The sequence below is a fragment of the Nannobrachium achirus genome, assembly GCF_963921795.1.
Source record: "Nannobrachium achirus genome assembly, chromosome: 9".
Classification (NCBI taxonomy): domain Eukaryota; kingdom Metazoa; phylum Chordata; class Actinopteri; order Myctophiformes; family Myctophidae; genus Nannobrachium; species Nannobrachium achirus.
Genome location: NC_137818.1, coordinates 21,225,414 through 21,278,505, shown reverse-complemented (window position 1 = coordinate 21,278,505; position 53,092 = coordinate 21,225,414). Strand labels below are relative to the sequence as shown.

Below are 53,092 nucleotides of genomic sequence, written 5' to 3'. Positions count from 1 at the left end.
GGTTTCAGCCAAATCTAAATCCTTCCTAGTAAATTAGAAATTCAGAAATATTATATTTATGTTTACAGTAAACGTGTTATTTATTACTGTTATGTTCCGGTGTGTCGTCTACTGTGGATAGGAGAGGGCGTTCTTCCTATGGAAAAAGAAAGTACCTCATGCACAGAGCAGCAGCCACTAGCCAGACTAGACAGGGCTAGTGCTGAGGGCTGAGACGGATTATTTATTGTGTACACACCTCTGACCATGACCATGGACTCACATGTAAGTTAATGATGATGATGACGAGAGTAAACAATTGTAATCTGAGACGCTTCTACAATATAATAATGCTGTGAACAATTGAAATCAAAGCTCCATGTGGCTGCTATCGCCTTGTGAACAAACTTCACACAGCAGTGAATGAATTGTCTTGTTTTGGAGCTAGCTTAAAATGAGCTGCTGTTGTGCTAGCAGTCAGCTGAGAGAGAGAGAGAGAGAGAGAGAGAGAGAGAGAGAGAGAGAGAGGAACTTCCTTGTAGACAAGTGGTTCTCAAACTTTCACATTTCGAGGTCTCCCCTTAACTCTGGCAGTGTACAAATGGAACCAAATGATTTGGTTCCATTTGTACACTGCTAGAGTTACAGACTTGGTATGGGTCAATTTAGACCCCCTTTAAAGGAACCCACAGACAGAGTCCCTGGAATCATGCACTGTCATAGAGCTATAGCCATAATAGAGCTATAATATCTGTTCTACTGGTCTACTACAGAGCTTATGATATGCACATTTGTTGTATTAAAATGCATACATACATGGTTGCTGAGCATAGCATGTAAATTGTTGAGGTATTTCTGACTTTCAAAATGTCAGTACATTTAACTCTACTCCAATACATCTCAGAGTCAAATGTTATGGTACTTTTAACTCTACTACAATTGTTTGTGCTGTCTGGTGCTTTTCCTATTCTAACTGCTAGTAAAGTATTCAATAAATCAAAACTTTAGTTACTAGTTACTAGTTAGATTTTGATTATTATTACAAAACAATAAACATACATTACCCACTTCAACCCTATATACTTTTCGTCCATCTGAGAACAGACATACAAGTTCTGTAAGCTTGTAGATCAGCATTCTTTTTTTTTATACATTTTATATGGTGAAAACTTGTGATATGGGGCATTCTGCATAATGAGTAGTTTATACTTTTAGTAGGTTTAAGTATATTTTGATACCAATACTTATGTAGACTACCTTTACTCAAGTTTTGATTGAATACATTATTACCAGCTCGCATAGGAAAAGACATGCCAGTACAATTTGAATACAAGGTCTACTAATAGGATTTAAACCCAAGAAAGCACCATGGCTTGTTTACATTGGGGTCCAGTTCGTACTCAATTCATTGATACATTAAATGACAGATAAATGTACAACAATACTATGCAGCACAGTTTATTTTATTTGAAAGTAAGTAAAGAAATGTGAATACTTTTCCCACCACTGTCTCTAGCCCAGGGGTAGGCTACCTTAGGCATGGGTGCCAACATTGGCACAGGGGAGGGTGATGACTGGCACACTGGCAGAAGTGAGAGAGATTCTAAAATCAAATATTGTTTTGTACATGGTCAATTAAATTAAGTCACCTAATTTGCAGCAAATTACATCCTGCACATAATTCTACATTCATTAAAATTCTGAACTTTGACTTGGGGAGGGAAAGGGAATATGTGGGTTATTGCTCTGAGTCTAATGATCATTATAGCAAAGTTTTGCCAACCAAAATATGTCTGAATTTTTGATAGGGTGTCATTACAATGTATGTTGACAATGACATGGCACACTGAGTGACTACTTAGTAGGGCATTAACGGCTTGTGATTTTTGCAAGTCGACTCAAAAAGTTGAGTTGAAGTCGACTTTATCGTTTGATGACGTCATCACATCACACACGTCCCCCCCAATTATTTTGGGGGGTCCCCAGATGATTAACTTAATGTGAAACATTGTTTTCTCACTCAACTGTAAACAAACCAACATAACGTTTAAGTGTAAGGAGGGTATCTGCTCTCAACGCCTCGCAACATGCTCACAACAGCATGTAGATCTGCTATTTTCACAATAGAAAGTTTTCTTTTTTTTTCTTTTTTTCAACTTCGACTTTCGACTTTCTCTGGTGGGAGTCGACTTGTGTAATGAAGTCGACTGAGTCGACGTGTCGACTTTTTCGTTAATGCCCTACAATCTAGAAAATAAAAACATGGCCCTTCATTTCAAAAAGGTTACTGACCTCTGCTCTAGCCCATGCAGTTTGGTAGGACATGAACAGATCACTGTTGGTGGTGAAGAGGCTTGTGGTGTCACTGGGTCGCAGCAGTGTGAGTGACTGTGCTGCACGTTGCCAGGTCGTCATGAGCAGCCCGGAGGACATCTCCAAGCTGTACCGGGAGCTCAGCCTCTACCCTTCTCTGAGCAGGGCAGACGTGGGACCCGTCATCACCTCTCAGTATGGGGGCAAATACAGCAACATCTACACAGGTAGCACTGGTTCTCAACCTGGGGGTCGGGAACCCCAGGGGGGTCCCCACATTATTTTGGGGGGCCCCAGATGAGTAACATTGTTTTCTCACTCAACAGTAAACAAACCAACATAAAGTGTAAGTGTATAGAGGGTATCTGCACATTTCTAAAGTAAAAAGTTAAGGACTTTACCTCTAAAATGACAAATTAAACATTTGCTAAATTGTCAAATATTAGAGGCAGAAAAAATCAAATAAATTCCATAAATTAGAGCACACATGTTTAAGAAAGAGTGAAAATAGCTGATCTACAAGCTCACAACACAGCACTAAGTGATGCGTTGTGAGCTTGTAGATCTTCTGTTTTCACTAGTTTGGGTCCCGAGCTATAAGGTTTGGAAACCACTGACATAGGTCAACAATGGCCTGGCATCAGCCTACATAACATGCTATCTAAATTACATTTTATCGTCTTCGAGGCTAGGGCGAGTGCTACGGGCTAGGGTGGAGTAGTAGTAGTATAACAATGACTAGTTGTCACGCTGTTACAAAACGGATGCCTTCTAGCTCTTGCTAAGATAAAGAATTGTCTATGGAAGTTTAATTGCGTTTATATGATTTTATCCTCCAGAATGGAGCCAACGTGACCTGGAGAGGAACGAGAATGTCAAGTTCTGCCGGCAGTACATTGTGTTCCACGATGACAAGTCGGTGGTCTACTCTGGACCTTCAGGGAACTGCACTGAGATCAAGGGAGAGTATGTTGACATTTTACCATCTGAACCGCTAGAGAAGGGGTTCCCAAACCTTTTTTGTCTCAGGGCACCCCATAAATATTTTTTTAATCCGAGGCACCCCTACATTATAATTTCCACTCCCAGCACCTTATATTTATACTTAATAGCATATCGTCGTCGCATTCGTTTTGTATTATCTATAAAATGTACTAAACTAGTGAAATGTACTAAACTAGTGATCGTCTGTTTTCACTAGTTTTGTGCGACAGTCTTGTATGATGAAGCAGGCCTTTGCTTTACCAAAAGACGTACACGTTTGAAACTTGGAGATACGAGGTTTCTGCCCGACAGTGACGATATTTTAGTGATTATGTTGCGAGGAAAACATTGAGATAATAGCCATTTTGGTTAGAACTGACTGAAAATAACGTTCTACTTAAAGTTTAAAATGATACTCAATATTTTTTTAAGTATTCCAAATACTATCAAATGATCTCGCGGCACCCCTGGACTGCCGTCGCAGCACCCCAGGGTGACCCGTCACCCACTTTGAAAACCCTGCACTAGAGATACCCATACCACTTTTTCTTCCCAATATCGATTCCAATGCCCACAACTTGCATATTCAGGTTTGGTCGTTTCACCAGGGAACAAATGGAGCCAACATAATTCTCTGCGGTAAACAAACACTCTAGCACAAATCAAGATAAACCAGTTCCAGTGGTTGTCCTAAGATATCTGCACCATCAATTCCTGGCACTGCTTTGTTGCACCTACTGCACATTACAATGTTAGTGAAATAGTGAAAAGAGCAGCTCTACAAGCTCACAATGTGTCACGATGCGAAGCATAGTGAGCTTGTAGACCTGCTCTTTTCACTATATTTGTGCTATATTTTACACAACACTGAAAAGAATCGATAGTTGCGGCGATAAACTGCAGTACTGAGTGAGATTGTTTGTGCTCGTCCTCTCAGGTTGTTGAGTAAAGATTCTCCTTCCGGGGAAATGAAGGCTGTGGTCCGAGAAATCGCTGTCAAAGGAGAAGACAAGCAGTTTCTGGAGGTGAGAGGCTCAATTACGTTTGTGGGATTGACACTCACATTTAGGGGCAACAGTTAATTGATTATAAACAATATGATTCCATATTTGTATAAAACTAGTCCTTTCCCGTCCTTACCCGTTTGAACATATGTGCTCCGAAGGAGGTTTGCGCCCGCCTCACCTGCTTTATAGTAAGATATTATGATGTCACGTGAAACTTGACCAATCATGGAGACCTAGAGATTGCCTATTTAGAGTCTGGTTGGCCGTAATGTGAAGCTCACTAATCCACCAATCTTCAAGCTATGTCGGACATATGCCCTTCCGATTGGCTACCCGTCACCCATGTAGAGGATTATTTCCAGACCAACATTAGGTTGATTAATAGTTAGAGATAGGTATAGGCATGTCATATAGCTGCAGTTTTAGTAGGAAATATGTTCATCAGTTATGTGATTGTGAACGCCTATGCTATCTCTGACCTGCAGATCTGGAGTAAGAACCTTAAGGTGAAGAGCATCAACCTGACTGCCTTGAAGAAGCACGGCAAGGTCTACGAGGATGGTGAGAGACAGATCGTCTTCTTATCGTTATTGTCGGGCAGAAACCTCTTATCTCCGTATTTACTGTTTTTTCGTAAACGAATGCCCTACTTGATCATAACTACAGCATCACTCAAAAGTAGCAAAAGTAGCAGATCCACAACCTCAAAGCTCGACTCGATGCGTTTTGAGATTGTTGATCTATTTTAGAATTTGATTCCTGAAAAGTTATAGTTTTGGACATATGAGGTTTCCACCCGATAGAGATGATATGTACACACTGGCTGAACATAGAAAGACCCTGATTGATTCCCTGTACTAATACACATGAACCCTGTAAAATACAGCAGTATTTTATTTGGTAAAGGTAGCCGTTTCTGTTAAAACACACCCTTTATTTGTATGTGTTGGTAACAGTATAAAGGTCTGCCTAGAGCCAGACCAATATATTGTTTAGGCCGATATATACCACATTGGCCATTAATTGACCTTTATGACAATACCGGTATCTGTAATTGCAATTATGCCTCCAATTCGTAGTTTTCTAAAATTCTAATGTTCTGACCCGGTCATGCTGAACGACGGAGGATGTCTATGATGACGAATGACTTTGCCATGTTTATGCTACACTACAGTATGGAAAATAATGCTGATGGTGTTATGATCTTGGCCTAGGGGTGCCAGAGACCACAACAAAAAGGGGGAGACGCAGACAAACAAAGTTTAAATAATATTTATTAAAGACTTAAATCAAATAATTGAACCAAACCTAAAGAGATGAGATGTGTAATCAGTCAAGTCAGTAGTGGAATGCTGTATGGATGCATGAGTCGTGCAGTGTCTTATGTGTTAGCCAAAGTGTTGAAAAGAGTGCAAAAGGAACAGGGGGAGAGGAGAACAGACAAGCAGTGAGTGGAGCAGAACTGGAAGAGGACTGGGGAGGCAGGCTTTTATAGGGTGTGCACCGGGACCAGGTGCACGCCAATCTGCCTGATGGCCAATCAATCAGTCTCTGCTCCCCAGTCCTTTAGAAAACAGGAGAACAGAAATTACCACAAAGCAAATAGACAAATCATAACCAACGAGTGCAACCTATCCTAACATACATAACCTACAGTCCTCATAGTGAGGGGACCGTCACACCCCCCCCCCATAAAGACGGGGTCCCAAAGGGATCACCGGAACAAGCTTTAAATATTAAATACTAAATATGAATACTAAATTTACAACCTACCGTATACTACCTATACCCACTCTACCAATGGCCAACCTCCCGCCCTGTCATAGGCCTTCATCCCAGCAACTGGATACAAAAGCAAGAAGCATTTAAGAGCTTAAAGACCACAGCAGGACCCCAGAGAGAACGTCCACTGCACAAGGCCACGAACCTCATGTTTGAGCACTGTATAGGGAGAACACAAAACAGGTCACTGATCAGTAGAAACAACAGATAACAGGCCACAAAAACTGTCCCTCCAATGTCTAACCCCCCTATCACCAGCCACCACCCCAGCAACTGATGCATCTAAGGGCTGCATGACTGGCCAAGAGGGCCACTGGAGCCTATCTCCATTACTTTACATTATTTATTTTAAAGAGTACCACCCAAATCTGGCCTGGCCCCTGTAGAAATTCAGGCATCGCATCATGCCCAACAAAGAAATTAAGGCATCGCATCATGCCCAACAAAGAGTACCAACCACGTCTGGCATGGACCCTGTAGAAATTCAGGCATCGCATCATGCCCAACAAAGAGTACCAAGTCCAACCACGTCTGGCTTGGTCCCTGTAGAAATTCAGAAATCAAAGTAGGGTTAAGCCCACCCGAAATCCATACATCAAAGTGGGGTTATAAGTAAGTATAACGAAGCCCACCCCGAACATGTCAAAGCATTTCCCCACCTCGAAAACTGACGTGCCTGGTGGAGAACTCTGGATACCTCTGTCCCCACCTCCCAGCCGTTCAGCCCGGTGGATGGGCTGTATACCCATTTCACAAATTAATGCCTTAACACACAAAGATCGGTATAACACCCAATCTGTGCTGCTGTACCTGCAATTTAGTTTCAGTGTCCACTTCAGTTTTTAAGTGTCAGTTTTTCAATTGCCTATTGAGTATCTAGCCTCACTTTTTCCTGATCAGCTTGTAACTTAGCTTGCAACATAACTTATTTTTTCCTCAATGTTAACCCTGCAGGGGCCAACACCCTAGGTGCAGGAGGCACCCATGCAGCACCTAACACAGGAGGGGAATGAGAAATCCTCCAGAATAGTTTTTAGTAAAACAACGCCCTCTCGAACGTCGGGAATGGTCAAATTATTAGCAAATAGCATACTAACAAATCGCACCTGTATACCAAAATACCACCCAATCTCTACTTTAACCTTAACTCCACCTCACCACACCATCCTGCCCACAATCTCAGCAACCTCGCATGCAGGAGCAATTTAAGAGACCAAAAACAGCTTGGCCTACAATGGAGAAAAAGAAAACAGGAGACATCTTAGGTACAGAAGCAACCCAGGTCATGCAACCATTTACGGGACTACACACTATAGGATCAGCAGTGATGTAAACTATATATCCAATTACACCAACACCAACAGGACTTATCGTACTCACATACGGACCCGCCTTTCACCCAAAACAGCTGACCAATTATCATAGCTTAACCCTATGGGCAGCCATTTTCAGCCGTGCACAAAACATGTTCTCTCATGGCAAAAAAGAAGAACTATGCCACGTTGTTTTACTGTACATTAAAACAAACGCACCCATGTCACCCACCAGTTGAGTTACATCTTGCAATTTCCATATGATTAAACCCCCATATTTTAACCATATCAATCCCACTTCTTGGGGAAAAAAACACTGTTTGCTCCCCGACTACATATTTTGGTGAGCACTTTTGTCAGCCAACCTAATCTTTTCAGCAAAAACGCTGCTGGCACCAAATCACATTTTCTGCCCGAAACAGTAACTTTAACAACCCGCAATTCATGCTCTGGTCAATACATAAGCTGGTACACTTAACTTACTCTACACAAGCACGCTCCACAATTCTTCTTTGGCCATCTCTATAATAGCCATACGCATACTTGTGTTAAAATAAGACTTCATCTCACCTTGTTTGAACGGTGAATGGTGTTGAATGGGGGCATCAATATGGTGTCCTGGTACAGGGTTTGTATGAGTCTCTGTGCAGCCATTTTAGCAGGGCCTGCTGGGGGGAAGTGCACCGAGCCTGCAACCGATGCGCCTCAGCGCCGCCTCTCTGAGACGGGCCAGAACTACGGCCACCCATAACCCCTCCCAGCTTCAGTCTGGTGGACCACTCATCTGGTGGACCACTCGTCTGGTGGACCACCCGTCTGGTGGACCGCACCGTCTGGAGGGTCGCACCGTCTGGAGGGTCGCACCGTCTGGTGGACCGCATCCGTCTGGTGGACCACATCCGTCTGGAGGAACCAACCGTCTGAGGAACCAACCGTCTGAGGAACCAACCGTCTGAGGAACCAACCGTCTGAGGAACCAACCTCTGTCTGACCCTGCTTTGTGTAACCATCATGCTACAAACCACCGACCAAATCAACTCAGTTTTTCCTGCCACCTGTTGGAGATGTATTCATTTAGGAACACCCTCAGTCTTAACATTGACCGGAGTACTGTTTAGCCACTTGCATTACTTAGCAAGAACGCCAAGTCCTTTTTGTTACCATCGACTGACGTGACTAGCCAATATTGACACAGAGCAGAACCATAATACAGAAAATGGGCAAAAATGTATTTAACAATAAAAACAATGCCGACTGACAAAAACACCAAGCGAACCTATTTAACAAATTACCTATACTACCTATCAGCTCCTCTGAGAAAGAGTCTATGAACTCCTCTAGAGTAACCATCCTGGCTAATGTGAAATTTAACAGTCCCCCAGCTGGCAAACCAAACTTTGAATACAAAACCAGCCAGGAACCCTTTAACTTAACAGCCGAAAACCAGGAAAAAATCCTCCCCACTATACCAACTTAACCAAATACTATAACTTAAGCAAATACTTTATCAAACTTTAACCAACAACTCATTAAAGTTAACCCAAAATGTTAACTGCATCTCCCACTTAAAAGTCCAGACCAAAAAGCATACTGTAGCAGCGCTTTCTGTACTCACCGGACCGTTGATCAAACAGAACAAGGGAATCCCCAGGCATGATTCCCAAACGACCTCAATCCAATTCACCAAACTACAGACCAACGAGCAATTAACCGACGCCCCAAATTGGCCAATTGACTACACATTGCGGCGCAGCACTAACAAACAAATGCAAAAGGGCAAATCACTTGATTCACCAAACTTACTGCATATCAAAATCAAAGTTTAGCACGAGACGAGCCCCCACTTGTTATGATCTTGGCCTAGGGGTGCCAGAGACCACAACAAAAAGGGGGAGACGCAGACAAACAAAGTTTAAATAATATTTATTAAAGACTTAAATCAAATAATTGAACCAAACCTAAAGAGATGAGATGTGTAATCAGTCAAGTCAGTAGTGGAATGCTGTATGGATGCATGAGTCGTGCAGTGTCTTATGTGTTAGCCAAAGTGTTGAAAAGAGTGCAAAAGGAACAGGGGGAGAGGAGAACAGACAAGCAGTGAGTGGAGCAGAACTGGAAAAGGACTGGGGAGGCAGGCTTTTATAGGGTGTGCACCGGGACCAGGTGCACGCCAATCTGCCTGATGGCCAATCAATCAGTCTCTGCTCCCCAGTCCTTTAGAAAACAGGAGAACAGAAATTACCACAAAGCAAATAGACAAATCATAACCAACGAGTGCAACCTATCCTAACATACATAACCTACAGTCCTCATAGTGAGGGGACCGTCACAATGGCTTGTTTTAAATTGAATCCAAACTCCGAGATACAAGATATTTCTTCTGTTGTAAAAAAGTCTAAAATAAACATTTACAAAGGACAAAATAGCACCAAAATGGTATGGCCTTGTGCTGTGCTTCACAGAATCTTTAAAAAATGTTCAACCACTAGAGGGCAGGATTACTGTGTTTTATGCTGAAAAGAGGAGATATTTTTGGGGGGGTGATGTTCATCATTACTGTGTGTCTCCAGACCAGTTTGGCTGCCTGGTGTGGTCCCACTCTGAGACCCACCTCCTGTACGTGGCAGAGCGGAAGAGACCAAAGGCTGAGTCCTTCTTCCAGGTGACTGTCACATGCACTCACTGTCACATGCACTGTACAAGAGTACTTTTCACGCTGTGAGCTTGTAGATCGTCTGTCATAGAAAGATTTTGACACATTTTGAAAACTTGAAAAAACCTGTGAAAGACATTCTGCATAGATTACTTTTGGTAATAACACCTTTTTTCACGGCTACACTCAATCGTGATGGTTGCCCCCGGTTAGGATTTTAGTTTCGCAACCGCTTTTAAACAAACTGATCTCCTTCCTGTAATCGTTAGATTACACAAACGTGCACAGTACACACACGTGGCTTCCGGGGCTCTTCAAAATAAAACGACAGGCTATGGCGGCAGGTGTTGTGTTAAAATATTTAATACAGGCATCTACTAGTAATGTAGTATGTCTACATTGTGTTAATGCTTCATTTACTTGTAATAGATTATGTCTACAATATGTTAATGCTTAATTTACTTAATTACAAATTCAGAGTACTTAATAGACCAAGAATGAATAATTGTGTTCCATTTTCTGTTTGTAGACAGAGTCACCAGAGTCGTCCTCCACTGGAGATGAGGAGGACACTTTGAAAATGGGGAAGAAAGAAGAAGTCACCAAGGCCTGTATTTTAAACCCCAGAACACCCCTTAGCTACATTAGACCATATTATATCCCATTCCTAACAGGTGGTTTATGGTGTGTTTACCATTGTATTCCAACAGGGGGAGCAGTTTGTCTTCTACGAGGACTGGGGAGAGGCTCTGGTCAATAAAAGCTGCCCGGTGCTCTGCGTGTTGGACATTGAGGGCAGCAATGTCTCTGTGCTGGAGGGAATACCTGACAACATCTCCCCTGGACAGGTCAGAGACGGTCGTCGCTGTTCACTATGATCCACGGATCAGTGTGTAATATTGTGTACATTTACGAGAGTTGAAGTCAAAACCTTAAACAAATTATCAGACCCTTCCTGACAGTTAGTGCTACCGGATCCTATCTTCACTGCATGATCCTATCACACACTGATTACTGTTTCACACAATGGTCTTTCACGGCTGTGACGATTCTCAAGCCCATAGAATAGCTCTACAAGAGTACGCTCAGGGTGTTTGACATGAATCCTTCATCCTTCCCTCGAAAATCAGGTAAAAACACTGAAAACCCCCGGCACAAGTGTCCGAATCAATTCATTATATACCTGGCAACTATTGTGTTAAGGCCATTTTTTGAATATTTTATTTTTTATCATTTTTGGACAAGGTAGCCACTTTTACATGGAGGTGTCCAGATGTCCCTAGTGCCCACCTGACCAGTATCCGTTTCTTGAGTTTTGCCAATGTTAAGGTTTTTCAACAGGTTAAGTGTTCTATACAAGACCTTACATGGTCTGTGCCCTGCCCACCTCCCTTGTGGGAATTCATTAAGAGGAAGCCTGATAGAGGAATCAGCACTAGGTCAACCACTAGAGGAGATTGTGAAGTACAGCACCAGCAAACCACATTCAGACAATATGTCCTCTCAGTACAGGGGTGTTCAATTTGGAATAACCCTCCATTGAACATAAGAGATTGTCCTACGTTTCCATCCTTAAGTACAATTTAAAAAAATGGTTACTTGATAACCAAACTTACGACAATTTATAACCACGCACTGTATTTTACAACGTATTCTGTACTACTTCAAAGCAATACTGCACTTTATAGTCATACACAACTCACTTCAGTATACAAATATTCTCTCTCTCTCTGTGTGTCTGTCTCTCTATCTCTGTGTGCAGGCATTTTGGGCTCCTGGTGACACAGGTGTGGTCTTTGTTGGCTGGTGGCACGAGCCTTTCAGACTGGGCCTCAAGTACTGCCCCAACAGGAGGTGAGCTATGTGCTCGGAGAGGAGTCACTAGTACTTGCTGTTAGGGTTAGGGTTGTCAAGGGGTGTCTAAAGGGAAACACTCACCGGACGTGGCGGCGACGTGGTAGCGACACGGTGGCGATGCGGTGGCGGCCCACGTCCGCGGCGTGTCAAAACATACGTCCCCATTATTTTCAATGAAGTAACCCACACCGGTGGCGTCAGACGCACACAGTCTCCCGCGCACAGTCTCCCTCCTCACCTGCCGCACCGATACGCCATTGTTCTATTTCTAGGCGCTGCCGCGCGGTGAAAATGTTTTTCCCCACTGGGGGAAATGGATGCGCCGCACGGCAGCGTGCCGCATCTAGTTGGAGTTCCCGTGCTGCACTTCACGCGCGTCAATACTGCGATGCGATACTGCGCAGCCGCCCGCGTCCAGTGTGTGTTCCCCTTTAAGCGCCATTCCCACAGGGCACGATAACTACTTATGTGATATGAAGTCTATTGACGTCACATTGTGACTAATCTACTGCTAACCAAGAGGAATTGAAACATTCTATGCTGAGAATCGTTGAGCTTGAATTCCCCCTTCCCCTTTTTTGTGTGAATAGATCATCTTTGTTCTACGTGGATCTTAGAGAAGGGAAATGTGGTAAGTATACGGTACTCTCTTCTGTTTTCTTGCCATTGTGAGTCTATAAGTCCTTCCCAATACTGACGTTATCTCTGTGTGTGTGTACACATGTTATGTTTTTGTATGTGTCGTCCTTCAGAACAGCTGTCGTCAGGCACCAGTGCGGTGTGCTCCCCACGACTCAGCCCAGACCAGTGTAGAATCGTCTACCTGGAGTGTGGCGTCTACGGTCCACACATGCAGTGTAGCAAGCTCTGTATGGTAAGACCAGACCAATGCCTGTGTTACTCTGCAAAATAACACGTTATTCCAACCAGTTCCTTTGCCCTCCATCGGGCGCCCCGGCTGGCCAGGGGGAGGCATTTTAGAGACCAGGATTACTGCATGTTTTTATGAGGGTACCTACCTTAGGAGGTGACACGGGGAGAACATGCAATCTCCACAGAGAAAGGCCCTTTCGCCAACCCCACCTAGGGTGTGGAGGCTGATGAAGCGAAGGAGAGGACACACCCCCTGCATCCCCCAGCGGGAATCGAACCCAGGGCTCCTGGCGCACAGATTCGATTTAGCATTTTTTTTTTTTATAATCAAATCGATTAGTCACTCTGATTAACCACTTACTCCAGGCCCTGTATTATATAGTACTTCGTTGTACAATGGTGGCATACAGAAATAGCGTACATTTACCAGCTCACTGTTGATGCGCTATATTTTCATTTTATTTCCATTTGACTTATAATCACTGATTTTAACTCCTGTCGCCCAGCCCTAGCCCTTGTATAAGCCTGTCGGTCGATAAGACATAGCTGGCCACATCTGGCGTAAAAGACAGATAATAGATAGATAATAGATTAAAAATGTGGAAATTGATCATCATTAATTTCCACCCCAGTTCTGCTGCAGGACCTTAACCCGGCTGGGCATAGTAAAGATGGCTGTAGGTTTTATTAGCTGGTTTTATTAAGACATTAAAATAATGGTCAGGTTTTTATTAACACATAAAACTATAGCTTTGAAATAAATTTTACTGCACTGATGTAATAGCTAAAGAATAGATAGAAAGGTTAAAATATTTGTGAATGCATTTTTAAGAGGATTGTTTGTTATTTTGTTTTCCTAGTATGACTGGTACACTAAGAAGACCTCAGTGGTTGTAGATGTGGTGAAAAGACCTGGGCCAGGTAAGTGTGTTTTTTTGTATTGACTTTTTTATTGACAAAAATGCATTACATTAACTTGTTATTTGTACATATCTTTCCAACGGATAACACACAAAAAAGCTCAAGAGCTTATTTTCGTTGTGGTCCCTTGAGTGCAAAAAAAGAATATGCAAAATGTACTGTTAAATAACTGATCTTTCTTCATTTTGACATGTTTGTTAGTTTGTGTTTGTCTGTGTACTTGTACTACAGCTATTTTCGGTGCATGGCAGATTAAGATTAAACATTTTGAAAATGGCATTCATAAAATTGCCGCCTTCATCTTGGCTTTGTCAAGCGTCTCTATATGGTGGAGGGAAGCCGGGCGCGGAGGGTGATATTTGTCACTGCACGACGTACTCCTACGGACTGGGGGGGGGGGGGGGGGGGGGCACCTGTCAGCAGGGAGTGTTGGACGGAGGGAGTGGGACGAAGGCTCTATGTTCCAGGGTGGAGTCAGTAGGATAGAACAGCAGTAGGATGCAACAGCAGTGGCAACATACTAATGTGTGGGGGAGGAATAACCACTAAATACATAATTGTGATATTTGCTGATGAGTAATACAAAGGCATCAAAATAAAACGCCGTCTTCAAATATTCATGTCCCGGCGACTGGTTTCAGTCATTTGGAATCCACAGAAGTCACCCATGTCTTCTATGGAAGCACGTTTTGCAGCGAGACATCGAGAGCTTGTAGATCGCCTATTTTTGGTTATTAATTTAAGATTAATTAGAGTGTCTGAAGTGGTCAACCTAGCAGAAATGTTCAGAAGCATCTCCCATAAAATCTCAATAATCTTGGATATTTCACATTGAAGCAAAGGTGAAGCCTCAATCTGTGGTTTCTTCATTCACCTGGTTGGCAGTATGCAGAACAGCAGGAACAATAATAGGCTATTAAAACATAAATATGTTACATATTATTGTGTTAATTGTTTAGGAAACCGCGCCAGTGTGTGACTCCGGGCTTGACATTAACTTTTTGAGGCACTTGTTCTTTGGACAAGTACATTTCCCATTCACTTGTCCAGGCACAAATGTAACTTGTCTGGATAAAAAATTTGCATTTTCTCATTTTTGACAAGTAAATAAACCCCCCTTGGCCCCCACCACTCCATAGTATGGGCAGTCCATTGTCTGCATACAGCACAAAGCTGCTAGGAGTGTCTCAGAACAAGTGAAATCAATAGCCACTTATTAGTTGTCCTGGACAACAGGACAAGCCTTAATGTCATGCCCTGCTGTGCCATTTCACACTGTTTCACAAATCACATTGGGTCTTAGAAACATTTTCAGCCATGAGATTTAATTTTCGCTTTAATCCATCCATGAGTAATACAAGTCTGTGTGTGTGTGTGTGTGTGTGTGTGTGTGTGTGTGTGTGTGTGTGTGTGTGTGTGTGTGTGATTTTATTACTACAAGCCGACAAGGCAAAAGTTATATGTACATTGGGAGCTTTCCTAAAGAACACCTTGCCCTTGTTCAAATAATGTGTCATGCCCGCTTTTCTGCTACGTCTGTTTGAATATTATTGTAATGTTTGTTATGTTTTGTATACTATTTATGTATATAATATGTACTGTGCTCCATACCATGTGATCATGGTCGTGAGCTAAATAGATGGTGTGTGTGTGTGTGTGTGTGTGTGTGTGTGTGTGTGTGTGTGTGTGTGTGTGTGTGTGTGTGTGTGTGTGTGTGTGTGTGTGTGTGTTTGTGTGTGTGCTGTGTGCTGTGTGCGTGCTGTGTGCTGTGTGTGTGTGTGTGTGTGTGTGTGTCCAGATGGTTTTGCTGGTATCTATAGCTCTCAGCTGTCCCCTCAGTGCTGGTCTGCAGACAGCCAGCGTGTCCTCATCGCCTGTCCCCAGCGCGGCCGCAAGGTACAAAGTTCTGCTAAACGTGACAACAACAGTTGCCAGGGAAACCAGCCTGTTGCCGTGGCAAATATCATCAACCTCGGGAACCAACTTGTCTCCTTGCTGTTCTCCCTTCCTTTTTTTTTGTGATAATTGCTGCAGTCTTTAATCTGTCGTTGTTGTTTTTCTCTTCCCTTTTTTAATAGGACCTGCTGGTGATAGACACCACCACAGGGAGCGTCACCTCTCTCACTTCCAGTGAGTCAAATTTGACACTTAATCGGTGTTTTGCATCACAGTCTGGCGTTGCCTGGCCTACCTTATTTTCTTTTCTTATAGTGTTTGTTTATTTGGACGGGACACTGCGTATTATTAAAGAACGTCACATAACAATTCAACGTAGTTTCACCAGATTTCGCAAAGATGCTGGTTAACATCCGCAGTCCCCACAGAAAACAGAACAAACACATAACAGGTAGACAGTGGAGTACATTACATTACATTACACAGGAAAACATGGCATAAAACGTGAATACAAGACCAAGGGTACAAATGGGCAAAGTATATCTATCTAGTTAAGACTAAATCAAGTTCCACTTGGTCGTGTAGTATTGCACTGGGAGATTAGCAGCGTTTTAAGGGGGGGGGGGGGGGGGGATACGTTGTATGACAAATAGCAGATCTAAGTTCAACAATGAGACATGTTGTGAGCTTGATTGAAAGGGTTTTTTCATTATATATATATATATTTTGCCCTGTATCTGTAGCTCTCCTTAAATGAAATGTATGTAATTCATTCAGATATGACCAGAAGCAGGGAATAAAACACATCGTCTGTGTCGGGTGGAAGCCTCACATGTCCATAACTGTTTACTTCTCAGGATTCAGATTCAAAAGTAGCAGATCTACGCGTCGTTTCGCGCTGTGTTTCCGAGCTCGCAGATCTGCTACGCTTGGTGCTTTTGTGTGACGCTGTATAGTACGATCAATTAATCAGCATTAATCGCAACAATATCAATGAGGGGCGGGGGAATCAAAAGCATAGGCATGGTTCCCCCCCTCCCCCCCACCATCTCCATCCCTTGCAGCAAGTCGAACCCTGTTATGTTTAATGTTATTGCATTTATCTGATTCTACCTCTGAGTGTGTTGTGGCGCAGAAGGAAAGTGTATTGATGTTCTTTTTGTTTGCCAATAGAGTCTGACGTTGGTAACTGGTGCCTGCTGAACATACAGAGAGACCTGGTGGTGATCAGCTGCTCCTCTCCAAACTGCCCACCGAGCCTGGTAAGGAGCGTTTAGGGTTAAAACTCAATGTACAAGCGGTATATAAGTCAGTGCTTCTCAAACGTTTTCGTGTCAAGGACCCACAAATTGATTGCTCTAGTCTACGCTCACCCAGCGATGGATAATTGGGCGATTGCTGATGACGTGCACTGGAACACAACCAACGGATGAAATTATACATGCATAAAATAATTTGCACATATAAGATAGTATAGAATAGACACTATCAATGTGGATGGCCATTGGCCACATCTTTATCTTTATTGTTAACATTGGTGGTGTACGGTGTTTTCAAGTTTCAAGTAGTGTTTGTGTGGCCACATGTGGAGGAGGACTATGTATACGTCACGGCAGTGACTTATACATAGTAGGCAGTAGTGTATTTCCACTACTTTTTGAAAGTGTTTGTAACTATATTAAGATTTCTCAACATGGAAACGATTATGACGATTATGCCAAATAATTGCGATTACCTCAAATAATTGCGATTAGACGATTATTATGTAATAATTGTGACAACCCTAGTGTACATAACGTCTGGCTGTGCCCCAAGGAAATCTAGACAGCGGTGGAAGCTGTATGCCCAAGCCAACATGCTGTGTCGCAAATGTAGCATGTGCTCAGTACCTGTGAAGATATCTCTCTTTAGATCCTTTTATACATCACTGTATATATACTGCCCATCTTTGGTGTCGCTACAGGCAAGGCAGCATCAGATATCTCACAGTGGTCTATAATGACTGCATGAGGCTGCTGCTGAGAGCTCAGGGAAGCTCCAGTGCAAGCCAGATGTTTGTCAGTATCGGGGTACCCACCTGCTCTGCTGTGCTACGCAACCTTATGTACAGGTTTATGTGTAGGGCATCTGAGTTAGTTAAATGATATCATCACTGTTATAACGGACGCTACACGCAGTTCTGTCAGGTTCTCATCTAGACTGTGGAACCACTGGCGCACATGTCTTTGTGTCAGAAACGGAACATTTGGACATGGTACATTTTGCTTTTATTTTTGTATATATTCATATTTTTGCTGTTTTATTGTATTTTAACGGTGATATGGATCTCCCTGGATCTGAAATAAAGATTGAATTGAATAAAGTAAGCCGCTCCAAGAGCACACTCTGAGAGTCCTCTCAGCCCCTCCACTTAGCCTCTCCACTCGACTGGAGTGTGAGTGAGCAGAGATTTTGAGTATTGTGAATCTGGCCGTAGGGTTTGTGTGGATAACTTTCACACACTTTATGATCACAATAACTGTTCCTGTATCTGTTGCGATGTCATTTCCTGTTGCCCAGAGGGTGGGCTTCCTGCCACAGAGTGGTTCCCAACAGGAAGTGGACTGGGTCACTCTGGAGGAGTCTCAGAGCCAGTCGGATATCAGCTGGCAGATACTGACCTTTGACCCGCCGCCAGACCAAGACAACAGCCAATACTGTAAGACCACAGACATACACACACACACACATACTGTAGACGCCTCATTGGCCACTGGGACTGTACGTCAACGCCACCCCCATATTAGCTGGGTGAGCTTGGAATATGCTTGAGACTTTCTTTTATTTTTTATTTTTTTTAAACAATATGTTTATTTTTATTTTTTTCACACAAAACACACACTACATAACAAAAGCAAAACTCAAGACAAAATGAGCAAACAAAAAAACCCACAAAAACCAAAAACCCAAAGAATACAAAATAAACATGACACAAGAGCACGCACATCACATCAACATCCATATTCATAAGCCACAAGGCCAGCCAAATATTTGTAGAGAGATAACAAAACAAAACAAATCAAAGAAACAATTACCCCACTCCAGGTTCCTCCATCAGATGTGAAAGGTCGTTTCCCTTAACATATTGAATAAAACTTCCCCATATTTTCTCAAACAGCTCTTGTTTGTTTTTGAGAGTGTATGTAATTCTTTCTAAAGGAAGGCATAAAGATAGTTCCTTAAACCACTGAGCGATGCTAGGTTTCCCTGTCCTTTTCCATGAAAGGGCGATAACCCTTTTGGCCTGTAGGAACCCAAGATCCAGAAATTTTATCTCACAGTTTTTTATCTTATGGCCGATTGGGTAAAGGCCGAGCAAGAAGAGTTTTGGATCCTCTAGTTTAGGGACAATTTGAATACCCAAATAAGTAAATTGCTCCACCGTTTTGAAATGACGTGTATAGATTGGAGGGTTATCCCTTTCTTCCTGGTTAAGCAACATAATGGATGATTTGGAGTTATTAACTTTGTAACCAGATATCACTCCAATTTTCTTGATCAACTCCAATAGAGCTGGTAGCGAATGTTCCAGATTTTTTAGAAAAAGAATCACGTCATCAGCGTAGAGAGCAATTCTATGGTCCAGCCCACCTATATCAATACCTTTAATAACATCACTCCCCCTCACAGCTATAGCAAAGGGTTCTATTGTGATTAAAAATAAAAGAGGGGACAGCGGGCAACCCTGTCTACAACCCCTACCTATACGTATCTGTTTTGATACGATATTGTTAGTAATAACATCTGCGTAAGGTTCGTTGTACATACGTTTTTTCTTTTATTTTTTACTGTTTTATAAACATTACTGTTACTGTCTACGTAAGATACAAGTGTTTTAGTATGAAAACACACAATTTGACCCAAGTGTCCTATATCCTAACGTTACTACACGTCTGATATTTGTAACAAACCAAATGTGTGAAAATCAGTTATGAATTCAGCAAGTTAAAATGTTTTTTAAGTTGTGGAGAGACCTCCTGCATCAATAGATATACATGTGGCGTGCGTATGCATTATGAGCCACGCTCAGATTCACCACCAATGAGGTATCTACTGTATGTGTATGCACAGTATCTATACCAGGGGTCTTCAAGGTTTTCAGGCCAAGGACCCCTTAGTTGAGAGAGAGATGAAGCCGGGACCCCCACAACCTTTTCATTGATTCCATATAGTTTCATCGTTGGACAGCACAATCATCAGTGTATTTAGGATTCATGTCAATTTGTGTTTTCAGATATTTAACCACATGAGCCGTCATTTACCTAATAAACTTGACCTTTCACTCTGTACTCAGTCTGCTCTTTTTCCCCTCTACACCAAACCTCTTTGCCGAAAGAGTTCAAGTTGTTAATATAAAAAGGATTGGAGGATATGGAGGACGGAGACCCCCTGTAGTAACTCTGACCCCCTGTTGAACACCCCTGATCTATACCATAAAACTATCTGTGAATATGATATATGACCATTGGATGATAATACTCTTGTAACTTGGGACTCAAGAATGTGTGTGTCTTTTCTAGCTGGCCTGAGTTTTGAAGCCTTGCTGGTCAAACCAACAGAGGTGAAGGAGGGAGTGAAGCTGCCTCTCGTTGTCACTCCTCATGGTGGGTGTCTGTCATATTGTGCCTGAGTATACTGCATAGCAGTACCGGCCATTGTGTGGTGCAACAGATAGAAAGCTCAAAATTTTGTTTTCCGAGCCTTTGCATTATTTTTTATACATTTTCAATTTGAAGTTTCCTAAGTGAAAGCAAATGTATTGCCCATACATACATGGCACTGGCAGAAGTGGCGCTTTGTGTTAGTTACATCTTAGTTAAATAATCTGTGTACACAATCACATCATTTAGTGTTCAAGTATCATGTATCATGAAAAAGCTTTTTAACACTGATTTAACTTGGTCTCATCAGTAAGTTGAGCTTGCTGTTATTTGTTCAAATTGCTAGGAAAAGAGGCAGGTGTTTTTTGTTTGTTTTTTTAAACACTATTTGTAGCTTGGACTTCTCATATCATCCCATCCCTATTGTGGACTGAGGTAGTAACCTATACTTGAGCTTCCTAATGCAAATTGGAGGCTTCATTCAATAATAAAGTTGTGAATGCAAACTGTTGATCTACAGTTTACATGTCTATTACTGTTACTGCAGGTGGCCCTCATTCTGTGATGGTAGCAGACTGGCTCCTCTCATCCTCTGTGCTGTGTAGGATGGGCTTTGCTATATTAATGGGTGAGTAGGCCTGTCACATGTCGTCTCTGTCACATGTCCAGAACTGTTACTTTTCTGGATTCAAATAGTAAGATATGCAAGCTCGAAACACGTTTTTAATTTTAACTTTATTAGCAGTTTCTAGGGGGTGGGGAAAAGCACAGGAAAGTACAGTTCAATACAAGGTCTACTGATAAACAGCAATGCATTTTTATTTTGTGTTCCCAATGTAGGATCTGGTTCCACCGATTCCGGATCCCAACCCTAGTTAGGCTTAAGTTCAATATTCCCTGTAAGCTGCTTGCTGGGTATGGAAGCTGGCCTCTGACAGGAGACTTTCATCCATTGATAGGATCATACAGACTGTGTTTAAGTGGCTGAGCGAGGGTTACTCTCTCTGTCAGCAGTCAGTTCTGGCACTAGATGCTGCAGGAGTGAAGCTGCTGTTGCTGCTGTTTGCTTCCAGCTGAACCCATTATGTTAAATACTATCATTATTATCATCTAGGCCTATTCAATATAGGTGATCATTTAATGATATTCTCAACCTGTGGTTCCCCACATGATTTTGGAGGGTTCTCCAGATGACAGTGAATTGACAATTTAAGGACTTTTAATACCAAAAAAAGAAAGAAAGAAAAAAGACCATTACTGCATTATAAGTAAACAACTAACTATAGTATAAAAACTGTAAAACAAATTGTCAATTATATAAGAAAGAAGCAAACATTGTGAAAATAGCTGCGTTGTGAGCTTGAAGATCAGCTATTTTCACAATATTTTTCTGCGGAACCAATATTTATCTCAATATGCTGACGGGTTGGTATGCCGACGACCTAACCTTAACCTTAACCCTAACCTCAGTAAAACTAACGCTGGTGAGTAGATAACCTGCTGACGCTGGTGAGTAGCTAACCTGCAGACGGGTTTAGGTCGTCGGCATACCGACACGTCGGCATATTGAGTTCTTCCTGATCTGGGTCGGTCTTTGAAATTCAGTAGTTTGAGAATCATTGATCTATTGCAAAAGTCACAGTTTTCATTGTATGGATGACTGTGTTGTTTCAGTGAACTACCATAGTGTGAATGACTGTGTTTCAGTGAACTATCATAGTGTGAATGACTGTGTTTCAGTGAACTATCATAGTGTGAATGACTGTGTTTCAGTGAACTATCATAGTGTGAATGACTGTGTTTCAGTGAACTATCATAGTGTGAATGACTGTGTTTCAGTGAACTACCATAGTGTGAATGACTGTGTTTCAGTGAACTATCATAGTGTGAATGACTGTGTTTCAGTGAACTATCATAGTGTGAATGACTGTGTTTCAGTGAACTATCATAGTGTGAATGACTGTGTTTCAGTGAACTATCATAGTGAATGACTGTGTTTCAGTGAACCATCATAGTGGATGACTGTGTTGTTTCAGTGAACTACCGGGGCTCCATCGGTTATGGCCAGGACAGCATCCTCTCCCTGCCTGGCAACGTGGGCACCCAGGACGTCCAAGATGTTCAAGTGAGCACATGACAAATGCTTTATACTGATATGATAGCCTTTACTGTATGTATGCTCTGTCAGTGTTGTATGTTTTGCAGAAAATGTTAAATATATAACTTAGGTTTTGGCTAAATATAATTTATGATATAAATAAGAAAACAGAAAAATCATGTTTCATATGATTATACTATACTATACATTTACAGATTATACTGTAAGATGATATAATATCATTAACTTGCTGACTGATGTCATTTACTGTAGAAGCAATATTCTCTTTGTGTTTGTTTTTGTCATCCATCGCTAATATCCCTTCTTATTGCTCTCCCCCCCCCCCCCCCCCCCCCCCCCTTCTGTCCTTGTGTCACCAGTTTGCCGTAGAGAGCGTTCTGAAAGCTGGGGGGTTTGATGAGCAGAAGGTGGCAGTGGCTGGGGGTTCCCACGGTGGTTTCCTGGCTTGTCATCTGATTGGCCAGTACCCAGGGTTCTATAAGGCCTGTGTGTCGCGCAACCCCGTCACCAATATGGCCTCAATGATCGGCAGTACAGACATCCCAGACTGGTACACACACACACACACACACACACACACACACACACACACACGCACACACACACACACTCATTTTTTGCCCCTTACCCTTTTTAACATTAGGCCTGAAGTCAGAAATAGACGATCTACAAGCTCACAACGTGTCGCGCTACCACGCATTATGAGCTCCTAGTAGATCTTATAGATATGCGCGACACTGGCTTTAAGTGTAAATCAGGTGTAACTCTTCACCTTACCCCTAAAGCTAAATGCCTAATCTTAACTCTAACCCCAACCTGAATATTGTCTTAATAGTAAGTAAGCGTAACTCCCCAAAACCTTGTTTTTCTTACAAGGAGAATAGTCCTCACCAACGTCTATTTCTCTATACTTCTGGGGACGTGTGGTTCTCACAAGTATGGTAATACAAGTAAAGATACACACACGCACACACTCTCTCATACCCACTTCCCCATTATTACTTCACAACCTCATATTGGAGGTTGGAAGGGCTGGCGTTCTCTCCAGATGACTGTAGGTGGGCGGATGGCAGGTAAAGGATGACTTTCTGCTTCCCTGCAGGGGAATCAGGTCTTCAATAATGTGGACACAAGACACGAACATACGCCTTGTGAGAAAAAAAAGAAAAGAAAAAAGTCGGAGCCATTCATCACTTATCCTCTATGTGCATGGTTCGGTTAACCACCTCCAACCTGGTGTCCCTGTTCTGAGCATGTCCTTACAGTATATTGTCAATGCATTGTCAGAGATAGTAGGTCCTTAATGTAAGTCAACTTTGGGTACTTAAAAAAGCTCTGTATGAGCTATTATTATTACCGGTATATGGCTGAAATAGCTGATCTTGTAGATCGGTGTGTGTAAGTGATATTTCTTTGGTTACAGTGCGTGTTAAACAGCTCTATATTCTGATAGTACTCACTGCTATAGAGAGAGTTTGCCTCGCAAACCGAAAATAGAGGATAGAGAAGTGACACTTTAAGTGATGAAACGGAACAAATAAATGAGATGACAAAATTGGAATTGGAAGCAGGCGAATCGTTTCTCTCTCCCGATTGAATGAAATTCGTGACCCTCCTTAAAATGAGTTTCATGTTCACTAAAAGAGCCGTAGAGACGGGGAGATGCCTCTGTTACTAACAAGCTATAGCAATGACCAGAATATAGAGCTTTAACTTTTTAACAAAACCCTATTTTGTTTTAACCCAAAAATATCACTTACTGTACACTGCCATGTAATCCGCATCGCAGCTTGAGTTCTGCTACGACGAGGTACAATAACTGTAGGCTTCGTACACAGCCTTGTTTTACAAACTGTCTCTCAAGAATGTCATTCATAGAATACTATGTTACTTCCAACACACTTTCAACACATTCCCGCATACGGGCAATACCAATAACAGGTGCATGCAGGCTAAACCATTACAGTACACTGTCTGTCTATGCAGAATAAACCACAAGACTACCCTTTGAATGTGTTTTCTCCAGGTGTATGGTGGAGGCTGGGTTTGAATACACTACAGACTGTCTTCCTCAGCCTGCAGTGTGGGAACAGATGCTGCACAAATCGCCCATTAGACACGTCGCACAGGTTTGTGTGGATTTGTGTTCACCAGAGCCATCTATTGGAGATTTGTGTCATTGCGGGGGCAGAAAACGGTCGGTCACGTGGTTCATGCAACTCGAAATAGTGACAAACGCCCATAGACTCCAATTCATTCTGTGAAATTTGCGGTTCAGCGCTTTGTCACTATTCACCAATACACGTCTATGTGTAAGACCTGTTCTGATGAGGTGAACGGAGGTGGTGCAACTCTCCAATAGACTGCTCTGGTGTTCACAACATATTAGTGGAAGAAATATGTAACAAAAATAGGCTAATGTGTTCACTTCCAGACTTCCGGCAGAAAGCGTGAAAATTTGCACCTAGGGGTATTTTTGTGCGCCGAATTCAAAAATTGACGGTCCCAAGCACTTTTCCCATGGGATCTGGTGTCTCTAATTCACTTACCATACTAGGGAAAAAAGACCCCCCAAAAATCTTCTTTAAATAGCATGTGAGGGGTCTATCTAGGGGGTTTTCATGATTGGGCAAGAAATGGACCCTACACAACTGTGAAAAGTGATGACTCATCACTAAACCATAGTTTTGTGGCGTCCATTTCTTGCCCAAGGAATGTTTTTGTGCAAAACAAATGCTTGGAATGGATTCAGAATCATGAAAACCCCCCTAGATAGACCCCTCACATGCTACTTAAAGAAGATTTTTGGGGGGTCTTTTTTTTCCTAACCCTAACCCTATGGTAAGTGAATTAGAGAAAAGTGAATTTGAGAAAAGTGCTTGGGACCGTCAATTTTTGAATTCAGCGCACAAAAATACACCTAAGTGCAAATTTTCACGCTTTCTGCCGGAAGTGAACACCTTTTTCACATATTTCTCCCACTATATAGTCTTTTGAACATAAGAAACCATACTGATACTGACAGTACAGTATCTCCGTCAGTAGCAATCTCTCCGTCTCTCTCTCCGGTCCCCAGGTGAAGACTCCAGTGCTGCTCATGTTGGGGGAAGATGACAAGCGCGTGCCCAACAAGCAGGGCATTGAGTACTACAGAGCTCTCAAGGCACTGCAAGTGCCCGTGCGGTGAGTAGCAAATTGGCTGCGTCTTTGTAGGATGCTTATTGGGCTACTTTCTAATATTTTTTAAACCAGTGAGTGGTTCCCAAATCTTTTCATATCAAGGACCCCAGATTAACATATTTGTCCACAGTTGCAGACCCCCATCTGAAAATATGTGGTGCCAGGGACCACACAGATCTGTGTTGTTAAAATGTTTATTCCTCAATATTTTTTAAATAGCAAGTATACAAGCTCACAATGTGTCGCAATGTAACACATTGTGAGCTTGCGGATCTGCTATTTTCAAATGTAAATGTAAAGTAGTAAAACTGTGCCTAGTTGCTTCTATTGGGGTTATTTTTCTAGGCACTTCCTTACTTGGGAGGAAGTGAAAATATGTTTTTGAAGCAGCACACAGAGGAAAAAGTGCCCTCTGTAAAAGGCAATGGCTGCCTCCCTAGAGAGGGCCAGGAATAAGGTGAATAATGTTCTTATTTTGATCATAAGAGCCGGTTACTGAATGTCAGTCTCCAGGTTCTCTTCAAAATATGTATTACACTGGTTTACAATGACAATACGGCACTTATGAGTCCACTAGTGGTTCTCAAACTGTTTATTTGCAAGGACCCCCATAACTGTACAAATGGAACAGGGAATATAGACATTTTTTATTGAAATCTTCTCTTCTGGGTGAAATAATTGCGATTAGGCGATTATGTAATAATTGTGACAGGCCTAGTTAACAGGCCTTTCTCCTTTTGGTCTAACGTTTCCTCCTGCACTGGTGTTTGTTGTGCAGGCTGCTGTGGTACCCAGGGAACAACCACTCGCTGTCCAAGGTGGACGCCGAGTCCGATGGCTTCATGAACATCGCTCTGTGGCTGACTCAGCACCTGTGTCGGGCATGATGGCGCCATGCTTAATGCAAGCGTGCTAAAGCAGCCCGTTGACACAGTAGCCGGGTAACGCAACAAGGCACTATGTGAAGAGACCTTTTGTTTACCCAGTGTGAAGTTCAAGCCAAAGCCAGCGAAAGTTAACCCATAAAACGCACTTCCTGCTCGAACCAATACTTCTGTTATTTCCTGTGAAATACATCTTTGTAAGACACTGTTTTTCTTATTGTTTTTTCTATACTTGCCTTCATTATCGTTCTGACAGTGCAGTGATGGACATGGTCGTGGTTCAATACAATTAATTCAATAAAGGATGTTCTCTTACAGTGCTATTGTCATTTTTGGTCTTAATCCCTGCAATTTTCTTTATTCACTCTTTTTGCATGAGTGAAATCAGTGAATAGCACCAATAACGTTGCTTTTAAAAATGCAACATGAAACGCGTTCAATGAGTTAAAGGTGCTGTGGAGGTATTTATGTGATTAAAACAAAAAAAAAATTATCCTGACCTGAAAATGTATTTTCTGCTGACTAAAGAGCTAGAGAGACCCCTGTTACTGGGAGAGAGAGAGAAAAAAAACGACTGCATGGGTCTTCAACAGGGGGTCTATGGGGTCCTCAGGGCTAGGACAGGGGATTTGGTTTGATAATTGATGAAGTCATTTGACAAAATAGCTTGTGAAACTTCTACAGAACTGGCTTTCATTTTAATCACACGACCAGCATCTGGTGGAAGTATGATGTGATAGTTTCACTTCTCCATACACACATTGTGCCAAGCCTTTTCGTTATTCAGCAGACTAGAATCTGACTACAATAGTTTGGCTCAGCCTGTCCCCAACTAAACTGCGTTTCTGCTGGCTCCTCAATGCAATTCTGGAAGAATAGTCCAGTATCTCAAGAAGTAAGTACAATATGCAATTCTGTCTTTTATGTAGGAAATCAGCCCTTGGTGGTTCGGATTTGACTTTAGAAACCACAGTCCAACTTCTAAAGAAGTCAAGAAAGATTTACTGGCCAGTGGCCAGTCTGTGAAAATGTATTGTTCCATGTGGACATTTACTGATTTAAGCAGAAATACCAGGCTTGTCGTACTGACAATACAATAACAAGATGATATAAAGTACATTATAATACTATATATAAATATATCTATATCTATATACACGGTAAGTGTTGTCCAATTTCTTTTCAGGTCATTGTAATTAAGTCTAATGTCTTCTCCAATCTCTTTTCAGATCATGTGGCAAAATGTCATATTCATACTTTGTCAACTGCCATCATTTGTGGGAGCAAGAAAACCCATCTTTTTCCCTTGTGAGAGTGATGTTAACTTGACTGCAGTAGACTGCTCGCACCGTCCGCTCATTTACAACATTCCTCACATAAGGAGTGACACTGTCGTGTCATTGGACTTAAGTCGAACCAAGATCACGAAGGTTGGTCAGAATGCTTTCCCAGGTGTCCCAAACCTTAAGATTTTGAAAATAATGTGGAACTGCATGCCAGTTGGCATGCAAGCATCGGACAGTCCTTGCAAAATGGACATCCACCATTATGCCTTCAAGGGCCTAGACAAGCTGGAGACTCTCAATCTGTCAGGAAACAGCCTCACTTCTATACCCTGGCTACCGGAAAGCCTCACAACTTTGGATCTGGAGAGGAACCACATCTTCAACATAGAACACCCTTTAAACACTCCACATCTACAGCAGCTCTTTCTTACCATGAACTGCTTTTATGGAAACCCCTGTTATCAGTCCTTTCACATCCACGAGGATGTTTTTAGGGAGCTTACTGAACTCCAAATTCTTACTCTTGGATACAACAATTTGACATCGGTCCCTACAGGGCTGCCACCATCACTGGTGAGACTGGATTTAAGAGAGAATACCATCACTGAGATCTTGGATGATGCTTTTGCCAACCTCACTCGCCTTGAAAGTCTCATTTTAGAATGGAATTGCCAGCGTTGTGACCATGCTGCTAGGACATGCATTCCCTGCCCGAACAATGCCTCCCTCCAACTCAACACAAACTCTCTCAGAATTATGAACAGCTCTATTGAATACCTTAGTTTGAGAGGAAACTCGCTGAGAACATTTCCAGAGGGCCTCTTCAAACGTTTGAAAAAGTTAAAAAGATTAGATCTATCTGACAACTTCCTAATTGATGCCATCGGAGAAGGAAATGGCGCCTTCTTCTCTGAGCTCAAGGGCCTAACTTGGATTAGCCTTATTTACAACTATAAACCACTTAAAACAATACCAAAACTAAGATTATCACGACATCTTGGAAACCTCACTGAGCTTAGCTCTCTCCTCCTCAGTGGGAACTTTTTCCTCACGCTTTCAAATCAAAGCCTAGAAGTTCTGTCCATGCTTCGAAACCTAAAATCACTGGAGCTGCGAATGAACTTCATTAACTCAATTAACATGAGTGCGTTGAGACAGCTGCCTGCCCTTACCAAAGTTGATCTCTCCCAGAACATGCTGACCTTCCTCCCACATCGTTCCTATCCGTCCTCTACATGTCCATCACAGCAGAGCTCTCAAAATCAGAACCTGCATACATTTAGTGATTTCCCTGACCCTCCCCTAATTCTTATAGATCGAAAGGATGTCAAAAGTGACGTGTTGGAACCAACTGAAACGAACGTACTGTGTAACATTGACAGCGTGTTGCCCAAAACAATGTGGGAATTCAAAAAATGTTTCTGTCAAAATAATGTGACATATTATGACCTCTCTCAAAATGACATTCTTTCTCTTAACAAAGCTGTATTCGTGGGTATGGAAAATGCTGTTTGTTTAGACCTGTCCTACAATTACATGAGCCAAGCGTTGCGGAATGTAACATTTAGTAACATGAAAAACTTGGTTTATCTTAATATGGCCTATAATAGAATCGACCTTTACTACCCTAACGCTTTCGGTGAGCTTCAAACTACTCTGAACGTACTGGACCTCAGTAACAATGAATTCCACTTCCAGTTGAAGGGCATGGGTCATGAATTTGGGTTCCTCCAAAATCTCTCGCACTTGGAAGTCCTAAGCCTGGCAAACAATGGCATTGGAATAAGAATAAGTAAAAAAGTCAGCAGTGACTCTCTTAAGTACCTCTTTTTCTCTGGCAATCACCTCGACCTCATGTGGGGCCCTGGCAACAAGGAGTACATTCATTTCTTCCAAAACCTTATTAGCTTAATCTACCTGGACATATCTGAGAATGAGCTTAGCGATGTCTCACAAGAGGTAGTCTGTAACCTACCAAAAAGCATTCAGACACTCATTATCAGCAACAACAAATTGAACGATTTCCACTGGCAAAACATCACAGTACTCAGCAAACTGCGCCACCTCAACCTCAGTGGAAACCATCTTTCTTATTTGCCAAGCACAATCATTGACTTTGGTCCAAATTTTATTCTCCTGGACATCAGTCACAATTATATTAAGACTCTCCCTGATGACTTCTTCAGCAAGGCCCAAACTCTGCATTCTCTTTATATCAGCCACAACTTTATCAAACAGCTGGACCCGAAGGTGCTTCCCACCTTGTTGAGAAATGGCAGTTCCCTTCAGAAACTGGCCCTGCATGACAACCCATTTGAATGCAGCTGCGATGCTTCCAGGTTAGCAGACTTCCTGTGGTCCAGTCCTGTAGACATTCCCCATCTCACGACCAAAGTCCTCTGTGAGTTCCCAGAATCCCTGCAGAGAAGTAGTGTCCTGTCCATCGACCACCGCTCCTGCCAAGAGATATACGGCAGCATTGCATTCCTCTTCACTTCCTTCTTGGCTGTGGCGTGTACAGTTCTCCCCCTGTTGAAGCACCTCTATGGCTGGGACGTATGGTATGGCTTACAGGTGCTGTGGGCAGCATATAAAGGCTACTCCCAGCTGCCTGGAAGTGACCTCCAGAAACAATATGATGCCTTCATTGTGTTTGACACAGAGAACCCAGCTGTGAGGGACTGGGTTTATAACGAATTACTTGTCCAAATGGAGACTGCGGGTCATAGGAGATTCTGCCTCTGTCTGGAAGAAAGGGACTGGATACCTGGGGTTTCCTGTATCGAGAACCTCCACAACGCTGTGTATAGCAGTGTGAAGACGGTGTTTGTCCTTTCCAGTGGAGGGAGTAATGCACATGGCGGTGAAGCAGTGAATGGTGTGATACGCCAGACTTTCTTCATGGTTCAGCAGAGGCTTCTGGATGAGAAGGTTTGTAATAAAGTCGCTATTCTTTATTCCAGTGGTTCTCAAAGTGTGGGGTCCGCAGGTCTGGTGAACCCCAGGGGCCATTGAGGGGTTTCCAGGGGGTCCCCAGCAACATGAGCTAAAGGGGTATTTCCCTTCTTAAACACTTCCCGAGTTATTTTAACTCAAATCTACTCTCTGGCTTTTGTGGGCACCCCAGACCAGGGGCGCCATTTGGGGCATCACGGGATGGCAATAGCTACCCGCTAGTGTTGCACTGCACATTTAACCTAAAATTCATTTATTATCAATTATTTTATGCATATTGTCCAAAACTGATCATATAGGAAAACATTTTCTAACATTTTCTCTTCGCATCCCAACAAATGGCCTAGTAAAAATTGTTGATCTACAAGCTCTCAACGCGTCACTTGCCTGTAGATCAACAAAAGCATGAGTAGACATTAAAGTGATCCCAGAACAGTTTTAATGTGAAATACACATTTTAATATAGCATCAAAATCAGTTTAACCATGTTATACTTGAGCTATTTCAAAATATACATTGTGAGCTTGTAGATCAGATATTTTCAAATAATTTTTAAAAAGTGAGACATTTCAATTTCGAAACATTTGAACACATCCTTTTCTATCATTATATTTGAGTAAATTCACCTATGCTCACTAAGTTAACAGCATATCCATCCCCAACCCCCTCTTTTTTCTTTGTTTTAAAACCAGATGGACGTGGCAGTACTGGTTCTGCTGGACGAGACGTTTCCCAAGATGAAGTACCTTCAACTGAGGAAGAGGCTGTGCAGAAAGTCAGTGCTGTCTTGGCCCAGAAACCCCAGGGCTCAACCTCTGTTCTGGACCAGAATGAGAATGGCCCTGTCGTCAGATAACTTGCGATTTTATGACAGCAAGATGAGTGAAAGTTTCATATAACTTCATACATCCCTAACATGCAAAAGTGGACCTTTTCTATTTATAATGTCAAGAGTCGTGGATTTCTTTTTAAATATTTAATTAAAGGATCGCTTCACCACTTTTCAACCTATGTTCATATAATTGGTCCCCACTAATGTTCAAGATGAAATGGCATTTTTATTATCACAAGAACAATGGCTTGCATTATAACATTGCAACTTTTCAGGAACGGAAACCTGCAGTTTCTTTTAGCTTGGATTCCCCATCGATGATGTCACTGGCAGACGGGTGTCTGAACTGCCCACAGCCACATGAGACACAGTCCGAGTAGATTTTTTTGTGTGGCTATTTTATCTTAGTTTAGTTTAGTTTAGTTTATTTGATCATCATATTTCATACAGGTCATACATTCATATAATCATTGTTACAGGTGATCAAAAGGAATAGGCTGAAGCTAAAAGCTTGTGAATGCCTATCCTACATGTTCATGAATTAAGACATTGATTAGTTATAAGTGTTCAGATTATTACTATTATTATTATTATTTTTTTTCAAAACAAAAAGAGAAAGAAAAGAAAAAAGAGAAAGAAAAGAAAGAAGAAAAAAGAAAAGAAAAAATTAAAAACTAAAAACAAAATGTATAAGGAAATAGACTTGATACATTCCATAATACTAACAATTCAAGAAACAGAGATATGTTACAAAGTAATAGTAAGAGAAATAATAATAGAAATAATAATACTAACAAGTACGAATAGATGATAATAATGAGACTATGAACTGCTGTATTTGGCCAGGATATTTAATTTGAGTATTTTTTTAAATTGTGAAATGTTCTTACTGTGTTTGATCTCTTCTGTCAAACTATTCCAAATCTTTACTCCACAAATAGAAATGCACATACTTTTTAGGGTAGTATCTTGAACATTAGTGAGGGTCAATTATATGAAGATAGGTTGAAAAGTGGTGAAGTCGTCCTTTAATTTAATTGACTCTCAATGATAACTGCTTTGAAATTCAATCTAATATTTCATATCATTTAAAATGCCTGAATGTTTTTGTGATTTCGATCTGGTTGTTGATTCCAAACTGTCACTCTCACTGGCCAGGCTCATTCACGCTATCTTCCCTGTGTGTGCTTCAGTGCATAATTGACTGAAAAACACTGGGGGGGCAAAGCTGAGTGGTTCTTGAGCCCACCTGGGCAGCCAGATGGCTCTGGTTGTCGCAGGTTCGATTCCAGGCCAGGCCAGCAATGTGTCGATGTGTGCCCCTGAGCAAGACTCTCCCTGAGCGCCGTAGTTATAGGATGGTAAATTCAGAGGACAAATTTCACATATGTGCACTGCATATATAATGTATACAGTGACAAAAGAACACCCCAAAGAGATGGGACTAAATTATTATTATTACATCTGTTTAAATAATAGTCACATCTATAAAGGTTTTATGACTATGGTGGCTACAGGTATCATGTGGAAGATATTTGATGTACTTATCTTTGTTTGTGACATGATTAGATGTTGTCTGTCTTGTATGTGAGTTATTTTTTTTAAAAAGGTTATTTTTGAGAAATGAAAATACATTTGTACAATAAAATCAGTATGCCTATAGAATTAGTTGAACGAATGCAATTCCATGGGAGTGTCACTCGGAAATAATGGTATGTATAATGTGATGAAATTATGTTAATAATAAACATCCATCTCTACTTGATGTATTACAGAATCTCACAATTTCACTTCCCCTTGTGGGGAAATGAGATCTCAGTTATTGCTTAACAACTCAGTTGCAGACTCAGGCTGTCTGCGTGGCAGGAATAAAGGGCACAAACAAGCTGCATGGACCAGCACCAGTGTTGGGCAAGTTACTAAGGCAGAGTAATGTTTTATTGTGACCGTTAGGTCGCAAGTTACTATGAAAACCTCCACCGGCTGTCAGTCTGTCTGTCTGTCACGTCACGTCACACTTTTGGCCCTACTCTTATCTCCGCCACCGTTGCCCCTATCCACTTTGCACACACACTCCTTGGCTGGCAAACCACAACCTCCGCCCCTGATTTCTCACACATGCCGCTGTTCTAGCGCTACCATGAAGCTGTGTGTATACATGCGACCTGACGGTCGTTTATCTCCCGATTAGGGAGTCTTACTGGTAATTTTGAAAAGTAATAATATTGCTTTACCTCTTACTTGGTATCTAATCTTTTTGCCGATGGGTTCCAAGATGGCTTTGTTTGGTATCAAGAGTAACTAGTAACTTTACAAGTTATATTACTTTTGCTGCCCAAACGTGTTCTCCATCATGATCTACCAACCTAATCTTTTTGACCCACGGACCAGCCCTGACCTACATTTAATATATAATTTCAGGCGTTAAATCACAATGTGTTGATTGCTTGTAGATCTGTTCTTTTTTCAGATGAGAGAATCTCCTATGATGTTGAATTACAACTATTGAATTACAAATCATATTCATTGTAACTTAGTAACTCAAAGTTACGTGGATTAATAATTGTAGTATTATTGCTGTTTTTGCAATTGTAATAAGTTACACTACTAGTTACTAAGGAACGTAATAATATTACAGTAATGTATTAGGCCTATATATTATATTAATTATCATTAATAAAGTCAGGGTGGAATCAGAGTAGAATTCTTCTTTTGGCCATGTTTTTATAACTGTAGTGACACTGTCACGGCGTACCTTCTACACATCTGTTCCTGAGCTGGGCTTTGACCAGTGGTGTAAAGCAACCAAGTACATTTTCTCAATTAAGTACAATTTTGAGACTTTTACTTTACTGGAGTATTTCCCATTTGTAATACTTTTACTTATACTCCACTACATCTCAGAGAGAAATATTGCACTTTTTGTTACTCCACTAAAAGTATTTGAAAACTTAGTTACTAGTTACTTTGTAGGTTTTGATTATGATTACAAAACATAGGCCTACATTAACTTTGAGGCACCCTATCATATCTGGCACATTAGCGGTTGGACGAGCATAATTATGAATATTCAAGATTTTGTCAAAACAACCCTGTAAAACAGCTTGAGTGACATTATACTGAATTTCCCCCTTGGGATAATAAAGGTATCTATCTATCTATCTATCTATTTTCTGCGAGCGCAGGAACGGAAACTACAGTACTCCTGCTTTACTCCACTAAAAGTATTTGAAAAAGTAGTTACTAGTTACTTTGTAGATTTTGATTATGATTACAAAACATACATTAACCACTTCAGCCCTATTTAAACTTAGTCTATTTGCAAATAGCAGATTTACAAACGTGACAAGACTCGCCGAGTTTAGAGCTTGTAGATCTGCTATTTTGAAAAGATTTATAAATAAATTGAATTCATATAGTGATGTCATGATACCTTGTGAAATCGGATGACTACTTCTACTGGACATTATGCAAAATAAGTACTTTTACTTTTGGCACTTTAAGTATATTTTGATGCCAATACTTAACAACCAGACTTTTACTTGTAACAGAGTGTTTCTGCATTTGCATATACGTATGGAGTTTGGTCAGGGCAGGATAAACTGTTTCCACATCACTTTGAGGCACCTGATCATAAGGTTGGACGAGCATAATTATGAATATTCAAGATTTTGTCACGACAACCCTGCAAAAGAGCTTGGGTGACATTATGTTCTGCGAGTGGAGGAACGTAAAACACAGTACCATTAATAGCATTCTCCAGGCCGGTAACAGCAGAACGAGGATGATAGCAGCGGACAGCACCTGAACATCTGGATGTACAATTTGATGGTTTCACTTCTCCATAAAGGTGGCCTATCCCAATTTGCTGGAGTTTTTTAGTTATTCAGGAGACATATTTAGAATCTGACTGCAATAGCTCATCACAGTCTGTACTCAACTGGATTACTGCACATTTCTGCTGGCTCCTCAAAGCAATTGTTGAAGATTAGTCCAGTACCGTGTCTAGTACAGTAAGTACAATAGTGCGTCTTTCTGTCTTTTTTAATATTGGAAATCAGTTCTTTGAGGTTCTGTGACATTTGATGTATATTTATTTATTCACTTTAGTATGGTTCATCATATGTTTTAAATGCTAAATGTATGCAGGGAAATGGAAATGCAACATTCTTGTATTTCAAGATGTTATACTTTATGAAGGAGCCGCTGGAAAGACGTGGCATCTAGGATCTTGACGACAGTCGAAGGATGATGATGATTCATTACTATAATTTGAAACCAAGAAAGATTGAGTACCTGAGACAAATAACAGTCTAAGTCCGTATTTTAAAATTTTGGATAAAGACATTTTTTTAATTTACCAGACTGTAAACCACAAACTAGAAGTTTTTAATTTCTTAAAGTCTTAATGCACTCCCCCCTCATTTTGTTGAGTTAGAATTTTTTACTTAACTCATATATATTAGGAATTATAAGACATAATACTTATGGAAAGAGGAAAAACAGTATATCTCCAGCAGTTTGTGGAACAACAGTCTAATAAGTCCGTACAAGCAATATTCAGCAGACAAAGGGAGCAGATAACATTAAAACCGCCAATTAAACGAAATTAGGGGGGGGGGGGGGGGGGGGGGGGCTTGCATTATCAATTTAACAGATAAAAAATTACTAGTTTGTAGTTTACAGTCTGGTAAATACAAAAATATATATATATTCAAAAAAATTCAAATATGGACTTGTACTGTTATTCGCCTCAGGTACTCGATTGACGGGCAATTTGAATGAAAATATATTGCTGCTTGTAGAAATTCTGTGTGATAGTAGTTGTGTAATGGACAATACTGTACATATGCTACCTGAGAAAATAATAAGTATTATATAAGTGGATTATAATACTATTGTAATACTGTACCTACATTACACACTATTTTAAAACATATCTAATTGTAATTAAGTCTAATGTCTTCTCCAATCTCTTTTCAGATCATGTGGCAAACTGTCATATTCATACTTTGTCAACTGCCATCATTTGTGGGAGCAAGAAAACCCATCTTTTTCCCTTGTGAGAGTGATGTTAACTTGACTGCAGTAGACTGCTCGCACCGACCGCTCATTTACATTCCTACATTGTCATTGTCCAATGACAATGTCGTGTCATTGGACTTAAGTCAGACCAAGATCACAAAAGTTGGTCAGAATGCTTTCCCAGGTGTCCCAAACCTTAAGATTTTGAAAATAATGTGGAATTGTCTACCAGTTAGCTTGCGAGCTTTGGACAACAGCTCTTGCAAAATGGACATCCACCATTATGCCTTCAAGGGCCTGGACAGGCTGGAGTCTCTCATTCTGTCAGGAAACAGCCTCACTTCTATACCCTGGCTACCGGAAAGCCTCACAACTTTGGATCTGAATAGGAACCACATCTTCAACATAGAACACCCTTTAAACACTCCACATCTACAGCAGCTCTTTCTTACCAGGAACTGCTTTTATGGAAACCCTTGTTATCAGTCCTTTCACATCCACGAGGATGTTTTTAGGGAGCTTACTGAACTCCAAATTCTTACTCTAGGATACAACAATTTGACATCGGTCCCTACAGGGCTGCCACCATCACTGGTGAGACTGGATTTAGGAGAGAATACCATCACTGAGATCTTGGACGGTGCTTTTGCCAACCTCACTTGCCTTAAAAGACTAAATTTGGAATGGAATTGCCAGCGTTGTGATCATGCAAGCAGGATATGCATTCCCTGCCCGAACAATGCGTCCCTCCAACTCAACATAAACTCTTTCACTGCTACAAACAGCTCTATTGAGTACCTAAATTTGAGAGGAAACTCGCTGAAAACATTTCCAAATGGCCTCTTCAAACCTTTGAAAAAGTTAAAGGGATTGGACCTCTCTGACAACTTCCTAATTGATGCCATCGGGAATGGTACATTTTTCTCTGAGCTCAAGGGCCTTACTTGGATTAGCCTTAATTACAACTATAAAAAAAATATGAAACTCAAAGACCTAAAACTATCAGGACATCTTGGAAACCTCACTGAGCTTAGATCTCTCCTGCTCTGTGGGAACTTTTTCCTGACGCTTCCAAGTCAAAGCCTAGACGTTCTGTCCAAGCTTCGAAACCTAAAGTCACTGGAGCTGCGAATGAACTTCATCAACTCAATTAACATGAGTGCTTTGAGACAGTTGCCTGCCCTTACCAAAGTTGACCTCTCCCAGAACATGCTGACCTTCCTCCCACGTTGTTCCTATCTGTCCTCTACATGTCCATCACAGCAGAGCACTCAAAATCAAAACCTGAATTCATTTCGTGATTTCACTGACCCTCCCCTAATTCTTACAGATCGAAAGGATGTCAAAAGTGACATTTGGGAACCAAATGAAACAAATGTACTGTGTAACACTGACAGTGTGTTGCACAAAACAATACGGGACTTCAAAAACTGTTTCTGTCAAAGTAATTTGACATATTATGACCTCTCTCAAAATGACATTCTTTTCCTGGACAAAACTGTATTTGTGGGTATGGAAAATGCTGTTTGTTTAGATCTTTCCTACAATTACATGAGCCAAACATTGCGGAAAGGACCATTTATTGACATGAAAAACTTGGTTTATCTTAATATGGCCTATAATAGAATCGACCTTTATTACCCTGACGCTTTCGTTGAGCTTCAAACTACTCTGAAGGTACTGGACCTCAGTAACAATGACTTCCATTTCCAATTGAACGGCATGGGTCATAAATTTGGGTTCCTCCAAAATCTCTCGCACTTGGAAGTCCTAAGCCTGGCAAACAATGGCATTGGAATAAGAATAAGTCAAATGGTAAGCAGCGACTCTCTTAAGTACCTCTATTTTTCTGGCAATAACCTCAACCTCATGTGGAGCCCTGGCAACAAGGAGTACATTCATTTCTTCCAAAACCTTATTAGCTTAATCTACCTGGACATATCTCAGAATGGGCTTCACGATGTCTCACAAGAGGTATTCTGTAATCTACCGAAAAGCATTCAGACACTCATCATCAGCAACAACAAATTAATCCATTTCCACTGGAAGAACATCACATTACTCGGCAAACTGCGCCACCTCAACCTCAGTGGAAACTACCTTGATTGTTTGCCTAGCACAATCATCGACTTTGGTCCAAAATTTACCCACCTGGACATCAGTCACAATTATATTAAGACTCTCCCTGATGACTTCTTCAGAAATGCCCAAACTCTGCATTCTCTTTATATCAGCCACAACCGTATCAAACAACTGGACCCGCAGGTGCTTCCCACCTTGTTGAGAAATGGCAGTTCCCTTCAGAAGCTCACCCTGCATGCCAACCCTTTTGAATGCAGCTGCGATGCTTCCAGGTTAGCAGACTTCCTATGGTCTAGTCCTGTAGACATTCCTTATCTCACGACCAAAGTCCTCTGTGAGTTCCCAGAATCCCTGCAGAGAATGAATGTCCTGTCCATTGACCACCGCTCCTGCCAAGAGATATATGGCAGCATTGCATTCCTCTTCACGTCGTTATTGGCTGTGGCGTGTACAGTTTTCCCCCTGTTGAAGCACCTCTATGGCTGGGACCTATGGTATGGCTTACAGGTGCTGTGGGCAGCATATAAGGGCTACTCCCAGCTGCCTGGAAGTGACCTCCAGAAACAATATGATGCCTTCATTGTGTTTGACACAGAGAACCCAGCTGTGAGGGACTGGGTTTATAACGAGTTACTTGTCCAAATGGAGACTGCGGGTCATAGGAGATTCTGCCTCTGTCTGGAAGAAAGGGACTGGATACCTGGGGTTTCCTGTATTGAGAACCTCCACAACGCTGTGTATAGCAGTGTGAAGACGGTGTTTGTGCTTTCCTGTGGAGGGAGTAATGCACATGGCGGTGAAGCAGTGAATGGTGTGATACGCCAGACTTTCTTCATGGTTCAGCAGAGGCTTCTGGATGAGAAGGTTTGTAATAAAGGAACTTTGCCATTCTTTATTCCAGTGGTTCTTAAAGTGGGGCCTGAGGAACTCCAGGGGGAGTCATTTAGTTTAGTGCAAAGTCTTTTTAGATGTTGTCTGCAGCCAAATCAATCAATTTGTTGATCCTTGACATGAAAATGGTTGAGAACCACTGCTTTATTTCTTATTGTTGACTAAATTCATACATTACGTATGCTTATAAAGTTGTCTGCATATCCTGCCCTTTTCTTTTTATTCGTATTATTATAATTCTTTTCTTTATCAAGATGGACGTGGCAGTACTGGTTCTGCTGGACGAGATGTTTCCCAAGATGAAGTACCTTCAACTGAGGAAGAGGCTGTGCAGAAAGTCAGTGCTGTCCTGGCCCAGAAACCCCAGGGCTCAACCTCTGTTCTGGACCAGAATGAGAATGGCGCTGTCGTCAGATAACCAGCGATTCTATGACAGCAAGATGAGTGAAAGTTTCATACATCCCTGACATGCAAAAGTGGACAATTTCTATTTATAATGTCAAGCATCGGTGGATAGATGAGGATATTTTACTTTCAAACTTGGGCTCATTTCAACGTCTACTCTGGTTTTTGAAGCGGTGAAAGCCGCTTCCAAGGTGTGGCTTTGTCTGTCCTGTCCCGTCCCGTCTGTCCCATCTGATTAGTAAATTGTGTCTGTCCCGTACATGTCCCGTGCTTGACCAATTGAGGATTGGTCAAGCTTCACATGCCAATTTGGCCCTCCAGACAAAATCATTCATTCATTCAGAATTCATAAAAATATAGAACTAAAGCACAGAGAAAGTATAGATCTAGAACACAGAATGTATAGATCTAGAACACAGATTTCATAGCTCTAGAACACATAGAATAAAAATTCACCCCTTCACTTCGAACCGAGGTTTGATTTTTGTGATCACCCCAGACAGTTTTTAAGTTGCTTGATTCAGTATTTCGATATGTATTATTATTAATTTCATCAGACATGAGCTCCTACTATACAAAGCTATTGTAACTTTAAACTCCAGTTTAACCATGCCAGATTCATTGAAAACACTCATCCTTGGTTCTGGTGACTGATGTCCTTCTAATATGCGAGGAGACTGTGTTTTTTAAATCCTTTTTTTAATAGATTGTATTTAATTGTATTATTAATATGTTTTCGACTGAACAACACATCTGTTGAAAACTAGACCAGGTCAACCTGGTTGTGCCAGACCCCCTGTCTGTCATCATCATTTATGACATCATGCCTTTTGTAGGCATGTCATCATCATGTCATCATCATATATACCCTTTATATAGAAAACCCGGACAGACAGACCGACATTTGCTTATGTAGGTCTACCCATTTCATGGGTCTGGCAACCATAAAGTAATGTATTCTTTACCAGATAGCCAATTTAAAGCATTGTACATATATAGGCCTACCTAGGCCTATATTGGCCTACCTAATAAATTGGAATAATTCGATACCATATAAGTGTCACAGGAAAATAATGGTCATGAATTATATGACGATATTATAAAAACATTTTGCCACAATATCTCAGAATTTCACTCAAGTTCCCTTGTGGGGAAGTGAAACCTCTGTTGTTGCTTAAATGCAGTGACAGACTGTCTGAGTGGCAGCTGCAAAAAAAAACACAAAAGAACAAGCAGCATGCAGCTTGTGTGCAGCACACACTCAGTTGTGATGTGTTAATGGTGAAATGGTTCAAAACCCTGGTTAACATTAGAATTGCTTTATTATGTGACTCACTCAGGTTTAAACTTTAAAAACTACACCTGTTTAATAACCATATAACCATTATTTCACAAACGCGGATGTTGTGCATAGTTGGGGTAGGGGTAAGGTCCATGTGGAACCAGAGTAGAATTCTTCTTTTGGCCATGTGTTTGTAAATATACATTGATCGCATCTCTGTATAGACAACGATCTAAGATTCTGTATAATACATACTGTACCATCCCACATCCTGTTTGTGAGCTGTCTTGTTCAACTTTCAGTTCCACGGGTGCACCAAAGTGGTTGACATTGGTAACGTTGCCTCATATTTTGGTCCGGTCAGGTTAAACGACTTCCACATCACTGACTTTAAGGCACATTCGAATATTTTTCACATTGCTGGTTGCAAGAGCATATGAATATTCAAGTTTCAAGGTTGACCCGTCTTTGTGATATCCCATAGCCTACAGTGGTGGAAAGTAAACCTACTGTGCTTAAGTGCAATTTTTAGGTACTTTTAATTTACTCAAATATGTCCAATTTTCATGTTGTGAGCTTGTGGATTGGCTAATTTCATTAATTTCCTTACATTTGAAAACTTGCGAAATGGGACATTCTGCATAATGACTACTTTTACTTTTGTTACTTTTAAGTATATTTTGATGCCACTTCTTTTGCACAAGTACATTTTTAATACATGACTTGAGCTTGTATTTCTATATTGTGTTATTGATATTTTACTTAAGCAAAAAATGTGAGTCCCCTACTGCCCAGTGCCCATATAAAGGGATTCTCCATAACAAGTGCTTTTACTTTTGGTATTTTAAGTACATTTTGATGTCAATACTTTTACTCAAGTACATTTTGAACTCCAAACTTGTACTTGTAACAGACCATTTCTGCAACAGGGATATTGATACTTTTACTTGCGTTAATATAAAGTGAGTATTTCTTCCATCACTGCCCTTCACTGGCTCCCTGTTAAGACTCACTCCGACATCAAGGTCCTCTGGCTAGCCAATAAATCACTGCATGGGCTAGCTCTACCGTACCTATCAGACCTCATCATCCCTTACATTCCCTCTCCTCTGTTCACAAGACCCCGGCTATACCTCATTGTCTCTTCCCAGAATTAATACAAAGTCAGCTGACAGTAGGGCGTTGTCCATGATCCATCAGTACAAGACACCATGTCTATTAATGTTTTTTTATTTTATTTCCCCCTGCATAATTAGATCATTAATTTCTGTGGACTTTGTGCCTTATGATTTTTTCATCAATATTTGTTTTGCCATCAGTGTTGTCCAATAGGCCCCTATTATATTTTAACGTGTTGCTGTAAAGTGTATTGAGACACATGTTATTTTGCTTCTTAAATAAAAACTGAACTTCAACTTGACCAACCATGCTTCCCTGACCTGTCAACTCCACTTCAAAGGGCCTGAAGGACAGCTGGCTGGCCCAGTGGCTTGAGACCCTCCGGGGGTTACGTATGACCTTGAGATGCACCATCGAGCAGACTCACTCACCGAGGACCTTTCCCGACAACCTTGCAAACAGCTTGAGCCTTGAGTGCCGTTATTGTCGACCTGTGGAGGAATGGGGCACACCCCACCAGCACTGTTAATAATAGCGTACTCCAGGCAGTTATAACAGCGGAACCAAGGATGAGAGTAGCCTACTATTTGAATTCGTTACTTTGTAGATACATTGACCACTTCAGCCCTATATATACTTTGGTTATTTGAAAATAGACAAAGTGTGAGACAAGCTCACAAGTTGTGAAGCGGGGTGCGGGCCACTTCAGGGCTCTAAGACCACATGTTCCAAATCTTTTTGGAGCGGTGAACTCCCAACAAATTGCTTTGTCTGTCCCGATTAGTATGAACTTTTACCCACTTTGACCGAGGTTATGTTCTTTAGTACAACGGTGCGAATTTCCCCAAAACCTCAGCATTCATTTAACTCTGAGAGTCTTCAAATGGACCCCATTTGGTCTGTATAAGGGTCCATTTCGCTCCACCTCCTGGGAAAGTCTGCGGTCATTTCTCGCCATAAACCAGTGGTTCTCAAACTTTGAGAACAACTGCCATACAGACAATGCATTGAACTTCTTCGCTTTCTCAGAAGTGCATGGCATCATGCTGCTGCAGAGTTGAATTAGGCGTAAGACCCCCAGGACCCCTGAGGGCCTGTGTAGCATCTCAGGGTGTGCACTAGACAGAGGATTTGTTTTTATCTTAGTGTGTTGTTGTGTAACGTCTATGGAGGAGAATTTAAGTGTGATGACTCGTGTATTGTTACTAATGTGTCTGGTTCTCAACATTGGTGGTCCCCAGGGGTCCAGATGGGTCTAACTCTGAGAGTGTAGGCTACAGTACACTCCACAGTAAATTACTGTGTAAATTGAGGTCCAAATAATATATATTTTTTAAAGAAATAAATATATATATATATTAATAATAATAATAATAATAAAGAAAGATACTTACTACTACTTGTTCTTGTATGGGGGTTCCAACTTCCTGGCGCAAACTATTTTCAGAAGAGGAGCTCCATGGACAAATAATATTTTCATGTCAAGGACCCCCAAATTAATATGTATTTTGTATTTGGCATTTTGTAAATGTTTGCGAACCACTGGGTTAAACATTGGGAAGCCAGCTAAAATAAGCAACACAGTCTACCAATATTTTATATTTACAAGTGACTTTCCAAAAAAACACAAGCCCATGCAAAGTCGCTTATAATTAGCGCACTTGGCAACACTGTTGATTACCCACCAACACAACACCTGCCTGTCATCCTCATGCATATGCAGACAAAAAGGCGCTCATTTTGGGTGGTGACTGGTTGAAGGAATTCAGCGACTGAATTAAACTCCACTGAAAAGCTAACTTAACAGGTACATTCATGTAGCCTACAGTGTGTAGAGTGTAGTTTATTCATGTTAATGTTATGCCCACACACATGCATGGTGCAGGCTAGCCTAGCTGTCTTTGAAGCACGTGCTGTCTATGGTAGTATGGTCATTACTTAGCTAGGCTAGCTTTTTAATGTTCTGTTGTTCAGTTGTTTCCATTTGTAGGCCCTGCCCCTATTATTATCTATGATTATAGGTAGGCGGCTACACAGTAGCTTTAACGTTAAAAAGAAAAAGCTAAAGTTAAAACACTATCTCTCCCTCACTCTCTCTCAGCTCAGCTGTCAAGCCTCACATGATGATTAATTAGTTAATTTTAAAAGGCCATTCAATTAAATCCCAACTTGCCTACTGTTTTAATGAGACGGGGTTAGGCCAGCTACACCTATATGTAAAATAATAGGTTAATAATAATAATAATAACAACAACAATAGCACGCTCACCACGGTTTTTTTTTCTTATTTTTTTTTATTTTTATTACCGCGTGCGTGATAGTATGCGCGTTCGCGCGGCCCCGGTAGCAGGACAGGTCAGCAGAGGAGTGTGAGCTGATGATGAGATCATGATGGAGCTGGAGATACAGATAGAGATAGAGCCCTGCGCGGCGGGGAGCGACGCACCGGCCAGGCAGCAGCAGCAGCACGCTGAACGGTGCTGATGGAGAGGAGAGGAGGAGAGCGGCCGGCCTGTCTCTGGATGCATGGATGGATGGATGGTAAGTCCTTTGCGCACACCTGGACAAGACGCACGTGATTTTAAACAAACGCAGCTGTGTTGCTCTTGCTCATTGTGACAGCTTTTATGACTTCTTATGTAATGCATTAATTCATGTTGGTCGTGACTCGCGTGTGTGCATATCAGAAAGAAAACTAATCCCCTCTCTCTCTCCTGCACTCATGTTCGTATACTGTAGTTATTTCGGCGTCTGTCTCGCCCTGCCGGGCTGCAGGCTGCTCACAGTCACACTCACACACGTACAAGCGATTCTCCCCACGTCCCGTAATAAAACATATTATCGTCTCATATTTCACTAAGATTGCCTTGGGATAAACTGTAAAGTAGGCGCGTGGAGACGTTGAAACGAATCGGTGTGTTTTGTGTTGTCGACAGACGGGTGTGGACTGTGTGGAGTCTGTGGACTCGGGAGTTTCATTCCGTGCAACAGCTGGTGGTCAACTCAGAGATGGTATTTCTATGGAGAACCACTAAACGACAAAATGTATATCTCATGCTAGACGAGTGAGATGTTTACGCGTAGGATTCCTATAGGAAATTCCTATACCTATATACTGTATACTAGGCTACCGTTCTACAGGGTTGCGACAATAAATGGATCCATAAAGACATTGTGGTTGGCAGGTTGTGAGTAATGGGGTTTTGGCAGTGGGATAGATATCTATGCGTAAACTTGAACGATGCGCCAGGCGCATCGGAACTATAGACCCACGTTTCTCGGGATGTAGGCTATAGCTAGTCCAGTATTCCCACCATTTGAGAGAGAGAGGCTATATAATCAAGTCCACTGTAGTAGCAAGCTAAGAAGTTAGCAATGTAATTGCTTGGGGACATAGGCTATGTAGCTATAGTTTGTTACCCATATTGCTTAATTAAACAGTCTAACGTTCAGTTTGGATATCATTTGCCACTTTTATTATTCCAAAAAGTATATTGTGTGATTGTTGACATTCGTTGTCCCATCACACACATCATCATCAGCAACAGCATCACATCATCATCATCATCAGTGATGGACGGGGGATTGACAGCTAGCTGGAAGATTGACAAGTGCACCGAACCAATCTCTCTGTTGTAGTCCAGTGGCTCTGTCTCCACACCCAATCCTCTCAGATTAGAGGAGGGATTATGGATTGGATTTGCATCCTGCCGTCAGTCAGTCCCCAAGGTCTGGTCCACGGACATGCCCTTAGATTACTCTGTTACCCCCAGCCTCTCTGGGTAGGCTATTCATTGTCATTTGTAATGTTATGCTTTATATTATAAATGTTATAACAGTGTTAATGATTGAAATATAATAATGTGACCCTTGCCTTTTCCAGATGTTACTTCAGAAAATATTTTTGGGATCACATTTGGGACAATGTGATGTTTTCATCATAAGCGCATGGGTTGCTTAACATGTAGGTTTCAAGTGTGGATCAGCCCAAATTCCAAGTCTGGAAATGAGTCTTGCTTGTGTCCAGGCATGAGGGGTTTGCTAGATCAGTGTTTTTTTGGCCGTGACCTCCAAAATAATCATATTTAACTGGGGACCCCCACCCTGACAAGCACTAAGAGTTGAGGAATTACATTTTTTTAAATTGTGAAAATAGCAGATCTACATGCTCACAACGCCTCGATATTTATTTCACAATTTCTGCCTCTAATTTTAATTTGATATTTTAGAAATATTTAACAAGTCTTTAACTTGTCACATTAGAAATGTGCACATACCCTCTATACACTTAAACGTTATGTTGGTTTGTTTACTGTTGAGGGAGAAATCCATGTTGCACATTAAGTTAATCATCAGGGGACCAGCGGGACCCCCCAAAATAATTGGGGGACCCCCCTTGGGTCGACCCACAGGTTGAGAACCACTGTCCTAGATAATGAAAACCTCTTTCTGAACCTGTGGCCATAGCAAACAACAACACAACCCTAAGACTGATTTGTGTAGAGCTTGGCGGATATAACAAGATTTGTTATAGGTTTTCTTTTTTTTTTTACGAGTGCTGTATGTGATGTGACAAGTGAGAATCAAGCATGGAAAACAGGTTTAGTTCAGTCCATGGGCCTGATGCAGACACAGAAATATGTCTCTCTCTCTCTCTCTCTCTCTCTCTCTCTCTCTCTCTCTCTCTCTCTTCTGAGTTCTGTGAACATTATTCAATGCAACAAAATGTTGGGCAGGTCCAACTGTAACAGCAAACTGTATTTATTATGCTACATCCACACTGGGTAATGTCTCACATAACCCAGGCTATATGTTGTCTTATAGACATTGTATTGATGAAGAAGGAAGGCACTAAAGCCTTTTTTAGTAACAGGGTTTGATTGATTGATTGATTGATTGATTTAATTCTTTATTAGTCAAAAATGTAAAGGCACACGGTACAGTAAGACATTAAGGCTAAATGGAGGATAGAAAAATGGTTCCATAAATGTCATCAACAGATACAAACACTATACTGTATGTACAAAAGAGATGTGAAAAGTAAGTTTTCATCTTCATTATGACCCGATGAGGATGTAATGACATCGAAACGTTATTAATCTGCCTGCTCCCTGTTATTAAAAAAGGCTTTAATTTCCGAGTTAGCTCCAGTGCCCTCCTTCCTCACACTCACCAGTCCTGAGATGCAGGGGCGTCACACCAAATTCTGGGCCCCTGGGTACAAGGATTCACTGCGGGCCCCCCATGAATGTTAACCATTGAAAAATAGCAGATATACAAGCTCACAGCTTGTAGATCTGCTATTTTTTTTTTATTGTGAAAAAGTGTGCAAGAAACCCATGTTTCCATGTCAGTGATGCTCAAACTTTTTCATGTGAAGGACCCCCAAAATGATATGAATTTGGCCACGGACCCCCATCTCAAAATATTTAGTTCCAGGGACCCCCCGGAAGCAAAATTTGAGTTACAAATGTCCGCTTAAAAAATACATATTAAAAAATAGCAGATCTACAAGCTCGCAGTGAGCTTGTATATCTGCTATTTTTCAATAGCTAAAGTTACTAGGGCCCCTCCACCTTGGGCCCTGGTAACTCAGTCCCACTTTCCTACCCCTTGTGACGCCCCTGCTGAGATGCACCGGAGCAGCCAGGATTTGGCTCGAGGCGGGGTGTGGAACCCCTTTGTTCCAGACACAGAGTATTGACTTTACTGATGTGCTTTCTGTTATTGACTATATCCGCGTTTTAGTGTCTTCTGTGTTTGAATGTGTGTTCTTAACTCCTGTCTAGAGTCCATGATGCCCTGCAGTGAGACGACCACCACACTACTGGCCTGCCTGCCTGTCTGCCTGGGAGCCCTGCAGCCCACAGCACCTGCTACTGTCTGCATTTAAATCCACCTGAGACTCCAGCTTCAGCTCTGATAGGACACATTTTGAAATGTTCGGAATACTTGATTTTATACAGTGTGGCGGTGACAACCGGATCTGTTGTAGCGAATTATGGCTACACACCAAGATTTGCAGGAGCTGTACAATGCATCTCTAATTCGCACACAAGGGATATTTGCGCTTTTTAAACCTTAAACACTTTGTTCTTGAACGTCATCCATTGCCATATATGAGCCATGCCTTTAAACATTAGAGCCAAGCCTGCACAGAGCAAGCTGTCTGCTGTCTCCAAGAGCGTCGGACACACGGACAGCGTCTCGTCCCATGCACGCTTCTCCAGGCCCCCTAAAGGGAAGGCCAAACAGACTGTGACCTCCACTCCGGGCTGCCGCTCTGGGCTAGAGCCGGGCTCGGTGGCCTCGGGGCCTTCACCGGGGTCAAAACTGGCTGCTTCCAAAGCAGGGCCAAAGATTAAACCTTGTCTAGCAGCGGATAGGAGAATGGCGACCGGTTCAGCCACAGCCCCAGGGGGTAAAACCTTGTCTATGGAGAACATCCAGTCTATGAGTGCCGCCTACGCAACCCCGGGCACCAATTACCCCTGCGACCGGGATGCCTTGGAACCCTCGGGCGGTTACCCCAAAGGCACCATGACTCTGGGCAGGACCACGCGCCGCTCCTCGTACGTGGGCCGCAGCACAGCCATGGGCAGCAGCCCGAACATCACCTCCTCTGGACTGCATCACCCGTCGGACCCCTACGGAGACCAGCCGCATCACCTTCAGCTAGGCAGACCCACTAACCTGCGACGGCAGGCCGGGAGGAGCGCACAGGGACTGGACTCGGCCGGATGTCGGGGCGAAGACTCCACGCCGGATCTCCAGGCTCAGCTGAGAGAGCTTCGGGAAGAGAACGACCTGCTGAGGCGAGAGATTGAAGGAGGAGGAGGTGGAGGAGGGAGAGACGGAAGGCTGGGCTCCAGTCTGAACTGCGTCAACTTCTGGAGCCCGGAGACCAAGAGAGCGGAGCGGGGAGTGAGGCGTGAAGAGGCCGGAAGGACCTCCATTCTGAAGGATCAGTACAGATTGAACCAGGAGGACACCCAGGTGAGAACACCGGCAGAACTCAAATGTTCTATCTCTGCACACACGCACACACACACACACACACACACACACACACACACACACACACACACACACATACACACACACTCACACACACACACACACACACACACACACACACACACACACGCACACGCAGAGATGATTAGGTATTCTATGTAACCGTTTTCTAAGTTAATTTCACGTTCAAGGTTAAGGGGGTCAAGACAGCTAATACATTTTTCTTTTTGGCATTGTTATGCTTTATTGAGATTGAAGAGCGCAAGAGAGAAACTGAGGGTAGAGACAAAGAGTGGAGACGTGCAAGACGTGATGGGAGTCATATTAGAACTCAGGTCCTCACAACTCACAAGGAGCATGTGGTCAGTGAATGCATTAACTGACTCCACCACCAGTCACCCTGATTTCACAGCCTCTTGTTTGATCAGTGGTTCATAAGTCCAGGTGTACCTTGGGATTTTGTGACATTCACATTCTTATTGCAATATAGGCGGGTATAGTAGTGGGCATGGTTTTCTGGTGCCACTAAAACAATTAGCCATTCATTTTTCCCATAAAGATTTACAGAAATATTTATATCAATTATTTTAAGGCTAGAATCAAGCCATCCGGGATCCTGGTGCAATCATGATGACCATAAAACCTTACATTTCATATCACACTCACCATACCTGTAACTTTCACTAGTCCCCCAAAATATATATATTTTTTGACTGGGGTTGGTGGGGGCCAGACAGCTATTTTCGGCAAAGAGCTTTGGTGTAGAGGGGGAAAAGAGCAGACTAAGTACAGAGTGAAAGGTCAAGTTTATTAAGTATTGATGGTTCAAGTGGTTTTGTGCGGTCAAACAATGAAACCATGGAATCTGTGAAAAGTTGGGGGGGTCCCTGCTTCATCTGTCTCAACTAATGGGTCCTTGGCCTGAAAACGTTGAAGACCCCTGCTGTAGTGCGTTCAGGTGTCTGGCTTTGTGTTGTCCGCAGTCTCTTTGGTGTGTCTCTGTCTCGTGCCTGGCCCTGCTGTCTCCTAGGGTGTGGCCACATCAAGGCTTCTGTGTAGTTTGGAGACTATGCCTGTGTGCGTGTGCACGTGTGTGTTGTTTCCATGGGAACATGCCCTACGTTCAAGGTGGCATCCAGCTTTCTGCAGACACTCACAGCCACCCCTGAAGTGACACCTGCTTTACTGTACGCCAGTTAGGGCTGTCACGATTATGACATTTTACATGACGATTAATTTTCTCTCAAATAATTGCGATTAACGATTTAATTGTGTTTTCATCGTTGACAATTACATTTCTGTTTGGCTTTTAGGCTTTGAAGTTGCACATGGTACAGTAGATATGACACATAACCTAAATACACAAAGAAATTACTGACATGTTTGACAACTTTATACTTAAAAAATAACATTGATAGTGGAAATAGCCGATCTATAAGCTCTGTGAGCTTGTAGATCTTTCAACATGGAAATGATTATGACGATTATGTCAAATAATTGCGATTAGACGATTATGTAATAATTGTGACAGCCCTAACGTCAGTAGTTATCAAACGTTTTCATGTCAAGGACCCCCAAATTGATATCTAAAATGTTTTGTGCCAGGGACCCCCAGAAGAGACGATTTGTGTAAAAAAAGAAAAAAAAATCTAAATTAAGCACATTTTTCAAACATTTTTGATAATTTTCAAAAATCTTCTAAAATAGTTTGCAGGGCTGCACAAAGTGACACACTGTGCTTGTAGATCTTGTGTTACTGGTTAAGAACTTAAGATGATTGTGATGCTATGTTAACTACTTTTGCTGGGGACCTCCACGTATCCCCCCCACGGGTCCATTTGGTTTCATTTGTATACCGTCAGAGTTAAGTGGAGACCTTGACATTTTAAAGTTTGAGAACTACTGATTTAGACCAAAATGCAGGTTCAAATTGAATTCTGCAATCAATCTCTGTATTATCGATTAAACAGGATTTTTTTTACAAGGCTCCCTCAACTGTATCATGATACATACGATATCTCTGAAAAGGCATATTGTGTACATTACAATCGGAAAACAAAATCTCTCTGGCTCCATAGCATGGTCTTTTTGGCTCTCTTGTTGTTTTCTGTTCTAATTTACTGCCCTCTTCCTTGGCTGTCCTTCATGGAGGACCATTAGTCTGTCAGTCTGTGTGGCATTTCTTCCTCTCCTTTCAGCATTCATTCATTGTTGTGTGTCCAGCCAGTCAGTCCCCCAGCTCATGATTGTAGCCTGCTGCTATGGCATAGCTCTCTCCAAGTCTACATCCTTTTGACTTCTACGTAACCAAGGAAGGAGCCTCCTTTCCTTTCATATTAATTTCTTATCTGACACACCAATACACTAACTGAGAATACACGCGCGCGCGCACACACACACACACACACACACACACACACACACACACACACACACACACACACACACACACACACACACACACACACACACACACACACACACACACACACACACACACTCTCTCTCACTAGGGCTGTGGAATTAACTGAAAATATATTGTGACCGAAATGTAGAACCTCTAACCTCTAACAGAAATGTGGACCTCTATGGGGACCTACCACGGGTCACAGAAAAAGTCAGAGAGAAGGATGAGGCTGGCAGGGCACTGCATAAGGCTCCCAGAACTAGAGGCAAGCAAACTGACTCTATGAGAGCCAACCCAGGGCAACCCAGGGCAAAGCCAGGAAAGGCGAGAAGTGCACTACGGTACCTACGTACAGTAGATCAGTAGAAGCACATCATAGCTAACAACACTGTAGTGCTCAAGACCCTGATCTTAGGAGAGAGAGGAGGGCAGCGATCCAGGAGTCCCGAATTGGTGATGGCTAGACCACACTCTCACATTGCATCTTTTCACCTGAGGAGGTCCCCCGGTAGGAAATAGTGTGTGGACCAGGGGGAGGCAGTATAGAGACCAGGATTACTGCATGTTTTTGTGAATGCACCTATCCTAGGGGACACAGGGAGAACATGCAAACTCCACACAGAAAGGCCCTTTTGGCAAACCCCACCTAGGAAATGGGCGCTGATGATGCGGATGAGAGAACACGCCCATAGCGTCACTTGCAGGAATCGAACCCAGGGCCTTCTAGCTGTGCCATAGAAACATAGGTGTTTATGTTTTGATTGTGGTGTTTGTATTAGGGGACCTATGTCTTTGGCTTATATTCCTGTAGGCTGTATGTATACAGCCTACAGGAATATAAGCTGTTTGTATACAGCCTAGGCTAGGACATTGATTTTTCAGAAAACCGTTAATATTAGACAAAAATTATACATAATTTTGTAGAATGGGCTTCAGGAGTTCTGTACTAATGTTGAGATGGTTCTTGTGTCCGTGCCAATTAAGTGGCACGATGCCATGGTGTCAACGGCACCCGTTCACCTGCAGGCTTGTCCTTAATTCACCCTCCCAACAGATGAATGTGTTTGTGGTTCCTCTTCCATCCACTCCCGCAGGCCGTAGAACAATACAGGCTATTAAGCACACACATGCAAACACGCTCGCGCCACACACACGCATGTGTGAAGTAGGCAGCTAATCTATTTTAATGCCATTAGGGGTGCAACACGTAATCAACGTGATAATATTTAATCTATTATTTAAAAAAAAAACTAAATAGCTGATTTAATAAAAATAATCAATTCGTTATCAATCCCTATTTTGGCCGATGTCGGTAATTGGTGTATTACAGTATGTGTACAGTGGCTCTCAAGCCTCTTCATGACAATTACTAAAATTGTGTATAATTGTT

At 41.9% G+C, this 53,092-nt stretch overlaps 3 protein-coding genes across 4 annotated transcripts; all 3 read left to right on the top strand.

Moving 5' to 3' along the window:
* The first annotated feature begins 201 nt into the window (after positions 1-201).
* Positions 202-26,718, top strand: LOC308291850 (acylamino-acid-releasing enzyme-like). 2 transcript variants are annotated; one of them, XM_080733980.1, is made up of 23 exons: positions 202-264; positions 2,387-2,519; positions 3,132-3,258; positions 4,214-4,301; positions 4,769-4,844; positions 9,949-10,040; positions 10,561-10,638; positions 10,742-10,879; positions 11,794-11,885; positions 12,479-12,519; positions 12,641-12,762; positions 13,622-13,682; positions 15,481-15,578; positions 15,761-15,812; positions 16,752-16,840; positions 18,138-18,276; positions 20,138-20,221; positions 20,766-20,846; positions 22,255-22,343; positions 22,697-22,887; positions 24,364-24,466; positions 25,414-25,520; positions 26,296-26,718. In XM_080733980.1, exons 1-23 carry the CDS (start codon positions 247-249, stop codon positions 26,402-26,404), a joined length of 2,208 nt encoding a protein of 735 aa, XP_080590106.1. In that variant the 5' UTR covers positions 202-246; the 3' UTR covers positions 26,405-26,718. The 2 variants fall into 2 exon arrangements, with proteins under 2 accessions (XP_080590106.1, XP_080590105.1); XM_080733979.1 differs by having other exon boundaries at positions 233-264; positions 2,283-2,519.
* A 527-nt stretch (positions 26,719-27,245) lies between these two features.
* Positions 27,246-31,541, top strand: tlr9 (toll-like receptor 9; the record flags this gene model as incomplete). Its single annotated transcript, XM_080732616.1, has 3 exons — positions 27,246-27,296; positions 27,631-30,618; positions 31,335-31,541. Exons 1-3 carry the CDS (start codon positions 27,261-27,263, stop codon positions 31,539-31,541), a joined length of 3,231 nt encoding a protein of 1,076 aa, XP_080588742.1. The 5' UTR covers positions 27,246-27,260.
* A 3,642-nt stretch (positions 31,542-35,183) lies between these two features.
* On the top strand, positions 35,184-39,939 carry LOC308290705 (toll-like receptor 9; the record flags this gene model as incomplete). Its single annotated transcript, XM_080732615.1, has 3 exons — positions 35,184-35,204; positions 36,458-39,445; positions 39,727-39,939. The coding sequence occupies 3 exons, from the start codon at positions 35,184-35,186 to the stop codon at positions 39,937-39,939; spliced, it is 3,222 nt and encodes a 1,073-aa protein (XP_080588741.1).
* Between the last annotated feature and the right edge of the window lie 13,153 nt (positions 39,940-53,092).

Coding starts and splice junctions, on each gene's coding strand:
- LOC308291850 (XM_080733979.1), top strand. CDS start 2,303: ATGAACAGATCACTGTTGGTGGTGAAGAGGCTTGTGGTGTCACTGGGT. Junction 15,579..15,760: donor GTCCCCAGCGCGGCCGCAAG/GTACAAAGTTCT, acceptor CTTTTTTAATAG/GACCTGCTGGTGATAGACAC. Junction 24,467..25,413: donor CCATTAGACACGTCGCACAG/GTTTGTGTGGAT, acceptor TCCGGTCCCCAG/GTGAAGACTCCAGTGCTGCT.